We start from the raw sequence: 72,089 nt of genomic DNA, 5'->3' as shown, positions 1-72,089 counted from the left end.
GTTTGAAAAATTTCGATCTGGAGACACAAACCTTGACAATTTGCCTCGTGGACATGCACCTTTCGTCATTGATGACACTATTTTAAAGGACATGATCGAAGTGGATCCGACATTAACAGTTCGAGAGGTTGCAGAAAGGCTCAATGTTCATCACTCAACTGTCGTCAGACGTTTACGAAGGCTGGGAAAAGTGAAGAAGTTGGATAAATGGGTTCCCCATGAATTGACGGAGAGAGACAAAATAAGACGTTTAGAAACCTGCATTTCTTTGCTTTCCCGGCATAATAATGATGGAATATTGCACAGAATTGTGACGTGCGATGAAAAATGGATATTATATGATAACCGTCGACGATCTGCACAGTGGCTGAATGTGAATGAGCCTCCAAAACGTATGCCAAAGCCGAACCTTCATCCCAAAAAGATTATGGTTTCAGTATGGTGGTCAAGTAAGGGAATCGTGCATTATTCATTTAACAAACAAGGTGAGGCTATAAACGCTGATAAATACTGTCAGGAAATTGACGTTATGTATGCAAACCTGTGCGCTCAACAGCCGGCATTGGTCAATAGACATGGTGTATTGTTACTTCACGATAATGCTAGGCCACACGTTGCAAAAAAGACCATAAAAAAATTATCCGAATTAAACATCGAAGTTCTCCCTCATCCTCCTTATTCTCCAGATATTTCACCGACTGATTATCATTTGTTCAAACATTTGGATGGGTTTCTAACTGGAAAAGTTTTCCAAGAAGAAAAACGTGTAAAAGATGCATTCCATGAGTTCATCGGCTCTCGTTCTTCAGATTTTTTTAAACATGGTATTGATACACTTGTATCGCGTTGGAACAAATGCATTGAAATAGATGGAGACTATTTTGATTAATATAGTAAGTGTTAAGTTTGTCAAATAAAGCTTTAAAGTTCAAATTCAAAAACGACCATTTCATTTGCACCAACCTAATATATTGTTAATTCGTTGAGCGTTTATACGATTAAATTTCTAATCTTGTTATTAATATTTATATTTGCACAAATTATCGCACTCAGCCTTCGCGTCGAACATTTAAAAATGTGTGTGATAAACTTAGACAAACCGGTAGCTTAAATACACGTAAAAGTGAGCGTGAAAAGCGAAAAACTAATGAAGGGAATGAAATTAGAGTTCTCACAATGGTGGCTCAAAATCCGCACATTAGTTCGCGACAAATTGAACGAAAATCTGGTATTGAAGAACAAGTTGATCATCATTTATGAGGAATGTCAAAATCAAAACATTCCGACAAAGCATACTAATAAAGCGTCATTTCGTACATCTTTTAAACATAAATTTCATTTAATATAAAAATGTACTTTTTATCGTTTTCATTTACATTTAATCTTGTTCAATAATTTTGTGTCATGAGTTCCGTACTTGTTTTAAGCTCCTCTATGAAATTATGGAAAAAAAACATACCAAACCTATTAAAAAAATGAAGGTGACCTTGATATCTTCGAAACGCCTCCACCAGGACAAAAATTATTATCGCCATATGTTAGCCCCCTTCGTATCGTATAATTTTGATTACATAAATTTTCCTCTGGACCTTATAAATTTGAAGATATTTAATTGGTAATAGTTATTGCCCCACCATGTATATAGGGTGTCCCATTTTAAATGCCGCAGGCAAAAATCTCGAAAAATATGGGACATACGGAAAAATGTTTCGAACAAAAGTTGCAGGGTTGGAAGGGGGCCATTCAGTGGCGGTAACAGATTGATCATTCGGGGTCATTTTCAAGGTCACTTGCAGGTCAAATCCAATTTTTTAAACAGAAATCCATACTTTTTATTGCAGATTCTGATTCTCTGTCGAAAAGTAAGTAACTTTTGTCCAAAACATTGTTTTTAAAAACGCCCTTCTTATCCCGAAAACTCAGGTTCAACCTTTGGCGGACCAATAACTCGCTTTATACAGACACTGAAGTTTGTTTTTAGTGTTTTACTGTTTACCGTCAGCATTAGCGTTACACAGTGTGCACCACGTGGAGGTTGCTGATCGGATTTGCACACCTTGTGGCCTTGAAAAGGGCCGATTGCTTTGCTTTACACTAATCCATGAGATGTTCAAAATGTCTTCCAACATTTTTTAAACATAATATAATTCTTCTTCTGAAATTACGTACTGCTTCTCGATCGTAACGTATCTCGAGTGATCTCCAAACATGCTCTTCTTATTTTTTGCATCATGTTTTCTCTTGTAGTTGGCGCGTCTTCGTTAAGTTTAGAAAATGTTGGAGGACATTTTGAACATCTTATGGATTAGTGTAAAGCGGAGCAATCGGCCCTTTTCAGAGCTACAAAGTGTGCAAATCCGATCAGCAACCTCTACGTGGTGCACACTGGGTAACGCTAATGCTGACGGTAAACAGTAAAATACTAACAAAAAAACTTAAAAAGACACCCTGTATATACACTCACTCCCAAAAAAAGCGGTACACTAAAATTTAGGGAAAAATTTACCAACCTTCAAATGATCATAACTTGGTAAATAATGAAGATAAAAATATGTTCAAAAATGCAAAATGAAGCTTCAAGTATCCACTTTAAGAATATTTGAATGGCAATTATGGTCAGTCATTTGATTCAAAATGGCGGATGACAAAATGAGAGGATGCAAAAGTGATAACCGAAAGTCCGAGTTTGTGACGGTGCACGGCGTGAATTAGATATCGCAGCCTAATGGGACCAAATGCAAATGAAAATATAGTGTTATCTTTAAAATGCTTTTTACCGAGCTCGATGCGATCATTTTTCGCACGCACACACACACACACACACACACACACACACACACACACACACACACCTACATACACCTACACCCACACACGCACACACCACATAAGAAGGATTTGGAGTATAAAGAATAATGAACGCAGCAGTTGGAATTGTAAAAGAACTAAACGAACCGCAGGGTTTTCTAATTCCTTAGGCCTTGCTGAATCGACGATATTGCAAATTCGAAATTGAATATCTCGGTACCTAACTATCCTAGCACAAAATTTCAAAAACGGTTTTAAAGCTTTGAAACCCTACTTTTCGCAATTTAAATCGAAATTGTGCACGACGAGTTTTTTAAAATGGCGGAAAGGGAGAGCATGCGAAATTGATAAATGAAGATTCGAGTTTGCGATGGCACATGGTGTAAAGTAGGTATTGCAGCCCAATGGGACTAAATGCATATAAAAGTATAGAGTTTTATCTTTAAAACCCTTTTTTACAAAGCTCGATGCGATCATTTTTTGTTGAGATACTCCAAATTTACTTAACAGAGTGTTTTCTTTTTTAAAGTTGCACAACTCAGCGAAAAATGATCGCATCGAGCTCGGTAAAAAGCATTTTAAAGATAACACTCTATATTTTCATTTGCATTTGGTCCCATTAGGCTGCGATATCTAATTCACGCCGTGCACCGTCACAAACTCGGACTTTCGGTTATCACTTTTGCATCCTCTCATTTTGTCATCCGCCATTTTGAATCAAATGACTGACCATAATTGCCATTCAAATATTCTTAAAGTGGATACTTGAAGCTTCATTTTGCATTTTTGAACATATTTTTATCTTCATTATTTACCAAGTTATGATCATTTGAAGGTTGGTAAATTTTTCCCTAAATTTTAGTGTACCGCTTTTTTTGGGAGTGAGTGTATATATATATATATATATATATATATATATATATATATGTATACAGGGTATGTCTTTTTAAGTTTTATATATATATATACATATATAAACATAATGCGTTTAACAATAAGACATAAATCGCAGTACCTGAAAAAGTAACATGCAGCAATATGCACCGAAAAAGAAAACTGCTTGTATTTGCCAAATAAATGATTTCTGATATGGCCATAATCCCACAATAATAAGCAGAATTCGATGGAGCTTTAAACAACGTGCGCCTGCAACTACCATTTTTAGAGTGACGGAGGGAGTAGCTTTGTCAATGAAAGTTTCCGACTAAGACAATGAATATCATCTCTTCCTTATCAAATTTTTATTATAATATCTTTTACAGTAATAACTTCTATAATATCTGATGTTAAGGCGAAAGTAAAGTAAAGTTACAGTTTAGTAATTTTCCTTTATTATACGATGGAAAATAAATGTAACGTGCTGTAAATGTATCAATGTGAAAGTATCGAAGTACCTTATAAAAAAGATATTTCACGTAATAAGTAAATTGCTAGACGTAATAAAGAAAATACAAGAAAAAGAGATGTTTCATTCTTCAATGTAAGCGCAAGCTCAATAGGCAACCGTACCTTTCAGTCGATCTTGTGCCACCGAAGTGTACACTTCGATGTGAAATAATGCGGTAGATGCACGTGCATCCTGGCTACCTTTCCTCATTTATTCATCTTTTCTGCTTGTTGTTTATCAGTGGAGTATACAATTTATTCTTATAATATGTGACCAGTTAATTACGTTAATATAATCTTATCTTAAAAAGAATGTATAAAAATGGCATCAAATACACACATGTTGGTTTCATGCATAAAGTATAGTATAATTATATTTTATTTCTATATATAAATATCTATATATAAGAAAAGAATTCCTATTAAAACTGTGATATCTAAAAATAATGCCAACTATGAGAACTGTATAGAAAAGATTATTTCATTATAGTGTTTCTGTATATCTATCTGAATATTTTAACGTAATGTATTAACACAACAAAATTACCTTTTTTAAAAAAAGTACAAAATAAGCGCCAAGTATACGCGCTCTAAGAATGCGTTTAAAAAAGAACTCTACAAAATTAATGATATCAAAAAATTGCGCCACCTATGAAACTGCGCATTTATGCAAATCAAACAATCTATTATTTTATTATTACACTGGTCAACAAAATTTTATCGTTTTTAGATTGTTTTTAAGGGAATGGGTATTCTTTACTAATTTGGGTGCGCTAAACATGAATCTGGCCTTTAAAATACTAAATTGGCTCTGGTTTTTTAAATAAACGGGATCAAAAGTGCAAAAAACCGTGTTTTTGGTCATTTTTGAACACCTGTAGAAAAACTACGGGAGCTCCTAGAACTTTGTAATTAGGATGAAATGAAAGCCTAAACCTTGCCCTTTTAGGCTATAGATTGAAAAATGAGGTGTCTTTAACTTGGAGTAACAATTGTTTTACGAACGCGCACCGATTCCGCCACATGCGATCCGCCACATGCGATCCGCCACATGTATGAGCAGATGAATGAGCAGATGCATCTCGTGAGTTTGTTACGAGTCATAAAGTGTGTTTGCAAGTGCGAGGTACCATTCTTATTTATTTACATCGTATAAACATTGGAATTACGATTTAAGGTTTGTATAAGTATGAGTTCATTACGAAAACTTTGTCTTAATCATCCAGATGTATTCTGCTACATTTGTGGTGAATATACTGTAGAAAAACACAGACGAAGCCGAAGACAGGGGATGCTAGTGATAAAATATTTGGAGAGCGGAGAGAACAGTGCACGCGGTCAAAAAAGCATGTGGCGGAATCGGTGCGCGCTCGTAAAAAAAATTGTTACTCCAAGTTAAAGGCATCTCATTTTTCGATCTATAGCCTAAAAGGACAAAGTTTAGGCTTTCATTTAATCTCAATTAGAAAGTTCTAGGAGCTCCCGTTGTTTTCTACAGGTGTTCAGAAATGACCAAAAACCCACGGTTTTTGCACATTTGACCCCGTTTTGTTTAAACACTAGAGCCAATTCACTATTTTCATTTCCACATTTGGATTCTACGGAAAAAAACCTATCAGAATGAGTTGCCATTGGCCCGACAAAAAATTCGTGTTCCCCAGTGTTATTATTATCTATACTACATACAGATACATCTATATACATGTGCATGATCAAGAGACACGGTAGTGTCTCGCGCCAAGTATACGCGCAGCGAGACCGCACTGTGACTCTACGCGAAGCGACGCTTTCGCAGACACTCAGATTATTAGATCTCAATAACCGCTGAACGGATCAACTTCTAAGTAGGCTCAATAGATAGCTTGGGGTCGAATTATATAATAAAAGTGTTTTTATTTTTCTTGTACGTGCCCTACGAGCGGAGATATGGCGATGCAAAGTCTGAAATTGGAAAATTTCATTTAAGAAACGTCGTCGTCGTCGTTTGTACAGTTCGTTCTTTTTCGTCGAGATGGCAGCAGCTCCGTTTACGTGTGACTCACACATAACGATCATATGTATGTAGAGGCTCTACATTAGAAAACACTAACTTATCGACCCGACCGTCATGTGTAAGTCACACGGATATACGGATTGAGATATCGCGAATCTGATTGCGCTGACTTTTTGACAATCGTTTGTAATTTCGTTTTGTTTGTAGTTAAACTGTTCAAAAGGTATTAATTAACATTTGTTTAAATGAAAAATAGCTACTTTTGCCATTTGTTAAGATATCGCGAATCCGCTTGCGCTGTCTTTTTCAAAATCGTTTCTAGTTGTTTCGTTTGTAGATGAATTGTCAAAAGTTATTAACATTTATTTAAATAAAAAATAGCTAACTTTGCCATTTGTTAAGATATCGCGAATCCGCTTGCGCTATCATTTTCAGAATCGTTTCTAGTTGTTTCGTTTGTAGTTGCACTTTTAAAAGTTATTACCATTTGTTTAAATAAAAAATAGCTAATTTTGCCATTTGTTAAGATATCACGAATCCGCTTGCGCTGTCTTTTTTCAGGATCGTTTCTAGTTGTTTGGTTTATAGTTGAACTTTTAAAAGTTATTAACATTTGTTTAAATAAAAAATAGCTAACTTTGCCATTTGTTAAGATATCGATATAATTAAAAAATTAAAATAGTAAAATATTTAAAATATTTATTATAAAGCTTATAATTGAGAATATTCACTCTTAATTCACTCTTCGTCTCTTTTTTATGTGCCCTTTATAAAAACACAAAGGTGCAATCGAGCCTAAATTTTAAGTTTTATGCCTTAAAATCTCATTGTAAATTATTGTTACAAAAGAACGCTATCGCAAAGTGAAAGGTGTTCCATGGGCATTGTAAAAAGTAATTGCTTCAAGAGAATTGTCAAAATCAAATATCACGGCAAAATATTGCTTGGGGTTTACATGGTTTATAAAATACAAATAATGTTTCGTGTTATGCAAATCCTCATATAGTATAAAAAAGAATACTTCACACTACAAAATGTGTGAAATCACAACAAAATTACCTTTTTAAAAAAGGTACAAAAAAGCGCCAAGTATACGCACCCGAAGTTCTTTCAAAAAAGAATTCTACACACCCGAAGTTCTTTCAAAACAGAACTCTACACGCCCGAAGTTCTTTTAAAAAAGAACTCTACAAAACTAATGATATCAACAAATTGCGCCAACTAGGTACAATGGGTATTTATGCAAATCAGAAAATCTATTACTTTTTATTATTACTCTTTGGCCGATATTCATTGTTGATTCTTATTTAAGACCATTTTAAGTACATTCATAAGATATTTGAATTGATACGAATAAATATTTTAATACATATACATATATAAATATGTCAATACAAATGTGTTTTTTGAAAATACTTGGCGCTGCTAAACCGAATAAAAAATTCTCTTAGTATTTAAATAATCTAAACATTACAATAATTTGCTTAGACTCTAATTTACACAACAACTTGCCGAAATACATAAAATATATGTACAAATGTAGTTAATTACACTTATTCTATACTTAACTCTAATGTCTCATACACACACGCGCGCGCGCGCGCGCACGAGAGAGGGGCACACACACACCTAACTTACATAACACAATCACCGAAATACACACACACACACACACACACACATTCACAAGAGAGGAAGAAAGAGAAGAAGGTAATTAACATATTGGTTCGATTTGTTGAGAATTTTTTATTCGGTTTAGCAGCGCCAAGTATTTTCAAAAAACACATTTGTATTGACATATTTATATATGTATATGTATTAAAATATTTATCGTATAAAAATATCTGCTTATTATTATTATACCCTTTATTTTTCCAATAAAATCTTTAAGGCCGTGTTAAGTACAATCATAAGATGTTTGAAACCAATCACAGAGCCGCATTAGCATCTTAAGACATTATTACTTCAGATCATCTGGAAATAAGAACGGACTAGGAGATAAATGCGGACTAGGAGATAATAATATTACAATATTTATTTGTATGTTGAATGTAATGTAAAACAATATGTGCTCAAAACTGTCATTACGGAATCATATATTATTAACTGGATATAGCACTTTAATATCAAAGGCCAGTATTCATAGTCCGTTCTTATTTCCAGACGCGATCTGAAGTAATGTCTTAAGATGCTAATACGGCTATGTGATTGGTTTCAAATATCTTATAATTGTACTTAATATGGTTTTAAATAAGAATCAACAATGAATATCGGCCAAAGAGTAATAATAAAAAGTAATAGATTTTCTGATTTGCATAAATACCTATTGTACCTAGTTGGCGCAATTTGTTAATATCATTAGTTTTGTAGAGTTCTTTTTTGAAAGAACTTCGGGCGCGTAGAGTTCTTTTTTGAAAGAACTTCGGGCGCGTATACTTGGCGCTTTTTTGTACCTTTATCGACTACGAATGCAGAAGAAGTAGTTCAATACAAATAAGTATTTTTCAAAATGCTTGGCGCTGCTAAACCGAATCAATATGTTAAGGCGGTGTGGGGAAACGTGACAAAGGTCGTAATCAAAGGAGCGAAACGTATAAATAATCTCAAATATATTTCCTTTATCACAACGGTTACAAAGTCGGTTAAACTAATACTGCTTGCATCGAATAACTAAACTAAGGCGATCAACGCTAGGGTAAAACTCTATGGTAAAGGTGGTATACCTGTAGCGAGCGTATTATTTATTTGATTGTTATGCTATATTTAAGGCAGTTTTAACGCACGAGGAACTATTACAACATTTCGGTTTAGGTGAAAATATATAAAGATGCTGACTTTATTTAATACAGACTAGAACTGATTACTTAATGCACGTGTGACTTATAGCGCGAGCAATTAGCTTCTCTCTGTTCTCTGATTCCTTCCAAGGCTCTCCATCTCGGTATTCGTGCTGCCCTCTCATTGGTCGGGCTAGTTCTGCCTTGTACTCCCTAGATGCTGCCACATACCTGCCAAGGCGCGCTATCTATATCTTGCGTGGCAAGGCTCGGAATCGCCACAGCGGTATTGTTGTCTAGAGTGCTGTTTTGGAGGTGATTTTCAGGATAGAATAACTTTAAAACTGTTCGCGTTTTCTTTTTCAAATGTTGTACACATATTTATTGTTCTTTTAAAAATATGTAGAAATTATGTAGAAAAAAAAATTTTTTTACATGTAGTTTTGTACGCTCGGACACAATGGTGCGCGGAAAAAAGCTCTGATTGGCAACCAGTGTTGCGGACGTTGTATGTATCTGAAAAAAGAAACCAAACATATTCTTAATCTATATGAGTGTGTTAGGGTTGGTAGCAGAGTTGGTCAGAAAAAAATTATTTTACAAAATGGCGGCATGCTAAACGTTGATTGTCCATTTTTCCAACGTTTTTTTCCCTTCAGCGAGTTATGAAAAGAAAAGAAAAAATTATTTCGACTCAATTCTGCTACCAACGTTCAAAAACAACAGTCTACTGAAGGTAAATATTAAATTAGAGCTCAATCGGCCAATTGGTTATCGAGATATCGTGGTTACCGATTTGAAAAACATAGTTTTGAGAAAAACGCGTTTAAAGTTTTCGTACCGTTTGATGAGGTTTAAATCAAATTATTGATACTTACTGGTTAATCAGCCAATCCGGGTCCATAAATGGCTCCTTCCTCTAAGGTATCCCGAGCAGGTCAAAACCAAACAACAAAGGGAACAGTAGAACGGCGTAGCTGCGTCTCGGTTACGCTTCCCGCGCGTGCAACCATACTTCTTAGAATTGCTATAATTCAGCCACTTTTACGAATTTCACTATACGGTTTTAACAGGCGTATTTCTGAAGGTCTGTAGTATAATAAAATCCAAAAAACTCAAAATAGATTTTTTCAAATTTCTAGACGACAATACTGCCTTAAATGCCTTATATTTTCTTTCTCTTTAGGTGCATGCATGCATGCGTGCATGTGTGTGTGTGTGCGTGTGTGTGTGTGTGTGTGTGTGCGCGCGCGCGCGCGTGCGTGCGTGCGTGCATGACATTAGACTTAAGTATAGAATAACGTTAACTAAATTTGTAAAATGTAGATTACGAGCTTCACCGAATTTTGTTATGTAAGTTAGATCGTAAGGAGATTATTATAATCTTCAGATTAGAAGAATTTAATTACTAATTAATATATAGATTCGGTTTAGCAGCGTCAAGCATTTTGAAAAAATACTTATTTATATTGAAATAATTCTTCCACATTCGTAATCAATATCATGTACATATATATGCATGTGTCTGTATGTAGTATAAATAATAATAAAATAATAGATTTTCTGATTTGCATAAATACCCATTTTCATAATTGGCGCAATTCTTTGATATCATTACTTTTGTAGAGTTCTTTTTTGAATGAAAAACGTAGAGTTCTTTTTTTCTTCGCCCGCGTATACTTGGCGCTTTTTTTGTACCTTTTTTAAAAAGGTAATTTTGTTATGATTTCACACATTTTGTAGTGTAAAATATCTTATCCTTTTTTATAATATATGAGGAGATGAAAGTACTGTCAGTCACGTTTTTTAAAATTAGTAATCTGCACGTCCATGAAATATAAAGTTATATTAATTGTATTTATGCACACAAGTCAATACATATACAGGGTGTCCACAAAGTCAGTTACCACCCCTTATATTTTAGAAACGGTTCAAATTACGAAAAATCGTGAAACACATATTCGATAGTTTCGAGGGGCTACTCTTTCAAGAATGTTGGGGCGGTTGCCCCCCTCAAGGGCGGCCCCAGGGGAACCCCAACTTAAAAATTTTAAATGAAACCCCCCATAAAGCATTACATCGTTTGAAAGGGCATAAAAAGAGGAAATTTTTGCCGCAAGGCAGAGGTTAATACGGTTATCCGTTCGAAAGTTATTTGAAGTCAAACTTCAAAAAAATCGTTACTCCTATTTGGAAAATCTTAAAAGAATGTTCGAGATATGAAAATTTTCGTTTTTATTATATATAATAAAAAGAAGATAAAATGGGACATCCTGTTTATTATAATTTATGAAAGAAAAAGATATTGACTGGTAAGGAAGTTAAAAGAGGAAAGCGAATTAATATAACCTAACAGATGGATGATTTTATTTTCCCATTTTATTTATCGGAATACATAAATTTTAATAAAATAATATCATGTCAAATTTTTCTAGAATCACAAATACAAGTTTTTAAAATAACGTGATCGAGATAGGTATGCATCTGCTCGTATGCGCGATGCTACCTAGAAATACTTTAAATAAAAACTTTCTTATAATAGTCGAGTGATAATACGCTATATTACCTGTAGTCCGGAAATATTATGCGTTGATGTTGCCGCGTCGAAAACTGACGAGACACTGCCATACAACCGCTCGACAAGTTTTCGAAAAAGTCACTTGTCGATATCGAAATGAGTGAAATGTCACTTGTGAGACAATGCCAACCAGAAAACCATACGGTAGTATTACAATTAATTAGCTATTTTATTAAATTAGGATTTTATTTGGAACAATTAGTACGCCGAATGATGATTAAAAACCAAAACGATCGAGTTATTCATGATCGGAAGTATATCGCGAATTGATGAACTCAAGTCTCTACAAGCCTGATAAAAATCGCGATCGGGATAGATTTGCATCTGCTCGTATGCGCAATGCTATCTAGAAATACTTTAAATAAAAACCAAAACGATCGAATTATTCATGATAAGAGCAATGTCGCGAGGTTTACTGCGATTAGACGTTCGCGAAACTTCATTTGTATATAACTTTATTATTAAAATATTATTAAGATAGAAATAAATTGTAAGTTGAAAAAAGTTGAAAAATAAGATGTGTGGGTGTGTGTGTGGGTGTGCGTGGGCGTATGTGGGTATACTTGGGTGTGCGTGGGTGTATATGGGTGCGTGCATGTATGTGCAAAAGACCGGCCGCTGCTTCTGCCATCTAAGAATAAAAGAACGAACTGTACAAACGACGATGATGATAACGACGTTTCTTAAAAATTTCAAGATTTGGACTTTGCAGTGCAATATCTCTACTCCTACGCCACCTACACGAAAACTAAAAACACTTTTATTATATAATGCAAACCCAAGCTATTCATTGAACTTACTTTGAAAATGATCCGTTCAGCGGTTATTAAGATTCGATAATCTACGTGTCTCTGAAAACGGCGCTTCGCGTAAAGACACAGTCGGTCTCGCTGCGCGTACACTTGGCGCGAGATACTACCGTGTCTCTTGATAAGCTTTGGCAATTGGCGTCGTATGCTCTTAATTGTGATTGAATCTAAGAGCATATGCGAAAAAGATGCACGAAGTTTACAACGGTTGCAAAGCAGCTTTCTGACGCGTCCTATCTATAAAAGTCCTTAGGTTTAGGAAGCGCGTTATCAGCGTTATTGCATTATTCTATCTTTATTGTTTATGATATGTGAAACAAGGATAGAATGACGCTGACAGCGCATGTATCAAACACGCAGCTATATAACGAATACAGACTTGCATAAACTCTGAATTTCTGCTGCACTATTACGCAAATGTAGTTACAATAGCCTATAGATATCATGATATGATCGAATATCGAATTATAATCGACGCGATATTTTTTGAGAAAAATTGCATTCAGTATACTGATTACATTATCTTAGTTGTTTTATAAAATATACTATTTTTCTTATCTGAAATACAGATAAAGATGCCATATACTTTTATTATATAAATAAAAGATAAAATAATGATCGTATCCAGATGAAGATCTAGATAATTTTATCCAGCTAACGAAAAAATGCCAATAAAACATGGCCGTATTGCCAAATATATACAACTTTCTGATATAGTCCTTAAAGTTATACGGGAGGAACTTAAGAATGTTATTTTAATAATTATTGATGAACCTTCAATGATTTCAAATATCACTTTAATGTACATACATCTTCGATTAACAAAGATACTTAATATACAGGGTGTCCCGGGTTTTAACCGACAAACTGCGGGAGCATATTCTACTAGTGGAAATAAGAAAAAATTCTTACATCGAGTTTGCTTAGAAATGCTTTATTACAAAGTTATAAACCAATATTGAAAAGAAATATGAGATAAGTAACAACGGAACATAGTGTAGAATTTGGAAGGTCGAAGATGTTTATGTTATGTGTATTCACATGTATTCATGTTCACTATGTTGAAACGATTCAGTATGATTGTTACTTTCACAACAGTAGCTGTTAGATTTCAATCGTCGTGTGAACTAGCAATTACTATCAGAATGCCAAAAGTGTTTTCAAATGAGGAATACACTGATATTCATTTCGTGTACGGATTCTGTGACGGAAATGCACGAGCTGCCGTACGAGAGTATCAACGTAGATTTCCTAACAGGAGAGTACCAGATAGTTCTGTGTTTAGTAATACCCATTTGCAATTACGTAATTTGGGTTCATTTCGACCTATGAATGAATATGATGATGTTCGTTCAGCTCTAAGACACCGACGACGCTCGGAAAGAATCTTAAATCTTTTTGATAATACTCCTACACAAAGTGTTCAACGTGCTTCAGCTCAACTGCAGATATCACGAAACACTATTTGGAGAACATTGCGTGCTGATGACAGATTCGCATATCATTACACACCTCTACAAGAATTACTTCCAATCGATTATCAGAAACGAGTCGAATTTTGTAACTGGTATGTGAATGCAGTAGAAAGGGACAATCTTTTCTCATCAATGATATTATGGACAGATGAAGCGACCTTTACAAGACGCGACAAGAGTGCATTTCCGTCACAGAATCCGTACACGAAATGAATATCAGTGTATTCCTCATTTGAAAACACTTTTGGCATTCTGATAGTAATTGCTAGTTCACACGACGATTGAAATCTAACAGCTACTGTTGTGAAAGTAACAATCATACTGAATCGTTTCAACATAGTGAACATGAATACATGTGAATACACATAACATAAACATCTTCGACCTTCCAAATTCTACACTATGTTCCGTTGTTACTTATCTCATATTTCTTTTCAATATTGGTTTATAACTTTGTAATAAAGCATTTCTAAGCAAACTCGATGTAAGAATTTTTTCTTATTTCCACTAGTAGAATATGCTCCCGCAGTTTGTCGGTTAAAACCCGGGACACCCTGTATATATAAAGTTTATTTCAGCTTTCGCCAAGAAAGGGACTTGGTTTACAATTCCACTTAACCACTCATCCGTCCATACCTTTTCTGTTCACACACACACACCGTTACTCTTAACTTATCCGCTGATATCTTTCGCTATACAATACTATAAATATAAATAATATACGGTCAAATATCAAATACTATGTTTCCTTATTTGTACATTAATTTACCCTATTCTGTCAAATAAATAACCGTATAATGAATAACAAAAAACATTAATCCTTACATCAAATATCACAATGTTGCATTAATTAGGTACAAAAAATACGCCTTACATATCTAAAATACCTAAACATATCCACACCTACCTATTTACAATGAAACCTTTTCCTATATAATTTATCAATATACTAAAATAAATATACTACTCTAAACTAAACTCAACGGGACATCCTTCCTTCTTCCAATTTCCTCTTTTCCATCCTGATTCTAATCTCCTTTTCTCTCCACAGCCTCTTTAAAACCCCTCTTTTTTCCTCCTATAGCTCATCATTACACAACCTTGACAATCTGTCCGCCCTGTTTTCCCCCATACAATTAAACCACTCCTTTACCTCCTCACATTCCTCTATATAGTGTTTCAAATTATCCATCCTTGCTTCACAAAACTTACACTTTTTCCTCTCGTTCTCCATTATCCAATACTTATGCGCATCCTCCATGTTACCACATCTTAATCGTACCAACGCTCTAACATCATCCCCCGCCCTTACTCTTCCTAAATTTTCCTTTAATAGATATTTCGGTTTATCCTTACCTAACTCCAAAACCCTATATCTCGCATTGTATCTCGCTTCTCTTATTCCTTTCTCCTCCATCTGTTTTTGTAAATCCAGTTCTCTTTCCCTTAATAAATCCTCCATCTCCGTTTCATTCCGCCTAAACTCCTCCACTGCACCTATACCCCATCCATTCCTATTATAATAATTTTCTCTTTCTTTACTATACAATTCCTTGCTCTTCCTCCTCTTATCCTTTTCTTCCCAACAACGCCTTACAAATTCTTTCACCTCCTCCTTCCTACTCTTTTCCTCAAATTTTCTGGCTCTGATTCCCCACTCTATTTTTGCCTTTTTTATACCCAGCTCTCTTCTCAAAATATACCTCGGTGTACAAAAATCCAATCTGAAAACCCATCTTACATAATCTTCCATAATCTTCTCTAATTCCTTCCTTTCGCTCCAACCCCAAATTACAACCCCATATGATATTACACTATGCACCAGATATCTATATAACATCCATCTGCTTGCAAAATCATCCCTACAGATCCTTTCTCCTAAACCCCACACTCTATTCAGCGCTATCCTGCCCTTCCTCCGTAACTTCTTTAAATGTTCCTCATAATTACCCGCTGCGTTTACTACAAAACCTAGATATTTGAACTGTTTTACCACTTCGATTTCCTTCGCATTCCATTTCCATTTCCTCTGTAACTTTTTTGTCTTTCTCCTACTATTACAAATCATAATCTTCGTTTTATCCGCATTCAACTCTAAACTCCATTCCTTCAAAAAACCTTTCAACGTACCCATCATATCCTTTAAAGCCTCCCTATTTTGTGCAAATAAAACCATGTCATCACCACATGCCAGAGACCATACCCGTTTATCTCCTAAAATGATTCCTCCTATACCGCGTGTTTCTAAAACCTTATCAATATCCGCAATGTACAACTTGAACAGGGTAGGACTCAAGACACATCCCTGCCGCACTCCTTTTTCAGTTATGAATTCCTTCGACATCCCTTTCCTCGTTCTGACCGCTACTACCGTTTCTTCATAAATAGTCCTCAATCTCTCAATTAGTCTCTTGCTCACCTTCTTCTTTTCCATACCTCTCCATAACTTTACTCTATCAACAGTATCGAAAGCTGCCTTTAGATCCACGAACAAAGCGTATACCTCTCTTTCTCCTTTCTTCTTTTCCTTTTCCCTTTGCACAATATGATTGAGTACAAAGACGTTATCCATCACCGACCATCCTTTACGAAAACCTGCCTGACTATCGGGTAACAACCTCTTCGCTTCTATCTCTCCCTCCAGCCTTTTCCGTAAGATTTCTGCGTATATCTTGTATGCCGAGCATAACATTGATATGCCTCTATAATTTTCTGTCCGCTCCACATCTCCTCGCTTGTACAAGGGTACCACTATGCTCTTTCTCTATTCCTTTGGTAACCTCTGTTCCTTCCAGATCTGTTGTAATAGTTCTTCCAACCCTTTACGTACCGCCTTTCCTCCATATTTCCATGCTTCCATCGGGATACCATCCACACCTGCTGCCTTACCACCTTTTAACTTCTTCACTGCCTCCCAGATCTCCCTTGTCTCCAACTCCTCTTCTCCATTATCATCTTCGTTATCAACTTCGTTTTCCATTTCTTCTTCGTCTTTTACTAATTCTTCTATCCTTTGTTTGTTATCAAAAACCGCCTCTTTTTCCTTTCCGTCCAATAGTTCCATGAAATGTCTTTTCCATTCCTGCAGCTTTATCCCATTTTCCATCATCTCCTTTCTATTTCTCTTTTTGTTAATATACTTCTATACATCCTTCTCGTTCTTCAGTTTTCTCAGTTGTTCTTCCTCCTCTTCCCTCTTCTCTCATTTATTCTGCTCCAGGAGCTCTCTAAATTCTCTCCTGCTTACCAAAAACTCTTCTTTAGTTCTCATCTCTCTCCGCCATCTCCTATAATTTCTCTTCACTTCTCTTTTTTTCCTCGTACAATCCTTGTCCCACCAATCCTTGTATCCCATGTTTCTCTTCCTGCCTTTTCCTATTTTCTTGTATACCAGGCTCTCCAACACCCGATCCTTTAATTTCCTCCATTTTTCCTCAGTTGTTTCGCACCCTGAACCCTTATCCACCTCTTCTTCTTCTTCTTCTTCTTCTTCCGTTAACTCATTGTATATCCTTCTTGCCTCTTCGTCCCAGCAAACATATTTCCTAGACCCGTCCTCTGCCTCTTCTGTCTTGTTCTCCTTTTCCTCTGCTCCTCTTCTTTCTTCCTCCTCTTCTTCCGCAAGCTGAATCCTCACCTTTAGCGGGGTATGGTCTGAGTCCACCCTTTCCTCTATATTAAATTCTTCTATCCTATCTTTTATAAAATCGTTCACTATAACATAGTCTATAACTGAATTACCTCTTGCTCCTATATATGTATATTCCCCCTCCCAATCCCCCTTTGTTTTTCCATTTAGAATGTGCCATCCTTTCTCCTGAATTATTCCTAAAAATTCCTTTCCCCATTCCCTATTATTTTGTCCTTACTTTTTCGCACAGTTTCATATTCTTCCTCTCCATTACTTCCTAATTCTCCTATTCGTATATTAAAATCCCCACCAATAATGATTCCTTCTCCCTCACAAATCTCCTCTATTCTCCTAAATGAATCCTCTAACCCCTCCCTCCTGTCCTTATTCTTGTTCCTTCTACCACCACTATTCTTGTCCTTATTCTTGTCCTTATTCTTATTATATACTGTAAAGATATTTAATGTCACGTCTTCTAAAACCAACTTTACCTGTGCCATGTCTATACCCGTGATCTGTATCCTTGTTACTTCCTCCTCATCCTCTTTCCAATCTGTCCTTTTTCCTATTATTATCCCACCACTTGCCCTACCTTTACCTTTCCTCCTTTCAGCATGAACACTTCACCAACTGTGTGAATTTGGTAATTTACTTTTAATTATGCACCAGTCCTTTTCCTCTATCCATGTTTCACACATTCCTATAAAATCATATCCTTTAATATATTTCCAAAATCCTTCATCTTGTCTTAACAATCCCGCCACGTTCCAAAAACCCAACTCCCTACCTCTTCTCCTAACCCACCCCTTTTCCCCTATCTCTCTCCTTTCTTGGCTTAAACAAAATTCTCTGCCTGTCCCCCCTCCGCTCTCCTGCTCTTCTCCCTCTCATCCCTCCTTCCCTCATCACTTATCACTTCCTGTTCTCTCTTAACCTCACTCCACCATTTCCACACCCCCTCCCCCACTCTTACCTTTCCTGTCGCCACTTTTATCTCCATTCCCTTTCCTCTTTGGTCCTTTGCCCACCGAGTTATCTCTTCCTGCACTCTCCTCTCCTCCCATGTCAAATCATTTTCTATAAATACCCTCTCTGTTCCTAACTTACTCTTACTTTTCATGACCTTTCTCTTCATTTCTAGCCTCGCTATCAAAACTCTACCACTTCTTCTTACCTGCCACACTTTACTATCCACTTTCAACTTATCCCTCAACAATGTCTGAATTCTGATCGTACACTCTTCCAACGTACCCTCAGTGCTCATACCCCTTACTATTATATTCTTTCTTTCTTTCATCCTTCTCCTTTTCTGCAACTAAGCGTCTCATGCTCCGCACCTCCCTTGAGCTTAATTTATCATCACTACTTCCTGACCCTCTCGATAACCATTCTGAACTCTGCCTGGTATGTATGCTACTACTGCTCCCTGCTTCCCTCAAACTCCTTTCCCTCTCTTCATTCTCACTCCACCTCTCTTCTCTCTCTCTCTCCTTTCCTCCTCATAAGCTTCCTTAAACTCCTGAAACTCCTTCCACTTCTTATCCCATCCCTCCATTTTCTCTTCCACAATCCTTAACCTTACCTCCATCAGCCTGTCATTTTTCTTCCCTTCATCAATTATGTCCTTCAACGTTTCCATATCTTTCCTATGTTCTTTCCTCAAATCAATCAATTCTCTTATGAAATCATCTGTAACACATCCCCCCTTCTCTTTCTCCTTTTCCGTTACCTGAAATCTAACCTCCTTCTTTACTCGTTTCTCTAATCCATCTTTTTCGTCTCCACGCAGCCTATCTTTCTCTCCCCGTCTTATTAGTGGCTCCTAATGACCTCAACTATAATTTCCTTTGACCTTCCTCTTCTCCCTTTCCCACTTTTCCTATCCTGCTTCTCTTCCCGTCCATTCTTCCCGCCTAACTTCCTAACCTCACTCCTCACCTCAACCTTAATCTCCTTCGACCTCCTCGTACGCTTCTTTCCTACTATCCCCTTTATAACTATTGTATCCTTTCCACTTACGCTTCCTGAATAACGCTCTTCTTACCGTAATACGCTCTGAATACTCTTCAAAATACTTAAAAACTAAACTCTCACATGCTCCGCGACACTCACTCCATCACGCCATCTAACCAAGTCCCACAAAGATACTTAATACGGATTACAGTAATAGATGGTTCGGCAAAAAACATATACTTCTTTATTGGAGATTTATTGCAACTTCCACAAAAAATAAAAAATATAAATTTTTACAAAACGCAATGTTTTTTGAACTACCTGGAACCGCCCAGCGCTAGGCGCGAGACTGTGCGATCGAAACCCTCGTGATTCCGATCTCGAGGATGGAGAGGAATTTGAAGGTTGAGTAAGGTCTCCTGGTTTGGCAAAACTTAACGTTTATTTCGCTGCTGGCAATTCGGTGTACACTGGTCTTGATGTGCGAGTCAGAGGCGCAACTCGGAAGCCTTCCAGCGGCGCCTAGTCGTTGTAGAGGCAGAATACCGCGCGTTTATGCAGGCGCAATCCGACACCCGAATTTAGCAGGTCGTCCGGAAGAAAACGGAATGCTGATGTAGCGGCACACGCTACCTTGATTTTGTACGTCGACAGAGGCGACTTCGCGCACTGATCGATTTACAGCGATTAAGAATACCGCGTCGGAACTCAATGAGAGCGGCTCAACAGCGATAGAGCGATGAGAGTTGGCCGGGATTTGACTTTCTTCGATTCACGCGATTACAACGCGATTATGACGGATGATTAACGGAGCTCAAACTCACTTGGATCTGGCTGCCCGAGAAACCGAGTCCCCTTTAAAGCCTCGGTAATTCGGACAAATATTGTGACAAATACGTTCGAATTGGCCCGTTACCGGTCTATCGAGAACTGTACGTGATGAAAAACTTGTATCGATATCTCGGCAGCCGGCGGATCTCGGCGAGATCCAGCGTTTCGTTTTAAGATCGTCTGCAGACTCATCAGTAGGACTGTGCAGACGATCCCTTGCCTTAGACGCTGGGATACACGAAGATGTTAAAAACTCGTATATATATCAAATGGTGCCGTACTTCCAACTTATATATAACGAAAAACTAAATATAAAATCAATAGTTAACTGGGCAAGTATTTAAAAGCAATTCAGTTTGCGGATTTGTAAAATGTATGAAATCTTTAAATTGCGCCAATTACAAAGATTCAAGAATCTTTCTGTTCAAACCCAAGTGGTAGTACCTTTATTTCTCCTTAATAAAATTATTATATCACAAAATTACCTTATTCAACCTAAATAATATGTATCGAAATACAATTGTATAACTACTTTTAAAAAATAACTAGAAAAACTTGGCGCGCCCGGGTCGCATTAAAACACACATGTACACATTGGTATTATATTATAATACATATCATTTATTATAATATCTATAAATAATATAACAATATAATTTAATAATTAAATAATTTAAAGAGAAATCTAATAAAATGAAGAAAGTAAAGTGTCTTCTGTTAATTTTTCCTCCTCTTATGTAATAATAAAAAAATATATATATAATTTATTCCATTTTCATTTAATGAAGCTGCACACTCGTGTAATATTGTTCGATAGTTGAGTAAAGTAAAGTAGTTTTAATGCGACCCGGGCGCGCCAAGTTTATCTAGTTATTTTTTAAAAGTAGTTATACAATTGTATTTCGATACATATTATTTAGGTTGAATAAGGTAATTGTGTGATATAATAATTTTATTAAGGAGAAATAAAGATACCACTTGGGTTGGAACAGAAAGAGGCTAGACTTCCGTATGCGACCCACCTCCGATTTTGACGAATTTTTACAGACATATAGTACATACTATATGAAGTCTATGACACAAGTGCGAATGTGCGGAAACGTGTAGTTTCTGAGGTATTCAAATTTTTATTGTCTTAAATGTAGGATTGGTAAATCTACTGATTAGCGTACCCACCTCCTATCACCTTGTCCTTGACATATATTATAGAGGTCACCCTCCTGAGTGACCTTCAAAAGGTTTTAGCCGTCGGTCGTTGTTTACTAAAAAGTTATTAACAAAAGAAGTTTAATGATTTTGCACGAATTTTCAGCCGTCCACGACAAGCAAAAGGTTATATTTTCCGAAACTGGAGCCCCGGACACATATGCTCGTTTCAGCCCGCTTCGCGGGAGGGCGGGGGGCAGGGGTTTCGCTCCCCCCCCCCCCACCAGAACCAGTGTAACAAATTTCACACAGATTTTGATCACTTGGTACACGGCACGAATGCCGGCGGGGGGAGGGGCGAAGCCCCACCCTCCCGCGAAGCAGGCTGAAAGCCGAGCGTATATGTCCGGGGCTCCAATTTCAGAAAATATAACCGGTAATTATACACATAAGGAGACATAAGTTTCGAAAATATAGTAGTTATTTTGAATATGAACGAACAAAATTTATTTAAAGCAGTGAATCATTAATATATAAAATAGTTTGTTTATAAATACAAAGTATTCTTTATTTTAACCAAAAGCACAAAACAGGTAAATACAAATTATTTTCTGCTTTAATCGAAATTAAAGACTTTTTCGAAACTACTTTAATCGAAAGTGAACAAACAATGACCGACGGGAAAGATCAATGACCTTGACCTTGTTAGGGGTCAAGGTCAATGTCAAGGTCAGTCGGAGGTCATTTGGTGCGGGCTGTGTAAAGGTAAATATTTACTAATTATGTTTCTTTTTATACATCTAAAAAGTGCATCTGAAACTTTATTTAGCTCGAATATGCATTTAGCTTAAAATGTGAATATTTCAAAAAGTAGAAGTTTCCGCACATTCACACTTGTGTCATTCGTCTTCATTTAGTATGTACTAGATGTCTGTAAAATTTCATCAAAATCGGAGGTGGGTCGTATACGGAAGTCTTACCCTGAATATACTTACCGGATTACAATACTCTCACGAGACGAGGGTTCAAGACCCACTGATGTCTCGCTCTCGGATCGCTATGCGCTGCACGCATAATATATCACTTGCTCTCTCGCCTTCTCGCTCTCTCATTCACTCGCTCTCTCGCTCTCTCGCTCTCCCACTCACTCGCTCTCTCATTCACTAGCTCTTTCGCTCTCTCATTCACTCTCTCTCTCTCTCGCCCTCTCACTCACTCGCCCTCTCGCTCTCTCACTCACTCACTCACTCACTCGTTTTCTCGCAAATATATCTTTTCTCACTCCAACTTCTTGCACTACATCGCGTCGTACACTTGTCGTACACCGACCGGCGGAGATGCTGTCCGTATATCCGTGTGACTTAACATGACGGTCAGGTCGATAAGTTAGAGTTTTCTAATGTAGAGCCTCTATATATGATCGTTATGTGTGAGTCACACGGATATACCAACAGCATCTCCGCCGGTCGGTATAAACGGAGCTGCTGCCATCTCGACGAAAAAGAACGGACTGTACATTTGACGACGATGACGACGTTTCTTAAATGAAATGTTCCAATTTCAGACTTTGCGTCGCCATATCTCCGCTCGTAGGACACGTACAAGAAAAATAAAAACACTTTTATTATGTAATTCGACCCCAAGCTATTCATTGAGCCTACTTAGAAGTTCATCTGTTCAGCGGTTATTGAGATCTAATAATCTGAGTGTCTGCGAAAGCGTCGCTTCGCGTAAAAGAGTCACGGTGCGGTCTCGCTGCGCGTATACTTGGCGCGAGACACTACCGTGTCTCTTGATTTGAAATAATATTTGGATACTTGGCGTGCCCGGATCGTATTAAAACATACTGTCCTACCTATAATCTGCACTTTACGTGTAAATTATACAATGTATTAAGAAGTCACCCGATTGATAATACAATTGACAATACAACGGAATGATCACTCAATATTCAGAATCTACTTCATGATGAACAGTTCGAGGAACTGAATCAACGTTATTATAACACAACAAAATTACCTTTTTAAAAAAAGATACAAAAAAGCGCCAAGTATACGCGAGCGAAAAAAAAGAACTCTATACAAAATTAATGATATCAATAAATTGCGCCAACTATGAAAATGAGTATTTATGCAAATCAGAAAATCTATTACTTTATTATTATCTATACTACATACAGACACATGCATATATACATACATGATATCGACTACAAATGCAGAAGAATTATTGCAATACAAATAAGTATTTGTGCAAAAAGCTTGGCGCTGCTAAACCGAATCAATATGTTAAATGATGATTCTTTCTTTCTCTCTTGTGAATGCGTGCGTGTATGTGCGTGTGTCTCTTTCTCGTGCGCGCGTGTATGTATGTGCGTGACATTAGAAGTAAGTATAGAATAACTTTAACTAAATTCGTAACATACCCAAGTAACACAGTCTGACTATATTTGCTGCAGCAGAAAAAATATAGCTAGCATTACGTCTTGCCTTAATTACAGCTATTTGGTAGCAAATGTTATTTTGCTGGATTTTTAACTGCAAAAACGTTATGACAATGAATACAACAGTCAAAATGCAGCCACAGCCATTTTAGCTGCATTAATTAGCGTAAAGTCGCTGTGACAGCAATAACAAAAGCCAAAATTGCACGAAACGGTTAGGTTTGGTAGTCAGTTTTGCGTTTCAGAGGTTATAACGTTGTGTTTTGTTATATTGTGCGCGGAAGAAACTATCTGTTCCTTTTTTAGCTGCACTCCTAAACTGGTGCAATAAATTAGAAAGAGACAAATATATATGTTTTTTCACTCTAACTTATTGAACTAGCTTACAGTGCAGCTGAAAAGGCTATATAAAATACAACCAAAATAACTGCAATCTGGCTGCAATTTGGCTGTCACAGCGAAAGTAAAGAGCAATATATGTAAATAGTTTATGTTAAACCTAGCATGTATCAGCGATGGTCAAGCGGACCCAAGCGTTCACTTCTGCGACTCTAAAATTATTACTCTAAGGATATCTATGTACTTCTGTAATCAGTATACTCATGAATATGCGTCCGCGCTAGTATACTTGTACGTTATAAATTGTAATAATTTGTAATGATAAAATAATATGTCTATTAATCATGAAATTTGATCTTATTGTCAGGTTAGCAAATAAGCGATATTGTTCGAAGTTCAATCCCAGCTAAAAAAATTTTTTAAAATCTTTTAATCTTTTTATATAAGCTTAAAATTAAAATTTCACTTTATTCACTTTAATGAATATTAATTTACATATAAAAACATTATTTATTAATTTGCTCTTTATTTCGACTACTGTAATGTGGCTCGCTTCACAGCAAAATTGCAGCCAAATGATCGTTTTCAAGCCTAAAAATGTTTTCAACTTTTGCTGGTACAACCTTGTCTAAACCTCACAATGACGTTGCGGTAGTAGTTATGCTAGACAAAAATGCTGCCGTTTAAGCTGCAATAACGTTATCGCAACCATTTTAAAGCTTTGTGTGTTATTTGCGTAGCTGTCATAATCTCTTTACAGCAAAATAATTGTGCAGCCAAATGGCTGCGACATCGTTTTCAAAGCCTAAAAATGTTGTCTCACTTTTGCTGGTACAATCTTGTCAAAACCTCACAATGACGTTGCGACAGTAGTTGTGCTAGACAAAAAATGCTGCGATTTAAGCTGCAACAACGTTATCGCAGCTGTTTTAAAGTTTCATGTGCTATTTGGGTATAGTTTATGTGCTTCACCGAATTTTGTTATGTAATCAAATTAAAGTCGTTGATTCGTTAGGAGTTGAAATGCACACAAACAACTTAAATTCGACTAGCTAGGAATGTGGCGGCCCCAGTAATCCTGTTACTCGGAGGCTGGTTATGTGTGACTTTACCACCTAATAAATTGCCAGTTCATTCTAATTTAAGAAGTTGTTTGTTTGTAATGTAAGTTAGATTGTAAGGAAATTGTTATAATCTTCAGATTATAAGGATTTAATTACTAATTAACATATTGATTCGGTTTAGCAGCGCCAAGCTTTTTGCAAAAATACTTATTTGTATTGCAATAATTCTTCCGCATTTGTAGTCGATATCATGTATGTATATATGCACGTGTCTGTATGTAGTATAGATAATAATAAAGTAATAGATTTTCTGATTTGCATAAATACTCATTTTCATAGTTGACGCAATTTATTGATATCATTAATTTTGTAGAGTTCTTTTTCTTCGCTCGCGTATACTTGGCGCTTTTTTGTACCTTTTTTTAAAAAGGTAATTTTGTTGTGATTTCATACATTTTGTAGTGTGAAATGGTAAATATTGACAATAACGGAGGCCGCCCCGATGACCTTGACCGTGACATATATTATAGAGGTCACCCTCCTGAGTGACCTTTAAAAGGTTTTAGCCGTCGCTCGTTAGTCATTAAAAAGTTATTAACAAAAGAAGTGTAATGATTTCGCACGAATTTTCAGCTATTTACGCGAAGTGAGGACTTGATCTTGATATATTAGATTCATATGCGATATTTATAACTGTGTTGCACTGTAGACATGTCATTTCTCGACGGATGACTTCCTTTTCACACAAATATTCAATAAGCTGCTGCTTATTATGTGTAAGATTTAAAAATTCATGAAGCTTCATCGTTTACTTTCTAACACATCGCAACTAGCATAACATAGCCGAACGAAAGTCAACTGACAAGGAGAAGACTTCTGAGAAGGATTTGTTATGATGTACTTATACCTCGGACACCTCGGACGAATGACATAGGGGGTGGGATGGTATCGGCATCGTTTTCAGCCCGCTTCGCGAGAGGGCGGAGGGCAGGGCCTTCGCCCCCCCCCCCCGCCGGAGCCAGTTAACGAATTTCACACAGATTTTGATCACTTGGTACACGGCACGGATCCTGGAGGGGGGAGGGGCTCTGCCCTTCCGTGAAACGGGCTGAAAACCGAGCGTATGTGTCCGGGGCTCCAGTTTCGGAAAATATAACCTAACCCAAACCTATTTCTGATTTAAAGCTAAAATTCCATCAAATATACTCTTTTGTACACGTATATGGTATCGTAAAATTATGCTCTATTCATTAAACTTTTTTGTTAATAACTTTTTAACAAACAATGGGCGACGGCTAAAATCTTCTGCAGATTACTCGGAAGGATAATCTGTATAATATATATCAAGATCAAGTCCTCATTTCGCGTAGATAGCTGAAAATTCGTGCAAAATCATTAAACTTCTTTTGTTAATAACTTTTTAATAAATAACGAGCGACGGCTAAAATCTTTTAAAGGTTACTCAGGAGGGTAATCTTGACAATATGTATCAAAGTCAAGGTCATCGGGGCGGTCTCCGTTATTGTCAATATTTACCTGTGAAATATCTTATTCTTTTAAACAGTATATGAGGAGATAAAAGTACTGTCATTAAAATTTTTTTAAATTATTACCTTACACCTACATAAAATATAAAGTTATATTGATTGCATTTATGTATACAAGTTAATATATTCAACAAGAGAGTTCACCACCCCCGTCGTATTTTATCGAAATAAATAAATTTTAATTTATCTATTCAAATTTTTCTAAAATCACAAATAAAAGCGTTTGGTCAATTAAAATGGGACGTATATCAGATACACTGGGTGTCAAAAGTTGACACCCAGTATATTATAGTAATTAAAATGGGATATCCTGTAAGTTATAATTTATAGGAAGAAAAAGATATTGATTGATAAGGAAGATACATAAAGAGAAAAGTGAATTAATATAGCTTAACAGATGGACAATTTTATTTTTCACATTATGTATTATAAGTTATTATATATTACAGTATATAATAATAATAATAATAAGCTTTATTAACGAGCATTGCCCTTTAGTATATATATACATATAATAGCATACCGCAGAATAACACAAAATAAAGGAACAGAGAAAAAAAATCCACAGATAAGAAAACAGAATTAGAAGCAGAGCATAATCTAGAATTATAAAGAATTTAGACCGTATAAAGTTCGATGACGGTGCACAAAAAATATGGGGGGGGGGTGCTTCAAATTTATGGGCGAAACGTTCAGCCGTATAGATGCCAAAATAGTCGGACAGTTAATTTTACAATTCAACAGCTTAAAAATAAAAAGAAGGTCATTTAGCACTCTTCTATTCTGTAAGGATAGCATATTAATTCTAGCCAGAATTGGTTGATAATCATGACAATCAGCAGGCATAGGCATACCCATTTGATAACTCGCAAAACGCAAAAACTTATGCTGCACACGTTCGATCATGTCAATCAAATACCTATGATACGGGTACCAAACAATAGAGCAGTACTCTAATTTTGAACGAACCAAGGCACAAAACAATAATTTAATAGTATTAACATTATTAAACTGTTTACCCCATCGAAAAATAAAGCCAAGATTCTTCAAAGAAAGAGAAACTATGGATTGTATGTGAGTTTTAAATGATAAGTCATGACAGAATGGTACACCTAAATCTTTAATAACGGAAACTGCGAGTAGAGGTTTGGCATCAAGAATATAATTGAAATAAAACGAGTTAACCTTGCGACTAAAATGAACAATATGGCATTTATTAATATTAAGTTGTAAATGGTTATTCCTGCACCAGGCTTCAAGTCTTATCAAGTCGTCCTGTAACAGAAGTGCATCCCCAGGACCCTCAATCCGGCGAAATATCTTCAGATCGTCAGCACACAATAAAATCTTACTATACAAAAAAGATCGCGCAATGTCATTTATAAATAAAATGAAAAGAATTGGACCCAGGTGAGAGCCCTGCAGAACTCTAGATGTTACCTCAATAGGTCTCGAAAAACTATCACCGAACTTAACAATCTGCGTCCTGTCAGATAAAAAACTAAGAAGCCAGGGCAGAAAAACCCCATCTATACCAAGCAGACGCAACTTCTTTATCAAAATTAGGTGATCAACTGTATCAAAGGCTTTACTGAAATCAGTATAAACCGCATCCATCTGATACGCAAGTTCGATAAATGATGTTAAAAAGTTACTATAAATCAAGAGATTAGTCAAAGTAGAACGTCCGGGCATAAAGCCATGTTGTTCCTCAATTATAACATTTCTACATAAGGAACTTAACTTACGCGCGACAATGCAGTCAAAAATATAATATATAATATATAAATATTATATATAATAAATAAGATAAAATGGAACATCCTGAATATTATAATTAAAATGGGACGTCCTATATGAATTATACTTTATTAAAATAAAAAGATATTGACTGATAAGGAAGTTAAAAGAGAAATCCAAAAAACAACTCTAATTCGCCAGTAAGTTAGATAATCCCAAAATTTATTAATTGACCATAACTGGCAACAAATACAATTAGAAGCACAGCGTTTCGACCAAAATACACTACTCACAAAAATTAGAGGAACACCAAACTTTTCTTAAAAAATAGACAAACTTCAAGCAGCTGTAACTTTGTTAAAAATGAACGAAATTTAAATTTAAAAAAACGATTTTAAAGCTTGAAACTTCTACTTGCGAACGGTTGCCATGAGTTTAAATTTCTGTGACGTTTGGTAATTTTTACATACAAAAAACTGCGAACTGGATAAAATAAGAAATTTTCTTTTCACTTTGAAGGTCTGTCACGTATCAAAAAAATCTGCGAAAATGCTCGACTTTTTATTGTAAAAGATTGAAGGTTTCCCTACAAAACGCTTTTTTTAAATTTTTCTACGAGTTTTTGTTACTGAGTTATCGCCGATTAAATAAAAATTGACATTGTTTACTTTGATTGCTCATAACTCCGGTAAAAATCATCGCACAGCAATTTAAAAAACGGATTCTTAAAGCTGAAACTTTGCTCTATCGAACGGTATAATTGCCCAAATTTTTTCGAAAACATGTAACCATGCTGAAAATGGATGAATATAACGTAAAAATGAATGATTTTTCACTTTGTCATTTTGACCTTAAAAACAATCGTACAGAATGACAACAAAATTTGTTCTTCACATTTTTTTATACTTTTCAATACCATGAATTTGACAAAAATTTGCCGAATAGCTATAAGATTTTTTTCATGTTGGCCACTGTGGTTTTATGGGACAAAACTAAGAAATTGCTAAGTTTCAGTAAGATAAAATGGAAAATAATGTTAATTAATGTTAAAAAATTGATTTCTAGCGCACTATATTAATCTTTATTAAGTCAGCAATAACAAAGTACACACTTTTCTACCAAAAGGTGAAAAAATTTGTGAACCGCCGGCGTTAGTTTTATCCAAAGCGTACCACGTGGAGGTCGCACGGTCGGATTTACGCTTCGTTTTGTGCGTGCGTGTGTGTGCGTATGTATTATGTGGAGTATATTAGTGATTACTGCAAGATGGAGTGATTAACGCTAAAAAGAATTTAATAACGTGTATTTCCGCCTCTATTCAAAATGACTGCTCGCAATCGATTTCGCATATTGATGCAACGACGTATTGCTCTTTGAGGGATTCGCTGCCAAGTTCGGCAAAGAATTGCGACAAGCGAAGCCAAATCGACGCTGTTGGGATAGTTTTCGCGTACTTGGCGCTCTAATATATCCCAAACATGCTCGATTGGATTCAAATCGGGACTCATTGGCGGATGCAATAATGTATCGATTTGATGGTTTCTCAGAAACTGTTGGGTGTAACGAGCAGTGTGCGGTCGTGCATTGTCATGCACTAGGCGAAACCGTTGACCAATTCGATTTCTAATTGGTAGAACATATGGCTCTAGTATTTCATGAACATATCGTCTAGAAGTTAATACTAGTGGAGGGATATTTTTACGTTATATTCATCCATTTTCAGCATGGTTACATGTTTTCGAAAAGATTTGGGCAAGTATACCGTTCGATAGAGCAAAGTTTCAGCTTTAAGAATCCGTTTTTTAAATTGCTGTGCGATGATTTTTACCGGAGTTATGAGCAATCAAAGTAAACAATGTCAATTTTTATTTAATCGGCGATAACTTAGTAACAAAAACTCGTAGAAAAATTTAAAAAAAGCGTTTTGTAGGGAAACCTTCAATCTTTTACAATAAAAAGTCGAGCATTTTCGCAGATTTTTTTTGATACGTGACAGACCTTCAAAGTGAAAAGAAAATTTCTTATTTTATCCAGTTCGCAGTTTTTTGTATGTAAAAATTACCAAACGTCACAGAAATTTAAACTCATGGCAACCGTTCGCAAGTAGAAGTTTCAAGCTTTAAAATCGTTTTTTTAAATTTAAATTTCGTTCATTTTTAACAAAGTTACAGCTGCTTGAAGTTTGCCTATTTTTTAAGAAAAGTTTGGTGTTCCTCTAATTTTTGTGAGTAGTGTATTTTGGTCCTTATCAAGCGTCGTTAGCTCCGTTTAAGGATGGAGTTGTCTCAGTATTTGTGTGCCTTTCTTTAACCTGTTATTTTAATTTTTCTTTATTCGGTTGCTTTCTGGTAAAAATAACTCTGGACTTTATCGAATAACGCACTTGATAAGGACCAAAATATAATAGTCGAAACGTTGTACTTCTAATTGTATTTGTTGCCAGTCATGGTCAATTAATAAATTTTGGGATTAAAAGAGAAAATCGAATTAATATATCCTAACATTTGGATGATTGTATTTTCACCAATTATTCATCGGAATAAATAAATTTTAATTTATTATGTCAACTTTTTCTAGAATCACAAATCCAAGTTTTTCGGGTTGGTCAACTAAAATCGGACACCCTATATATTATAATCAAAAGTCGACACCCAGTATAATATAATAAGATAGAGTGAGATACCCTATATATTAAAATTTTAGTAATTTAGTAATTTATTAAACGGGAGTAAAACCCTCTGGTACAGAAATACAAAAAAAGTTATAAGTTAGACATTAGTTGAGAGACGCAAAATTGTGCGAAGCAAAAGATACGCATAAGGCCATAATGACAGTAAGCAATCCGAAGCAACAGAATGCAAGAGTAGCGGAGAACAATGTAAATCTGAATGTATACACAATTACAATTTATCCAATCCCAAAAAACGAGGCAGATTGTTTTTTAATTTATTAGGGGATACATCGAAAAAATCAATATAAGCTGAGACGCAGTTCGCCATCATACAAATACGGTTTAGCGATTTGTATTTACCATACGAGGTTCTATGTGGTTCAACAAAGAACAACTCGTGGAGTCTCAATGATTTTCCAGGGACATGTAAGCCAACACGCTCCAGCAAATCAGGACAATTGAATCCATTATTGATTACGTTAGACAAAAACATAAGACCCGATATAATTCTTCGCTCCTCCAGCGTTAGTAGGTTCAACTTGCCCATAAAATAATCGTAATTATGGTCGAAGATACTCATCGGCTTATGCAACTTATGACTAATACCACGGAGAAAACGATGTTGAATTTTCTCAAGCAAGTCGCAGTGAGATGCCAGATAGGGAGCCCACACTACTGAAGCGTATTCCAATTGGGATCTCACAAGTGCGCAAAATAATAGTTTCAATGTATGTACATTATCAAAAAGTTTACAAGCACGCAATACAAAGCCAAGCCTCCTGGATGCCGAGTTTGCAATAGAGTTCAAGTGCATATCGAATGATAAATTATTACAGAAAATTACTCCAAGGTCACGAACGAAGTCAACATTTAAAAGAGGGGTCCCGCACAATGTGTAGTTATGTGAAAAAGTTTCTCTCTTCTTACTGAAGTGAATTACTTGACACTTAGAAAGATTAAAATTCATGTTATTATCTTCACACCAATCGTCAAATCTAGAAAGATCTTGTTGAAGAAGATAAGTATCAATTGGCCCGGTGATGCGGTGGAAGATTTTTAAGTCATCGGCATACAGCAGGAAGTCTGAGTGGAGAAAAATGAACTTCAGGTCATTAATAAATGAAATGAATAATAACGGGGCCGTGTGAGATCCCTGTGGCACTCCTGACGTAACTTCAATATCCCTGGAAAGAGACTCCCCGAACTTTACATTTTGCGTCCTGCCCCTCAAAAAACTCGACAGCCAATCCAGTAAAGCACCGCCGAACCCAATATCACGCAGTTTATCAACAAGAATTCCATGATCAACTCTATCAAATGCTTTTTTAAAGTCAGTATAGACAGAGTCAACCTGAAACCCCTCTTCAACGGCCGTGACAATGTAATCATAATAAACCATCAAGTTCGTTGTTGTCGAGCGGCCCGCTACAAAGCCATGTTGCTAATTGATAATTACATTTTTTAGTAACATAGACAATTTTTCCGCAACAATATTATCAAGAAGTTTAGGTAGCAAACTTTGCTTACTAATAGGTCTATAATTAGAAATGATGGCCCTGTCACCTCCCTTAAAGAGTGGAATTACAATACACTTCTTCCAAGCGCTAGGAAAAATACCACTAAATAAGGATTTATTAAAAATAAGCCACAATATTCTAGAGATAATAAATATGCATGATTTTAGAAATACAGGAGGGATGCCATCATTTCCTGGTTTAGACTTCACTTTCATATTGTTTATACATTTAAAAACCTCTTCAATTCCCACATCGATGTATGTAAGATTTAAATCAGTTTTGTTATTTAAATTACTTTTGTTGAGCGGTGTACCGCAACTCGAGTCTTTGCCAGCATAGACGGATTCAAAGTAGTCTGCAAAGCGGTTGGCTATAGTTAAACTGTCATCAATATAGTCCCCGTCACAGTAGATATAAGAAGGAGATGATTTTCTCTTTGAGACGTTATCAATAAAACTCCAAAATACACCGACATCATCAATTATAGATAGTTCAGTTTTTCTCAGATACTCACTCCAGGCCAGTTTAGAAAGGGCCTTACATTGCGATCTTAGATTTGAAAACTCAAGATAATCCGAAAATAGATTAGACCTTTTGAAGTTAAGGTGAAAATGAGACCTGTATATTATAATATAATTGAGTGATAAAGAAGTTAAAAGAGGAAAGCGAATTAATATACCTTAACAAATTTTATTTTCACATTTTAATCATCGGAATAAAGTTTAATTTATCGTGTCAAATTTTTTTTAGAATCACAAATACAAGGTTTTCGGGTTGGTCAATTAAAATCGGACACCCTATATGTTATAATCATAAGTCGACACCCAGTATATTATAAAATCGCAAATACAAGTTTTTCGGTTGGTTAATAAAAATCGGACACCCTATATATTATAATCGAAAGTCGACACCCAGTATATTATAATTAATCATCGGAATAAATAAAGTTTAATTTGTCGTGTAAAATTTTTCTAGAATCACAAATACAAGTTTTTCGGGTTGATCAAGTAAAATCGGTTACCCTATATATTATAATCAAAAGTCGACACCCAGTATCAATATAATTATTCATCGGAAAAAATAAAGTATAATCTATCGTATTAAATTTTTCTAGAATAAAGAATACAAGTTTTTCGGGTTAGTCAATTAAAATCAGAAACCCTTTATATTATAATCGAAAGTCGACACCTAGTATATTATAATTAATCATCGGAATAAATAAAGTTTAATTTGTCATGTAAAATTTTTCTAGAATCACAAATACTAGAATGCGCACTGCCGTGCCGACACTGCCGTAAACGCCGTCTAGTGGTGAAAAGGTGAACTGTACATTTTCCGTGACCAAGACGACGATAAGAGAGTTTCTTAATAAAATATTTCACGATGTGGACTTTGCATCATAATATCTCCCTTCACCGGGCATGTAGGAGAAAAATAAAAACACTTTCATTATATAATTCGAGTACGCAGAATCGATTGAGCCTATTCTTAACTCGATCGATCCACGCGTTATTAAGATCCGAAAATCTCGGCTAGTCTCAACTAGTCGGCTCGCGTAAAGATTGCGCTGCGCGTGAACTTGGCGCGAGACACTACCGTGTCTCTTGATATAAATTTCAAGATTTCGACTTTGCATCGCAATATCTCTGCTCATAGGGCACGTACACGAAAACTGAGAACACTTTTATTATATAATTCTGTTGAGCCAAATGTGCGTAAACGTACACGAGGAACTTGTTAAAAAACTTTTATTCGTTCACAAATACTGATGTACGAAATACAGCGAAGAACTCTCAATGCGCGCGTAAAAGTAACAGTCGCAAGAGTGACGAACAAAGGAAAGGTAATCCGTTACATTAGTAACACAAAAGCGCCAACATGGCCTAAGAAAAATAATAACTAGATGCACGCACGTACTAACTAAAGAGGCGTTCTTATTCGAACCTAACAATATAACTCAAACATAATGAGTACGCGAAAATATTTCAACAAATTCAAACCAAGCTATCCATTGAGCCTACTCTCAATTTGATCCGTTTAGCGGTTATTAAGATCCGATAATCTAAGGGTCTCTGAAAACGGCGCTTCGCGTAAAGACACACGGTCGGTCTCGCTGCGCGTACACTTAGCGCGAGACACTACCGTGTCTCTTGATCGATCGAATGAGCTGATTGACGATTTCATGAACGAGGGATATTTGGTAGTCTAAATTTATACGAACATAAAAAAACCGACACATATTAGTTGATTAAATAATTTAATATATTTATTACACTTGTAAAAATCTATTATGGCTGTAGCGCAGTTCAAACACGGTTCTGCATTTATATCTTTCCAGATCCAATCCTCTGGAAAAATCCTATAATGGATAAATCCTGTTTAAACATGTTCCTCAAAGTGTGATGACGTTTTACAGGGTGTCCCATGGGAAGTTGCTGAAAGTAAACGATTGGTTCTCCCCTCCATGACTTCAGAAAGGGTCTTACGGTTAACGGTCGTTCATCTGAGTGTCCGCAGTTTTATTCTGGTTGTGGTAGATGCAAGTCCGTGCGCGTCAAAATGAGTAATCTGACGACGGAAGAAAAGATTTATCTTGTCGAGTGCTTCTTTTCCAGAGGAAAAGTTTATAGCAATGCTTACAGGGGGTTTCGTACTAAATACGGAACACATAAAGTTAAGAGCGAAAACACGCTGAAAAGGTTAGAATTTATTATTTCTTTAAACGTATGCGTTACGTCACTCCATTTTTTGGTAATAAATCTGCATTAAAATAATGTTTTGTGTTATTTTTATCAGAATTATCGATACTTTTATGCAGTATGGAACTATCCAAGACCGTAGACATGATCTGCCAGGTCCTTCTGTGTCTGTAGCTGCAGAAGAAAACATTGAAGATATTAAGAAGTATTTTGAAGAGAATCCAAATTCTTCCATTCGGAAAGCTACCCAAGCTCTTGAAATATCCAAAACAACGTTACACAGGATTTTAAAACATTTCCTGAAAATGCATCCCTATAAAATAACATCGCATCAATTGCTAACCAAACGTGCTATGACGAAACGTGTGGAATTCTGCAAGACGATAAATGAAATGTTTGAAGATGGAGAACTTGATGCAAAATTGATAATTTACACGGACGAAGCACATTTCTGGCTAAATGGTTATGTTAATAAACAAAATTATAGATTTTGGGGGTCGGAAAATCCCAACGTTTCCCTGGCTAAACCTTTACATCCACAAAAAATAACAGCATGGGCTGCGATCTCGGTAAAAGGAATTTATCTGCAATTCTTCGAATCAACAGTCACTGGTGAAAGTTACAAGCAGCTTCTCGAAACACAATTCTTCCCTCATGCAAAAAAAAAGAGGCCTGGTCAGAGGATTTCATTTCATGCAGGATGGAGCGACACCACATCGAACCCAGGAGGTCTTCGAAACAATCCATAAAGTTTATGGCAATCGAGTCATCGGTCTGGGATACTCCAAATTTGCCCAGGGGGGGGGGGGCTAGAATGGCCACCGTACTCGCCGGATTTAAATCCATGTGACTTCTTTCTTTGGGGATACATTAAGGACCATTGTTATGCCGGAAATCCAGAAACAGTGTCAGATTTAGTAGTAGCTATTAAAAAGGTCGTCAGCAACATTAAAGACGACATGTTAGAAAAAGTTTTCACAAGTTTTCGTAAAAGAATTGATTTTTGTACAAATTCAGATGGTGCACACTTTAAAAATATTTATCATTAGCTTACTTGATTATTAGCATATTTTTCATTAATAAAATAAACTGATATACAAACATTTTGCTAAATTTTATTTATACCCATTAAAAACTACAGACTTTCCTCTTTCCAACGCAATTTTTGTTTTTTCAATAACTGCATACGTTTAAAAATGACAGCTGATTAGTTTCAACAACTTCCCATGGGACACCCTGTATAAGAACAACCGCAACTCCGTGATGAGACTTTTCAAAACATTAAAGCGCAATAATACTAAAACAACTTTAATAATAAATTATATATAATTATGTATTTATTTCATAAGATATTTTTAATATAATTTTAGAATATTAATATATATTTTTTATATTCTTATCGAATAAGGAATACATAATAAAAATATTTGATAAAAAGAAATTTGCTGCTAACTCTCAGAGTATTCAGCACATCATGAAAAGTAGTGTGATAAGAGTAAAAGAAATATTACTTCCATTTTCATCGCAAAAAGTATAAAAATCTCTGAATAATTCCTATATTCCTAATATCATATTAAAGTATAATATTAAATTATATTAAAGTAATATCATTAAATTATATTTTACATACAGTGATATCTTGATACCTGAATACAATAATGACGTGTAATAACATAACAATATAATAATATTCTAATCAAATTCAGAAATAAATTCACACTGTGTAAGATATAATAATATTCGCTAACCAGTTATTTCTTCGGAATAAAATAAAGGAAAACCTCTTCGCCTGGTCGGTAAGTGAACGAGATGTGAGGATGAATCATGTCGGGAGTTTTTACACTTTTTACCCTCCACTTTCTGAGAATCGCCGTTAACAGGGTTTTTATTACAAGTAAAGCAAATTTCTGACCAATGCAGTTTCTTGGTCCAGCACTGAATGGAATATAGGCATATTGATTCCTGGCTTTTGTATTTTCTGGAAGGAACCGATCCGGATCAAACTTTGTTGGATCCGGCCAAAATTCCGGATTTCGATGAATTACTATAAGTGACAACACAACTTCAATATTTTGCGGGAGCATGTAATCACCTAAAATACAACGCATCAACATAACAATCCCAAAACATTATGTGGATTAGTTTTCTAAATAAATAAATTCTAAATAAACAAAATTATAACGCTAAGTTATTATAATATATATAATTAGCTACTACTATACCATGTTTATTTTCATTTTTTTAATAAACAAAAAAACACATGTGAGAAATATACTTTTTGCTTTCTCAAACTATTGGAAATGTTACAAATAAATCTACATATTAGACAATTTTCTAAAATATCTATATATATATGTTATTTTTGGCAAATGAAGAGAAAAATATATTATACCTATTTTTACATTTTCAGTTAAAGTCCTTGAGATGACAGGTACGCTTGGATATAATCTAAGCGTCTCTTTTATTACTCTATCAAGATATTTTAACTGCGATAACTTGGTTCCATCAGCTAGTGTTTCCGAATCTTGAAAATGTTTCTCAAGTTCTTCGTGAAGTTTCTCTTGATGCTCGAGATTATTACCCAAGAGAAAAAGCGTCCAAATTATTGCAGCTGCAGTTGTATCTTGGCTCTATATATATATTTTTTTTAATTTAAAATACATATATACAATGGCTATAAATATACTGATGTATTATTATGGGGTAATTCCGGTATAGATGGCTACACAAGAGAGATGATCAATCGTTCTAATTTCGTTATTGGCTGTACAAGTGTGTTATCACTCAGGCTGTGATGAGTTTTAATTGTGTTTGCAAGAGGAGACATTTTATTATTGAAAAGCAAACAATATGCTTTCTGCAGTAAACAAAACAGCAATGGCCATCTATCCCAGATTTTGTAGAAAAATATAATAATTAAGAAAATATTTCCATTTTAAACTGTACTGTCTGCTGGTAATTTTTTTGTGTTACTATTTTGGTTTAATCATCAGAAATATATCTGTGTGGCTTGAACTGACAGAAGACTTTAGGTTTATTTAAAGTTCTCTGCGTGTGCCTGATGTACAATTTCCACTTACGTCCGTTATATTTAATGAAGTGTTTTGATCATCTCTCTCGGATAATTGGGAGTGATGGCTATAGCACTTCGAAATACTTGGTCAACCGATTATTGAATTATCATTATATTATTATATTTTTCTAAGAAATTTCCCTCTTTTTTTTGGATGTCGAACAGATATTTAATGCTAGCACCTATGGAGGAAAGAAAAGGATGTAAGAGATACTATTAAAAATTTTTATCAAAATCTTTTTTTAAAAATATAAGAAGTTTGTTTATGCCTAATTTTAATTTAGAATTATTTTTTCTTTTTTGTTTACATTTACGTTAATTTTAAAGTTGCTCAACTAATTTTAAATTTATAGTCATTTTTCTCTAGCATATGAAAAAGAATTTATTTCTAAAAATATGTTTGTAACAATTTATATATATATATATATATATATATATGTTTCGTTTTATAAACAATATTTCATTAAAATGCTACTAGTCTATTTTTTTACATTTTATTATTGAAAAGCAAACAATATGCTTTCTGCAGTAAACAAAACAGCAATGGCCATCTATCCCAGATTTACCTACATACATTACAGAACCAGTGCTATACCAATAGAAATAAATTCGAATAAAACTTTAACTAAGACTCACTGCAAGCAAAAATGTATGAACTTGTGCCTGCAACTGATCATCGCTTAAAGGATTGTCAGTTTTCTCGTTCTCGTCTAACAGCAAATCTAAAAAGGCTTTTTTCTTTCGTGCAGCTATAGCATAAAATGGTTTTGTTAAATACAATTTATATAAAATAGCACAATTATTATATTGCGTTACAAGCACGAATATCCGTGCGAATTTTTTAAACAAACTTTATACACAAAACTATATATTAATACTTAATATAAAGTTTCAGTTTTAAATTTTGCTAAAAACATCCGCTCGGACTTTTCAATCAATCCAATATATCACATTAATTTTATCACACCTATATGAAATTCGTCTTCATTATTTATACTGATGTGATTGCTTTGTGATTGCCGTAAAGCTTTTTTCTTGAGTATTATCTGAAAATTGTTATCTATTTGTAATAAGAATTTGGTAAATCTTTGTAACGTTTAATAGATTGCTATTGCATATTAACTTAATATTTGCTAATATTAGTTGCTGAAATTAATTCGGTATTTTTGTTTGAAGAAATCGAGCCTTTATTTATAAAAAAGTAATAAACATATTAATCTTCGAACACTTTCACCATGATTTTCTTTTTTTTCATCTATCGAGTAAAGCGGAGTTTACACGCGCAATGATTAGTGGTGCCAGTCGACTAACGCCAGTAAAATTGCAAGTAAACTGGCGCTAGTAATCCGGTGTTTACTAGCGGCTACTGACGCCAGTCACGCCAGGAAACCGAAAGTTAAAATATTTTAACTTTTAACAATACTGGCGCCAATTCTAAGTGACATTTTAGATTATATTTGTGTGGTAAGTTGCCTGAGATTGTATCATTTCCTGTGCGTTTAAAATAAAGAGTTAAATTGAGTGTATTTTACAGAAATTGTGATCTGTTAACAATGCAAAATTCAAAAAGTTTGCAAGGAAGTAAAATAAAAAAAGGTTTTGAACAAACTTACATCAAATTAGATTAAACTATTTCTAGAAGTCTATAAACAGTTTCCTGCTCTGTGGGATGTCTCAAGTGAAATATATAGATTGCAATGAAAAAGATGAAAACTGTGATGCAATGGCTGCGTTCAGCAGAAAAAGCAGATCAGTGAGCGCTCAGTGATTCTTTAATATAATTGGTTTTTACCTTTAGATCTTCGCTGGATCTAAGTGCAGAAACCAATCATAATGAAGAATCACTGAGCGCTTATTACTGATCTGCTTTTTCTGCTGAACGCAGCCAATGTTTCAAGCTTTAAAAGAAAATTTTCCAGATATCAATGATACTTGTAAAAATCAAAATTCGTAGTATAAATATACAGGGTGCTCCCAGATTAAATAGCCAAACTGAAAATATAGATTCAGAATCTCAAAACCAAACAAAATTTTCCTCTGGAAGTATGCTCGCAAACGCTTCATTCAAGAGATATTGACTTCTGAAGTTCGGATACTTGTTGATGAGTTTTGATCGAAATGCTGCAATATGATGGCGTATTCACGGCGAGCAGCGTTAGCATTTGTTTATGATGCGAACCTATAAATACCTATAAAAAACCTATAAATGATCTTTGATCTTTGAAATAAAAAAAGGAGACAACAAAGCTCCGTCCATTTATACCAAATAATTGTTAACAGTGATGCCAGAAATGGGATGCGGTAGCATTGTGTGGAGGATGGAGTGGGGATGGTTTCGCGCCACACTATCTATGTGTAATGTCGGTTCGTGGAGAAACCATCCCCACTCCATCCCCTACCCAAAGCTACCGCATCCCATTTCTGGCATCACTGCTAACGATTATTTGGTATAAATGGACGAAGCTTTGTTGTCTCCTTTTTTATTTCGAAAATTAAAGATCATTTATCCCGGGAGCACCCTGTATATTAGAAATGCTTATACATTGGAATTCCACAAAGTTGAAGTTTCAAAGAAAAGTGGGTGCTCAACAGATGAAGTGTATATTTCTACTGTTACTTACGATTAGTATCCTGTTACTAACCGTTTTCTACGAAAGGTTCTCAAACCTCGCCCAAGTAAGTCAAATTTGGTAAGTATTTCTTTTTGTTAGTTTTATAATTCTTTAGGACTTTGATTTTTAGAAGTCGTGTTCGGTACTATTTTGCGAGAGTATGTTGTCAGCTTCGCCCGTATCGCCAGCTTCGTTCGTCGTGTAGTTCGCTAAACTACATATTTAGCGCATTTTAAACCTTAAGGTTGGCACTTTAAAAGTCTCTATGAAAGATATTTGAATTTAAAAGAATTATGATTGATTAAAGGTAAAAGAGCCGAATTAATTTCCACATCTAATATTGTAATAGTATAACATGTGTTTATTTTGTCAGTGCTTCAGCATACCTCGTTTGAAAATTTGTGAAATATATTAATTAATGATTTATATTCTCTTCCACTACTTGTTAGATAGTAAAGCCAATCTATCCAGAACCACGGTTGAAATAGTCGCTCAAATAATAACTGAAGGCCTCTAAGAAATATGATCAGTAATTTATAAGTTTATATATTATTTATATATAGTGGCGGACATATACTTATGAACACAGTATTAGTTGAATTTTGAAGAACTTTAAAATCTGTGTAACATTTTAGTAATTTTCATTGAGTGCTTAGAAAATGTAATTTACGTACTGTGCAGCTGGAAAGTTTTGATTATCCAAGATAGACATAACTCTAAATAATAGAATTTACTACCGCAATTCAGCGGAACACATACTTACGAATCATCGAATGTCTACACAAACAGGACTCTTTTCAATGTTAGCATTCAACGCTCAGTTTGTGTTGTGCGTAGTAACAATTCGAACGTGTAACAAGAGGAAAGGGAAAGGGAAAGAGGAAAGGGAAGTGTAAAGGGAAAAATATAACGCTAGAACAACAGTTACAAGTGCAATTGCTTCGAAAGCAAGGTAACACTTATCGAAGCATTTCTAATCAACTTGGAATATCTGTTGCAAAGTGAAACATATTAAAAATAATAAAACAGCAGAAAACATTCCCCGAAAGCAAAGACCGCGAAAAACGGATGCTCATACTGACCGAGTGATTCACCAAATCTCTAAAGGCGATCGATTTAAAACTGCTGTAGATATTCATGCTGAAAAGCGCCGTATTTATAACAACAAATAAGTGTAAGAACTGTGTAACAACGTTTAAATGAGTTTAACTGAATGGATAGAGTAGCTCAAAAAAAAACTTTTGATTTCGGAAAAGAATCGTCGTGAGAGATTGCAGTTTGCAAAAACCTATATCAAATGGACCTAAGAAGTGATCCAACGTTGTGTTTACAGATAAAAGTAAGTTCAATCGATTCGGTTCGGATGGCAAATACTATGTCAGACGCCGAATAACAGGCGAAGAATATAATGAAAATTGTACAAAATCAACCGTTAAAGGAGGAGATTGTTCAGCATTGGGCTGCATGAGTATGAAAGGAACTGGTCCAATACATCGAATTACGGGTATCATGGATCGTTTTGTTTATTTAGATATCATAAAAAATGTTCTTTTGCCATTCGCTGCAGACAAAATGCCAAAAGTCTGGATTTTTCAAGCGGACAACGATCCGAAACACACGGCACGGGTTGCAAAAGCATTTTTAGAAAATGAAAAAATAAATACTATGAAATGGCCTGCTCAATCACCGGATCAATCCGATTGGGATGCTTTGGATCGATGTTGACAAGGAAATAAAACGATAAAAACTAAAAATTATCCAACACCTTTTCAAAGCGATCGAAGAAGCATGGAAATCCATTCCTGTAGATAGATGTGTTTATTTAATTAATTCTATGCCACGTCGTTGTGCCGAAGTGATTAAAAATAAAAAGCTACCAAATATTAGTGTTAACGTTGAAAAATGTGTTCAAAAAATGTTCGTAAGTTTGTGTCGTTAAAATTTATAACAAGAAACTATACTATAATTTCATTATTTTATGTTTGTTTTTAACCTTTGATAACTTATATAATATATATAAAAAAGAGATGCCCTTACATATAAGTACAATAAAAATAAATTATTTATTTTCGTTTCATTGTAAAATATAATAAAAGACTCAAAATATCTATCTATGTTTATAAGTATATGTCCGTCACTGTACATATATGTATTATTTATTTAATCAACTTTATTGGCTTGTTACTAGCGGTAATAACTAATTATGATGTATGATGTATATTTAAACTGACCTATGCATTGCAGACTCAAATTCATTTTCAACTTCTTGAAAACGTAAATCCATCCCCATCGCCGTATCTGCAATTTAACAACTATTTTAGTGAGATTTATTTTTATTTCTACTTATAGTGAGACATTCTTGCTGTAATGTCTCGTCACTTATAAAGTTGAAATTCGAAGTAATAATTATAATTTATAAATGTTACCGCATGTAATATCGAGAGTAACTTTTGCAATGAAAGGCACAATATCGATAGCATTGCCTGAATTTCTTTCGATTTCTCTCTCGAGGCATTTTATCAGGATCTTTGTTTTTTCCGATATAGTTATGGCATACTTGTTCAATATACTTATATGGAACGTTGGCGTAATGAGCTTCCTGTCGTGAAGCCATTGTGTTCCTGAAGCAGCATTAAAACAATGTGTTGAGGAAAAACATCAGCACATAGCGCCCTCTTTTAGAGACAATAAAAATTAGGTTAACTGGTTGAGTTGACCATCTAGTTTCAAAGGGGGCAGTTCAGTTTCAGTTTCGTTCGTTTAGTTTTAACATAAAGCCAGAAGTTTTTCTTTGTTACAACTAAAATAGCGGTTCGTTATGGTGTGTGAATATACAATCCAATTACATTGTATTACATATTACGGTAAAAATAAAGACAGTTACAACACAATGAAACAAACCAGTTTCATTTAACAGAATATTAGAAGATAATCAAATATTGATAAAAACTTAATAGAAGCAAGTAAAAAATACATATCACGTCTATTATTATCATTTCAATTATTTTAAAAATGGCGTGAATATGTTTTTTTCTCTGTGTTTCAGTATCGCGCGTTTTAGCAAAGTAAGCGAATAAACATATAAATAATCCCTTGAATTATATAACGAAATTGAAATGCGCAGATATATCTGTACAATGTAAGTCTATCATTTGATAAGTATTTCATAAAATTATAAAAATAGTTTCATGAACATTTGTTTATTTATTTATACCTGCAGAAGTGATAAGTCCTTCTCCTAAGACAGGTTTCGTGAAGGTATAACCTATTCCCTTGTCAAGATTCACAGTACTAGTCAAAATAGGCTAGAAAACAATTTAGCAATATATAAATATACAGAGTTTCCCACAAACCACCTGTAACAATTCTTTTTGCTTTCTAAATGAGAAGGGATTAAAATTCATCAATAATAGAACTATTATTATAATAGAAAAATTTTCAAATCAATAATAGAATTAAAACAAAATTTTGCGCGTTTAAGAAAATGTCGGAATGGGATACAACGCGTATTGGATTGATAGGAAAATCTGTACTGATTTTTTTAGCCAAATTTAAATGCAAAATTTTATATCAATTCTCAATACAAAGTTTTGTGTTGAATTTTGCGAAAAAAATCTGCATGGACTTTCCGGTCAAACTAATATTTCATTCATATCCTAGCGTTCCTAGCTATCGTAGCGTTTTTCTTCACTACAGAAATGCTTCACAAAGCATCGTCAACAGGTTCTGTTTTTGATCAGATCCTTTAGCTTCCCTTAAGATTTGCCTGTCGTCATCACTTCAACTCCTTCATATTCCTTCATGTGATTTTCGTTTTCGTTGACTTTGAAGATTCTTTCAATCTGTCTCGATCTTTTTCTTTTTATTGGATAGCTATAGGAAATCCATTTGACTGTCTCCAAAGTTCTTCTACAAAATTGGAGATCACGTCTGACCAAAATATTCTCAGTATTGTTCGCAAGCAGCAATTGATCAAGACTTGGACTCTGTGACTATGTCATTAGTGCTTTGCTAGATTTCATATTCAAGAGAGTAACCTTGACATTGAGGTTGAAGATTGAAGATTTTAAATTCTTCTCAGTTCTCATTATTTCTCTGACCCTCAATGCTGAAGATATATAGATGTTGTATAAAGTATAAAGTAAAGCGGTTCCTTTCCGAGCTGTGATATTTTCAGAAACGCCATGCGTTTTCTTCAACACTAACATATGAATTTCGAAACATATTCCATATCTCTATAGTAATCTTTACCAAGCTACTCAGCGGGCTACTTAAAGCACATTTTCGTTATTTTATACTATAAATTATCTGTATTTAATATTTATGTGTATGTAATACACGAACTGTGCATAAGAAAAACAATTTATTCATAAAGGTATGAATGCATATTTATACAATGATCAATATTGTCAAAACAAAGTTCTATTCGCCGAAACATCTATCCAGTATGATATTTCGATATAATCGGGCGCACAAAATTTCAATTCTATCATTCACGAATTCTAATTGCTTTTCATTTAAGAACAATTACCATCATCATCTTTTCCCCTATTAAAATATTTATTTCTTTTTTTGAATATTCCATAGAATCTGCTATTAATATTATTATATAAACTGTTCCCTTAAGATAAGTAACAGAAATTCTATTTTTAATTTTTTCCGCAAACATATAGATGATACTGTTGCACTAGAACATGAGTTTTCCAATCAGAGATCTGTTAGATGTTTTATTATATTAATTTGAGTACGCTGAATTCAATGAGAGAAACCATATCTCTTAAAAGTCGCGGGACGGTGTCGGAAAGTTAGATCAAAGTTGCCGTTTAGAGCATATTCCAGACTAATATAACTAATATTTCCCGTGACAAAAGGTCATGCGATACATCATTTAAAGCTAGGAACCTAAATTTTTTCACGCCTGAAAAGTAAACGGAGGTTGGATAAGTTATCAAAAATATCCCGGATTGCATGTCTCTCGTGCAATTTTACTTCAATCTACATTTTTGATAATATCTCCGGAACTTATTCAATCTCCATTTTCTTTTAAAGTGTGAAAAAATCAGGTTTCTAACTTTAAAATAGTATATTGCATGACCTTTTAATGTTACGGAATATTGGTTATATTAACTTGAAACATGTTCTAAACGGCTCTTTTTACAACTTTGACCTAACTTTTCGACACCTTCCTACAACTTTTAAGAGATGCGGTTTTCACCATTGAATACAGTGTACTTAAATTAATAAAAATCATCAAACTGATCTCTGGTTGGGAAAATCAAGTTTTCACATGTTCTTTAGTGTGATCAATCGTTTAATTTCTTCAGTAATAATATTTAATGTTGAAAATTTAATTTAAATTATTGGGTTGTTCGGAAAGTTCGTGCGGTTTTTTAAGTAAAATTCAAAGACATGTTTTACATGTTCATATATACATATATTTAATCAACCACATATGTGCCAATTTATTCCACTACTAGTTGCCATCTTTGAGGAAGTTTCATGATTCCGGATTTCAAAAAGTCATCATTTTTCTGAGCGAAGGTGAACTGCAGAAGGTGATTTTTGCAGCCCACCAAAGATGTAAAGTTTTTACTATTCAAGGAATTTTGTAGGCTTCGAAATAAGTGGTAATCAGAGAGTGCTAGGGCAGGTGAATACGATGGGTACAATACAACATTCCATCCAAGTTGCAGCAATTTTTGCTGAATCTGCCGCTCCTGCCTAACCATTACCACATATGATAAACAACTCCCTGCGCGTCTAGCAATCTCGATCGCTAGGCGGTCACATCTCGTCACGGGCTTGCATTCGGCGGTAGGTCGGAGTAATACAGCGATTTTTAATAATTAATAACTCGTTAACTATTGCGAAAATTGCAAAATGGTACAGGACTTTTCGATTCAGTTCAGTCCGCTCTATCTGCACACGAGCATTGTCCCAAACTTTCTGAGATACCCTGTATATGTTATAAGTTAAAATCACTCACGACATAGATAAACATGTTTTAACGCTATTTCTTAAAAAACCGCACGAACTTTCCGAAGAACCCAATAATTAATGAAAACAAACTTGGTAGTATATTTTATTCTTACCTGAATAAATTCTGGCTTAAATACAAATATTATCGGCATGCCTGCAATCCATTCTAAGCATATACCTTCTTTAAATCTGTCGATGAGTGACAGATTCCATTCTATTCGTTCTGCACACAAAAGCACACGTTCGCACAACTAGATTCACTAATTACACTACATTAATTACGTACATATACATGACGCTATTAGAAAATGTTTCATTTCTGCAATAATAACACTTAATTTACAATATTTCCCACCTTGATCTGACATCTTTAGTAATGCAAGCGATCTGCTAATAAAAGGATACACGTTCTGAGGAAGATGTCTGACTTTACTCCAAATAATATATTGTCTGTACATTATCCTTAAAATTTTAAAAATTACAATGCATAAAGTGCATAATATAAGAAAAATAATATCCATTCTCGTCTGTAAATATTTTAATATACGTTAAGATGAATGTATAATTTATGTAATATGTTTATACAAATTAATAACTTTTTTACATGTATAGTTTACTATACCTGTATTATATAATTTTATGATTACAAGTACACTTCAATCCAACTTAACTCTCCAGCTCTCAGTATTACAGCCACCCCAGACGACAGCTATCTAATACTTTGAAACAGTCCAATGATAGGTATTTATAGTATGATACGTTAGATATTTATTCCAAACCGGTTTTTACTGTTTTGTGATGAAATTTGGTTTCTACGCGTCAAATTATGGTGAATTTTAGCCAAATCGGAGGTGAAAACCGAAAACTGGATAATTACGAAATATAATGTTGCGTCCGAGACTCCGAGCGTACGCCAGCGGCACGTGTACACTCGCGGAAGCACTCACAGCACTCATGCACGTCGAATGAATAACTCAGTTTCTCCCGAAACACGAATTTTCTTGTGAACACAAACTATTTCTTTAATTAATGCTCTAATTAACTCCGGAAGAGAAATCACATCCATACGGCACAAAGCCTTCTCACGAATTCTTCCTCTCCTCTTTGTTATTATTCTTTCGTCGCTACGGAGACGTTGCTCTTGTATTCAGGAGACTCGTGTCTTTTCAACTGAGAATCAGCTGCGACGACCGGCTCGGTTATACCAGGTGGTCAACCCGGATGTAACAATGGCTGCGTTCAGCAGAAAAAGCAGATTAGTGAGCGCTCAGTGATTCTTCATTATGATTGGTTTCTGTACTTATTGTTAGATCCAGCGAAGATCTAAAGAACCAATAATATTAAAGTATCACTAAGCGCTGACTGATCTGCTTTTTCTGCTAAACGCAGCCAATATTACTAGAGCATTTACATATAATTAAAAAAGCATGGTATGTATCGACGCAATGTTATTATTCGTGTTTTGTACCATTGTACAGTAATCAGTGTTAATCGAAAATGATTTGTATAACTCGCGTATAAAGTCTACTGTATTATATACCCGAGAAAAAATAGACATAATTTGATCAGATGTAAGTATACATAATTAGATCCGAAAAGATCTGATAGCATATATAAGTTTATATGATTATATTGTATAATAATATTCGCCGTTTAGCGCAATATGATCTTATTTTTATATATTCCCGAGAAAATAGACGTAATTTGGTCAGATGTAAGTATACATAAATAGATCCGAAAAGATCTGATGGCATATATAATTTTATATTATATATGTATAATAAGATCCGCTGTTTGGCGTGATATGATCTTACATGATCTTATTATTATATAATCATATTTGACTAAATCTGTTGTTATATGTAATCAGATCTATCCGAATATGATTATAAAGGTAAGATCATATATGTATCTTTTCTTTATAATCTTTATATAATCATATTCGGATAGATCTGATTATATACACTACCGTTCAAAAGTATTTGCCCACTCAGTAAATTAAAAACAAAACGGATATAAAATAAGTAACACATTTTTATTGTACAATATTCAAAACAAAACAAAAAGACAATTTAAATATATAAAAATCAAACTGAAATAATTAAAGTTTAGCTTCATTAATGTGTCCACCTTTATTTTTGATGACTGCTTTACATAGTTTTGGCATTCTATTGAGTAATTTATTCAGTATTTCTGCTGATATTTTTTTCCATTCCGCTTACAATATTTGTCAGAGGTGTTCACGAGATGTAGGACAACAGTTTTTCACCTTTCGATCCAGGTCATCCCATAACAACTCGATCGGATTGAGATCCAGTGAGTTGCGGTGGCCAAATCATAACTTCAAGCTCTTCCTTGTCAGTTAATTTGTTTAAATACTCTTTGTTATCTTCGACGAATGTTTAGGGTCATTATCATGTTGAAATATAAATTTATGACCAAAAATACGCAACCCAGATGGCAACATGTCATTTTTAAAAATATTAAGATATTGCTCTTTTTTCATTATTCCTTCAATTTTGAAAATATTACCAACAGTATCTCTGCTAAAACAGCCCCAAACCATCACGGAACCTCCGCCGTACTTACAGAAGGAACTAAATAATGATCGGAAACCCGCTCACCCAATAATCTTCGAACGAAAACACGTCGCCGTGAAACTTCAAACTTTGATTTATCACTCCAAAGTACGGTTTTCCAATTTTCAAATGTCCAATTTTAATATTTTTTAGTCCATTCCAACTTTTTTCAATCTTTTTTTCTTGTTAATAGCTCTTAATAATGGTTTTTTCGCTACTATTCGTCCATAGAGATCTGCCGCTGCAAGTCAGCGCTTCACAGTCGTTAAACTAATCGGAGTATCCCGACTACGGTTTGCCTGAGAAGTTATTTCTGGCGCGATAAGACGTCTATTGCGTTTGCTAATAAGCACTAACTTTTGATCTTCAGTTGAAGTTGTAATTCGGAGTCTTCCAGTACGTTTTTTGTTGGATAAACTTTTACTGGTCTTGAATTTTTGGATATTGTAATCCACTGTCCGCCTTGGTATATTTAATTCACGAGAAATTTGACGGTTACTTTTGCCAATCTGGTGATGAGCGATAATTAAAGAACGCATTTCAAGCGAACTCTTTTCCTTTAGGCATATTTTAAAGTTTTAATACAAAAATATCACATGTAGCGATGATAAACTGTAAGAAATGTTTTCACGTCAAAGGTTGATATGAAACTAAAGTTACGAACAAAGCAAATATAATTTTTATTTTTATTTTGTAACAAATTTGTGACTTTATTATGTTTTAGAATGAGATTTAGTTGAAATACTCTTTTGCGTTAAACACTTGATAAGGATCAGAAACTTTGATCGAAACGTTGTGTTCTTACTTTTTAAATAAATTGCCAGTCTGGTCGTCAAGAGCTTTTAGTTATTAACAATTTATCTCATTACTTTGTTACTCATTGTTTCAGATATGAAAAATAATTTATTTTAGATACCTATATATAATATTTTAAATATATAAACATATATATTTATATAATAATTTTTATATATTATATATATTGTTTATATATATGTAGGTATATGTATATATTTATTATATACATATTTTTAGTATATAGATATTTTTGCATTCTACGTGACGATGCTCCTTTTGTTAAACTGGCGCAGTGACGGTACTGCTTCTCGCGGCGCTCGGCCGCTAGCACGCGCTTGGAGTGGGGAAAACGGCACCGTGATCCGGTCTCTGGTTATTACACTTCCTAGGGAATAAGAAATTTATCATAAGAATGTACTTGAACTGCACGTAACACTTGACACATTATATATTAACATTACAGATTAATTCTCGAATAACTCAATAATAATATGTATTTTAATGCATTGCTGATGCTTGATCGTACCTGTATAAATGATTAACGTCCCACGCAAAAGCAATTAAAGCATTTACAGTAAAGTCAACTGGTACATAATTTATTCTCAAATTGCCATCACCTGGCATAAATCTCAAAAAACCGCTTAAAATGCCCATCGCTATTCCCGTTGCCCCCATATCATTGTCATTCCATCCTGCGATCGGTTCAGTAGCACAAGATGTAACTGAAAGATATATTAATCGATATTACTTACAAGAAATTTAATAATTGACAAGAATATACGTTCGCGTCTAGTGTGCGTAATGTAATAGGCAGCTATGTTAATTTCTCACTGATGCTCGGTCGAAATATCCCAAGTGGAAAACCCTGTCCTTCGTTTTCAAGGAGGATTTCTGCGATGGCTTTCGTGAATACATAGGTATTTGGCCATTGAGAAGAGATTCTACGAAAATAGTATTAGTTTAATTTCTAGCAATATCTTTATTGTATGGAAAAATATATTTACTTTTTCAGTTCAATTGTATTACTTTAGAGATCATATAAATACTTACTTAAGTATTTCAGTATTTCTTGACAAATTTGTAAGATTTTTATAATCAATAGGATACGTATAGAAACGCTCCTCTATGTGTCTTTCGTAACAGTTTGAATACATTGTCGACACGTGAATGAAAGACTGTTAGACAAATGTTAATGTTAATGTTAATATAATGCTAATGTTAATATACATTATTTATCGGTAATTTATCGATAAACTATTGCACAAATAATAATTATATAAAGCTAGTGATTATTACAATTATAGAAAAGAATCACCTGTAGTTTTTGCATACGTTTTGCAAGATACAAAATGAATCGAGTACCGTTAACATTTATCATTGTAGCGGCTTCGAGTTTCAAGTTAAATTGTACGCTTGCTGCGACATGAAAAATTATGGTCGCCTATGGTAAAAGAAAACACCAATTCTTCTATTCATGCCATTACAAAATAATAATTTTGAGTATGTTGCTTACATTATATATAAGTAGAGTCTTATCATTCTCGGACATTTCCAAGCCGTCGATGTTGAGATCTGCTCTAAGTGGCACGATTTTTTTGCGCAATTCCGGCATTTTTTCCCTTATTCGATCGTAAAGCTATGGATATATGTGCATTGATTTACAAATTTGTGGAAACATCACTGTTGCATTGTGTTGTGTAGAGTATATTGCAATAATTTATTTATTTATCGATTTATAATAATAAAGCGATAACAAAGCGAAAATTTCTGGAGTGAAGACAAATAATGAAATAATACATATTACTGAAGTTTTAAACAGCTTTCTCTTAATTATCTCGATATATGTGAAACATCTTTATTTGAAAAAATGTAAGTGACATGGATTTCAATTACAATTAAGACTATAAATTTCAAACAAAAGCGCAAATGTTACAATATAGATCGTATATTAATTGTTTACATATATTAATTGTATACATATACATATACAGGGTGGCCCATTTTAATTTATACAGTCGATTTTTTAAAACATTAAAAGAGATACGAAAAAATGTTTCAGACAGACATGTCACGATTTCGAGGGGGACATAAGATGATACCATTGGTTTGACCTTGAATAGTCGTTTGAAGGTCACGCGAAGATCACCTTCAATTTCTTAAATTGAAATCCCAACTTTTTATTGCAGATTTTTATTCTCCATCGAAAAGTAAGTAACTTTTGTCTGAAACATTTTTCGGAAAAATGTTTCAAACAAAAGTTGCATGTTTTCTCGCGTAGAATCCGAATCCGTAATAAAAAATACCATGTCTCATTAAAAAAAAATTTCAGACCGGAAGTTAGAATTTCGATAAACAATGACCCGTCTAGTTGTATCCACATTCTCTGTCGTGTATAGAGATCAACGTTCGAACAGTGTATTGTCGAATACCGATTTACGTAATCACGTTTGACATTGTCGATATTCGACAATACACTGTTCGAACGTTGATCTCCATACACGACAGAGAATGTGGATACAACTAGACGGGTCATTGTTTATCGAAATTCTAACTTCCGGTCTGAAATTTTTTTTTAATGAGACATGGTATTTTTTATTACGGATTCGGATTCTACGCGAGAAAACATGCAACTTTTGTTTGAAACATTTTTCCGAAAAATGTTTCAGACAAAAGTTACTTACTTTTCGATGGAGAATAAAAATCTGCAATAAAAAGTTGGGATTTCAATTTAAGAAATTGAAGGTGATCTTCGCGTGACCTTCAAACGACTATTCAAGGTCAAACCAATGGTATCATCTTATGTCCCCCTCGAAATCGTGACATGTTTGTCTGAAACATTTTTTCGTATCTCTTTTAGTGTTTTAAAAAATCGACTGTATAAATTAAAATGGGCCACCCTGTATATAATACAATTACTATTAGATATATGTAAGACATTATTTATTGTATTGTACACATATAATATATTTCATACTCATGCACTCGATTTATACAGAATGGGACTTTCGGAAGCACTATGTGGATTTGTCATATTCCTGTTTCTGCTTTATCGCTATTTGATCGCTACCTATGATTTTTGGAAAAAACGCGGTGTACCCGGGCCTAATCCTGTGCTATGTTTTGGCACGATGAAAGACATTATATTAGAGAAAGTATATGTTGGTTTTCATTGGAAACGTATGTACGATACATATGAAGATTCACTTCGTAGGATTATTCAACATGCGTAAACCAGTATTATTACTAAAAGATCCGAAACATATAAGGGATGTTTGTATAAGAGATAGGGTAAATATTTACTTTTACACAGCCCGCACCAAATGACCTCCGACTGACCTTGACATAGACCTTGATCCCTAACAAGGTCAAGGTCATTGACCTTTCCCGTCGGTCATTGTTTGTTCAAAAGTTATTAACAAAAGAAGTTGACTGACTAGCCACACACACACAGTATGACAGATTCTCTGTTTCAGACTTTAGGAAAATAATATTGACATACCTCGATAGATCCTCACAAACAAAACAAACTATTCTATATATTAATGATTAACTGCTTTAAATAAATTTTGTTCGTTGATATTCAAAATAACTGCTATATTTTCGAAACTTATGTCTCCTTATGTGTATAATTACCAGTTATATTTTCTGAAATTGGAGCCCCGGACATATACGCTCGGTTTTCAGCCCGCTTGGCGGGGGGGCGGGGAGGGAGGGGCTTCGCCCCTCCCCCCGCCGGGATCCGTGCCGTGTACCAAGTGATCAAAATCTGTGTGAAATTTGTTACACTGGTTCTGGCGGGGGGGGGGGCGAAGCCCCTGCCCCCCGCCCTCCCGCGAAGCGGGCTGAAACCGAGCGTATGTGGCTGGGGCTCCACTATCCAAAAAAATAACCTAACCCAAACCTATTTCTAACTTCGAGTGGGTAAAGTACATGCGTGGAGATAGTGTGTTCTCACTTCGTGTCAACAGTCGAAACTGTATGCAAAATTATTAAACTTCTTTTGTTAATAACTTTTGATCTAACACTTTCCGATGGGAAAGGTCAATGACCTTGACCTTGTTAGGGGTCAAAGTCAATGTCAAGGTTAGTCGGAGGTCATTTGGTGCGGACTGTGTAAAGGTAAATATTTACCAGAGCTAGTTCATTATTTTCCACCCGAGGATTGAATGTCTGTCCGAACGTACGTAATAGTAATTCTGATATTATTTTACAATATTGTTTATGACACTCACCGGAGATTCAAACATTTCATTTAACTGGCTCTCTATACTCTTATTCCGTTTTGGACGCATGAGCAAGTATATCGTAGATATATTCGGACAACTTCGTAGCAATTTCTCAAGTAAAACTTTCCCGACAAATCCGGTGCCTCCTATATGAAAAGAATACGGAAACTATAGAAATCACTATACTGTAAGAAATGGAAATCTTGTTACCGAAAATTGTACTTGGAACACGATATTAAAATTGATTCTAAAGTACGGAATAATTACTGTTTAATGCGTTGCTGATGCTTGATAAATTTGATTGAATATAAAATATAAAGTAATGTAAAGAGTACATACATTTAATGTAACGTACGCGCATATACCTATTAAATCATGATTTATATATTTTTATGTTAGATACCTGTAATGAGAATTGACTGTCCAGCGTAAAATCTTTGTATTGGAGATTGATTGCCTTCGTTAGATTGTTTACAATCCATACTGCTGATGAAGGTATGATGATAAAGTTATGTAACACTCTGTGGTTGCACGGAAATGAAAAATACACGCGATTTGAAATAAAGACATATAATAATAATAATAACCAATAAAGAATTTTTAATGTTATTTCATAGTATTTTATATATTTCTGTATTATTTTTTTAAATATAAGTATATGCGGATTAAAACGTTACAAATTAGCTGTTACACGGTCTTTAGATTTTTTCGAATGCAGCGTTTGTTTAAAGAAATAAAATTCTCTGAAGTAATCATAAGCGTAGCCAAAAAATGATTTTCGTACACATTTTTTCTACTTTATTTCAATGTATTCCTGTTTTTATATAAACTGTTTTTAATGGTCACAGGTTTCACCCGCATAAATCTTACAATCTGTCTCCGGCACTTATTTCACTCTCAGTAGCTGGACATCAGATGTGATTTCCTCTTCCGATTTCGTCGAATTTAACTCTTTCGCTCTGGCGGAAGTTGTCGCCACCGCTGAACAGGAGTCCATGCCACTGCGAGGTGCAATGCGGAACAGTATAAAAACAGTATAAAAATATTATTCAAATGATTGTTACGGTTATGGTGTAAAAATATTGATAGCCGAGTCAATGCTAGGATTGACCGCTTGTTACGTGGATGAACTTTAGCTTTCGGTATTTTTACGGTATTTTTATAATCGCAATAATCATTTGAATACTATTTTTAATACTGTTACGCATTGTACCGTGCAGTGGTACGGACTCCTGTTCAGTGGCGGTTAGGCGGCGAGTTCCACCAGAACGAAAGGGTTAATAATTTGTATAATTATATGTCCCTATTTCTACTCAAGTCCCGATTTCTACTCATTATGAACTTTCCTTCTTAATATAAATATCCAGCTGATAAAATAAATTACAGAAAAATAAATTATAAATTATTTATATACTCCCGCGTAAATAACATTTCAAAAAAGAACTCTACAAAACTAATGATATCTTTCAAACCCGAAGTTCTTTCAAAAAAGAACTCTACAAAACTAATGATATTAACAAATTGCGCCAACTACAATAGGTATTTATGCAAACCAGAAAATCTATTACTTTTTATTATTACTCTTTGGCCGATATTCATTGTTGATTCTTATTTAAAACTATATTAAGTACAATTATAAGATATTTGAAAACAATCACACAGCCGTATTAGCATCTTAAGACATTACTTCAGATCGCGTCTGGAAATAAGAACGGACTATGAATACTGGCCTTTGATATTAAAGTGCTATATCCAGTTAATAATATATGATTCCGTAATGACAGTTTTGAGCACATATTGTTTTACATTACATTCAACATACAAATAAATATTGTAATATTATTATCTCCTAGTCCGCATTTATCTCCTAGTCCGTTCTTATTTCCAGATGATCTGAAGTAATAATGTCTTAAGATGCTAATGCGGCTCTGTGATTGGTTTCAAACATCTTATAATTGTACTTAACACGGCCTTAAAGATTTTATTGGAAAAATAAAGGGTATAATAATAATAATAAGCAGATATTTTTATACGATAAATATTTTAATACATATACATATATAAATATGTCAATACAAATGTGTTTTTTGAAAATACTTGGCGCTGCTAAACCGAATAAAAAATTCTCTTAGTATTTAAATAATCTAAACATTACAATAATTTGCTTAGACTCTAATTTACACAACAACTTGCCGAAATACATAAAATATATGTACAAATGTAGTTAATTACACTTATTCTATACTTAACTCTAATGTCTCATACACACACGCGCGCGCGCGCGCGCACGAGAGAGGGGCACACACACACCTAACTTACATAACACAATCACCGAAATACACACACACACACACACACACACACACACATTCACAAGAGAGGAAGAAAGAGAAGAAGGTAATTAACATATTGGTTCGATTTGTTGAGAATTTTTTATTCGGTTTAGCAGCGCCAAGTATTTTCAAAAAACACATTTGTATTGACATATTTATATATGTATATGTATTAAAATATTTATCGTATAAAAATATCTGCTTATTATTATTATACCCTTTATTTTTCCAATAAAATCTTTAAGGCCGTGTTAAGTACAATTATAAGATGTTTGAAACCAATCACAGAGCCGCATTAGCATCTTAAGACATTATTACTTCAGATCATCTGGAAATAAGAACGGACTAGGAGATAAATGCGGACTAGGAGATAATAATATTACAATATTTATTTGTATGTTGAATGTAATGTAAAACAATATGTGCTCAAAACTGTCATTACGGAATCATATATTATTAACTGGATATAGCACTTTAATATCAAAGGCCAGTATTCATAGTCCGTTCTTATTTCCAGACGCGATCTGAAGTAATGTCTTAAGATGCTAATACGGCTATGTGATTGGTTTCAAATATCTTATAATTGTACTTAATATGGTTTTAAATAAGAATCAACAATGAATATCGGCCAAAGAGTAATAATAAAAAGTAATAGATTTTCTGGTTTGCATAAATACCCAACTAAAGTAATAGATTTTCTGGTTTGCATAAATACCTATTGTAGTTGGCGCAATTTGTTAATATCATTAGTTTTGTAGAGTTCTTTTTTGAAAGAACTTCGGGTTTGAAAGATATCAGTTTTGTAGAGTTCTTTTTTGAAAGAATTTCGGGTTTGAAAGAACTGCGGGCGCTTATACTTAGCGCTTTTTTTATACCTTTTTTTAAAAAGGTAATTTTGTTGTGATTTCACACATTTTGTAGTGTGAAGTATGTTATTCCTTTCTTTTTATTAACGGCATTAATAACATTTATTATCAGCAAAATGATTTGTTAATATCATTAGTTTTGTAGAGTTCTTTTTTGAAAGAACTTCGAGTTTGAAAGATATCAGTTTTGTAGAATTCTTTTTTGAAAGAACTTCGGGCGTGTATACTTGGCGCTCTTTTGTACCTTTTTTTGAAAAAGGTAATTTTGTTGTGATTTCACACATTTTGTAGTGTGAAGTATTCTTTTTTATACTATATGAGGATTTGCATAACACGAAACATTATTTGTATTTTGTAAACCATGTAAACCCCACGCAATATTTTGCCGTGATATTTGATTTTGACAATTCTCTTGAAGCAATTACTTTTTACAATGCCCATGGAACATCTTTCACTTTGCAATAGCGTTCTTTTGTAACAATAATTTAAAATGAGATTTTAAGGCATAAAACTTAAAATTTAGGCTCGATTGCACCTTCGCGTTTTTATAAAGGGCACATAAAAAAGAGACGAAGAGTGAATTAAGAGTGAATATTCTCAATTATAAGCTTTATAATAAATATTCTAAATATTTTACTATTTTAATTTTTTAATTATATCGATATTTTAACAAATGGCAAAGTTAGCTATTTTTTATTTAATCAAATGTTAATAACTTTTAAAAGTTCAACTATAAACCAAACAACAAGAAACGATCCTGAAAAAGACAGCGCAAGCGGATTCGCGATATCTTAACAAATGGCAAAATTAGTTATTTTTTATTTAAACAAATGATAATAACTTTTGACAGTTCAACCACAAACGAAACAACTAGAAACGATTCTGAAAATGATAGCGCAAGCGGATTTGCGATATCTTAACAAATAGCAAAGGTAGCTATTTTTCATTTAAACAAATGTTAATTAAACAATAGAGCGTGTACTAATATTTCTGTTTTAAACATGTTTACGAAGAATATCATTACTATATCAATTAGCAAATTTTACTGTATTTGTTACTACTAACACTTATATTGTTGTACTCGATTAATAACATTTTCAATGTATAAGTAAACCATAAAGACAAAAAACGAATGTACGAATGCAAATGTTATATGTATGAGGATTAATAAAATCAATTAATACATTCGTTGAAAATAGGTACAACCTACCTTGTTGAAATAAGCGAACAATGATTGCAATTAATATAAATTATGATTTCAATATTGTGACATCATTATATCGTTACAAAATATCTTACTAATATATATTAACAATAAGTCAAGAATCAATCACACAATATGTAATATGTAATCTGTAGAATCAATCCGCATTTTTTGTGTAAATCAGAAAGTTCGACAAGATTATCGATGCATCAATATGAATCTGCGTCATTTAATGTCAAAGTGCAATATCGTGTTCATGCAACATCTTATTTATCGTGCGGTTTACAAAATAATCTAATAAAAATGCGAGGAAAGACGTTCCAATGGATCGCAATAGTACAAAACTCCATTTATCGCCTTATCGATTTATCCAGTGTGATTTATATTTTTATATCATATATACAGTTGCTTTAATAAACAGTTGTGAATATTATTTTAACAAACATTTTATTTCTATTTTCCGCATTAGTCAAGAGGCTATTATAAAACCAACGGTACGAGAAATTTAAATATTACTTTTTAAAATCATTTTAATAATTAAACTGCTAAAACGCGCGGTATTGAGAATCGGAGGTTTTCTTTTAAGGTTTTTATTTCATTTTATTTTTTTTAATATAACAGACATAAATTGATTATGACGTATGAAAAGAGGTCAGGGAGAAGTACTTTGACGTAAATTTACGAAGTAAAAAACTTCAATTTTAAGGGGTGGTGGAGGGGTAAATAGAAAAGCATTCATTTTTCGATACTTATTCGTACACAGCTTTGTAGACATAAAAAAGAAATGCAACTTTTGTATAACTTTTTTTGTATATCTCTCACCGTTTGGCAGTTATGTCGCAAAATGGAAATACCTACATTTTTCTTCAAGGGGTGATTTCACCCCCTTGAACTGTAATTCAGTATGAAAAAAAATAGTTTTATGTTACGGATAAACTACTCTATATGCACACAAAGTTTCAGAATTTTCTAAATATCCGGGTTGGCTAACCTTCCTTGTTAGCTAATTTCATTTTCACATTTTAATCATCGGAATAAATAACGTTCAATTTAACGTGTCAAATTTTTCTCGAAAGAGATAAAAGTTTTTTGGGTTGGTCAATTAAAATCGGACACCCTATATATTATAGTCAAGAGTCGACACTCTGTATAATATGTTTTTTTTTTTTTTTTTTATATATTATATGTAACAAGAGTATACTTAATTTTATATATTAATAATAAGATACTATCTGTAAATTCGAAACAGATACAGTTTTCGGTTTGTCAGTAAATCGAATATATAGTATAATCAAAGTCGACACCTGTAATATAACACCTATATATATAATCAAATGATAATATATAAGTTTGTCATACACTATATTTTAAAATGAGATCTGTATGTTATAATATAATTGAGTGATAAGAAGGTAACAGAAGAAAGCGAATTAATATAGCTTAACAGATTTTATTTTCACAATTTAATTATCGGAATAAATAACGTTTACTTTATCGTGTCAAATTTTTCTCGAAACAGAGATACAAGTTTTTCGGTTTGGTCAATTATAATCGAACACCCTATATATTATAATAAAAAGTGGACACTCAGTATATTATAATTAATCATCGGAAAAAATCAAGTTTAATTTATCGCGTCAAATGTTTCTAGCATCATAACTACAAGTTTTTCGGGTTGATCAATTAAAATCGGACACCCTATATATTATAATCAAAAGTGGACACCCAGTATATTATAATGATCGATAAAATGAAGTTTGATCGATAATGAAGTTAACATTATCGAGTCTACACTTACGAGTCATCTCGAGCCATCTAGCGTCGAAACTACCGAACTGTACATTTTTCTTCACCTTTCCGCGAGCCTCTCTTGCCCTCACTTTACGCAGGAGGAGAAAACGGAGTATCTTAAGCGTGAAATAATGATATTGCATCGCAATATTTCCGCTCGTAGGACACGTAGGAGAAAAATGAAAACACTTTTCTTATGCAAATCGAACCCAAGCTATCCATTGAGCCTACTCTGAACTTGATCCATTCAGCGGTTATTGAGATCTAATAATCTGAGTGTCTGCGAAAGCGTCGCTTCGCGTAATAGTGTCACGGTGCGGTCTCGCTGCGCGTATACTTGGCGCGAGACACTACCGTGCCTCTTGATAGGCACGCTGCTCGCCAAATAGTAGCACGTATTTAGAAATAAATTTGATAATTCGAGCAGCGTCGTTAATGGCAATAGCGATCATGACGCTATTGATCTAGCTTAGCATTAACGTTTCGGATTTTGTTCAACCACTTGTAAGCGAAATCTGCATCGTTCCATGAAAAGTTGTGTTTTCAACAAAAGGAGGACTTCTTCGTGCTTAGAATAACTTCTCTATTACTTATTGCGGCTTTTTGTTGGAGATAATAGGTGAGTAGCATTGCGTTCAACTGCATAACCTATGGGTTCCTATTTCGACTCATTACTTTTCAATACTATAACTTCAAAATGTAAATATTCTTCTTATATTTAAATTATATAATATTGTATTTTCAAATTATTATTTGAATTTAAAATTATGTGTGGTTATAAACATTATATTAGGTTATAAACATACCTAAAAAGAATTGTAAAAGTGGCAAAAAGTCAAATACGAAGGAGGAAAAAAATCTTCCAAAAATAAATATTTTGGTTATTCTCAACAAAATCTTAGTGACGCTTTAGATGCTGTTGCGAAAGGATTATCTATAAGAGCTGAGAGTAAAAAATTTCAATTGCCTTTCTCTACCGTAAGATGTAAGGTTAAAGACATTTATGCTATTGGAAAAAAAAGTGGCCCGAGTACTGTTTTGACTACTAAAGAGGAACAACAATTAGTTGAATGGATACTTTTCGTTGGCAAAAAAGGTTTTCCGTGTACTAAAGACATGCTTATTAACAGTGTCAAATTATTAATGAAGGAGTTGAAACGGAAAAATCCGTTCACTAATGATAAACCAGGGAGGAACTGGCTCGAAGCTTTCTTAAAGCGTCATCCTGAGCTTTCTCTACGAACACCTCAAAATCTATGTGAAAGGCGAGCTCAAGTTACCGAGGAAAAACTACGTGGCTGGTTTCACGAAGTTGAAGATTATCTCCGGTCGAAACATTTGTTGGATATTGACCGATCTAGAATATTTAATTGCGATGAGACAGCGTTTTTCCTGAATCCAAAGGAAAATAAAGTAATTACTGATAAGAAGTCTAAAGGTATATATAATTTAGTAGGCGCAAATGACAAGGAATGTTTAACAGTATTGATTACAGGTAATTATTTTTACAAATTTTGCAACAAATTTAAATTCATTATACAACTCGATTAATCTTATAATCGAGTTGTATAATGAAGTGATTTTTACAATAATATAGGTAATGCAGATGGACAGATATTACCACCTATGGTAATGTTCTCATACCAGAGATTACCTGCTATCATTATTGAGAAAGTACCTAGAGGTTGGAGCATTGAGAGGTCCGATAATGAGTGGATGACGGGAGAATCATTTTATGAATACACGACCAATGTATTCTATCCATGGTGCTTACAAAGTGGAATTCAGTTTCCTATAATCATGTATTTGGATGGACACTCTTCATATGCTACGATGGCATTGAGTGATTTTTGTATAGCACACGGGATCGAACTCATATCCAAACTCAACGCACATTACACAACCCATAGATGTGGCTTTATTTCGACCTTTGAAGGATGCCTGGAAAAAAGCTGTTTCTAATTAGAGGATTCAAAATGATGGCAATATGATCAAAAAATCAGACTTCGCTCCACTTTTAACCCTTATGTCAATACCCGGGTACCCGGGTACCAATTTTAAGTTTTTTTTTAAAACTTCAATATTTCCCATGCAAATATCACTAAACCGCTCCAAATCCTCGTTATTTGGACAATTTCATATAAGATCAATCGTTTATTTAAAACTATATCGGGAAAAAAGTTTGAGTTTTCGATCATGAAACACAACTATACGCCCATTCAATACCTGGGGTATCTGGGTATCCATATGCATATTGTATCAGAAAGATATGAAAAGGAGATTTATTTTATATAGTATAGTTAAATATTAACAACAAATTGTTTGTAAATATTGTACATAAATAACGGAAATTTATTTTAAAAGATTGTTTACATTTGTTTTATTTTTTGAAATAAGGCTTACACTTGCTAAACGTGCAAGAATGCTTATCACAAATGGGTTTGTCACAATCTGCACAAGATTTTCTTGTTTTTTTACGTTTCCTAATATGCGAACTATTACATATGTAACAAATCCCAGTGACTTTCTTCCTTCCAGTTTGATCTCGTGCTGGCGTAGTGGAAGTAGAAGCCAAAAGCTGTTTCATCAATCGCATCTAATGGCTTTTGAAGCATGCATACAATATCAGTTCTTGTGGAGAAGTTTCTCATTATTTGTTTATTCTGAGATCGATCTTGTATTATTGGAAGACATAATTCTTCTCCTAATTGACGTATAAAGAAAACTGATTCAAATATCTGCTCAAACGACTGCTCGAACAGAGAAATACTTCGAAACTGATGCGTGTAGCAGTAAACAGGTCTATGCTTGTCAGAACAGAAGAAGGGGAACGTCGGTTACCGCGTGAGAAAGATTGGGGAAAAATCCTGAAGGTCAGGGAACAAAAGGAGACCCTTCTGTACCTTCGACACGGGAGATTTCGGGGGGGGGGGCCGGTTTGCCTACATTCCCAATTGCCTACAGCTTCGTTTGCCTACAACATTTTGCCGACAGCTCCGATTGCCGACATTCCCAATTGCCTACAGAGCAATTGCCTACAAGCGCTATTGCACACACGTAATAATTAAAAATACGAATGTACGTTTGCGCACATGACATTATTGCGCACATACATATTGCACACATGACTTTATTGCACAGAAAAAATAAGATAGTTGCATTATCATTTTGTACACATGACTTCATTGCGCCCATGCATATTGCGCACATGGCATATTGCGCACATACACATTGCACACATGACTTTATTGCGCACGTACACATTGCACACATGACTTTATTGCGCACATACACATTGCACACATAACTTTATTGCGCACATACACATTGCACACATGACTTTATTGCATACATGAAATAAGGGATAAAGGTCCGAAAAACGACTTACCTTTGATTTCGATGAAACTTGGTACAAACCTTCCTTTTTGGTCAAAATGAAAGCCCTTAAAAGGATTTTGTGCAACTAATATGGAAAGATCATTTTTCACCATCAAATACCAGAAACTAGAATTTGACTGTTATATACTCTTATTATTATGTTATATGAAAGAAGTTATGAATTGAGTTCGATTATATGAAAGGAGGGTAATTATTTACAATAAAAGATGATCAAGACGAAGGACGATTTTAAATAAAAAATCGGGGTTGGGTTGGGTTAGGTTATTTTTAACTTAATCTTCTCATAATCTAAATAAAAGCATCCTACTTTGCATAGAAATATTCAATTTTTTATAGAAACCCGTCATACCTCGTTTAGGGCGCCTCGTATACTCTTTCTGGTATTTGATGGTGAAAAATGATCTTTCCATATTAGTCGCACAAAATCCTTTTAAGGGCTTTCATTTTGACCAAAAAGGAAGGTTTGTACCAAGTTTCATCGAAATCGGAGGTAAGTCGTTTTCGGAACTTTATCTCTTATTTCATGTATGCAATAAAGTCATGTGTGCAATGTGTATGTGCGCAATAAAGCCATGTGTGCAATGTGTATGTGCGCAATAAAGTCATGTGTGCAATGTGTATGTGCGCAATATGCATGGGCGCAATGAAGTCATGTGTACAAAATGATAATGCAACTTTCTTATTTCTTCTGTGCAATAAAGTCGTGTGTGCAATATGTATGTGTACAATAAAGTCATGTGTGCAATATGTATGTGGGCAATAATGTCATGTGCGCAAACGTACAGTCGTATTTTTAATTATTACATGTGTGCAATAGCGCTTTTAGGCAATCGCTCTGTAGGCAATCGAGAATGTAGGCAAACGGAGTCCTCTCAGATTTCGCAGTGGGTATCCGGGTACCCTGGGTATTGACGTAACGTGAAATTTTTGGGTATTGACATAAGAGTTAACTTGTATAAAAGACAAAGAAAATTCGATGAAGGTAATCGGACATATCCATCATTTAATCAGAAATTAAAATTAACAATCGGAAAACTATTTAATTGGTTTATTCAACGAAAATGTTTCTCAGTATACACTGAGAAAACTATCCGATTTGATATTATCGGATAATCCAATTTCATAGTAACAAACGGATATCCGATTAAATTGTATACAAGATAAAAACAATGATCGGAAATATCCGATGAAGGTAATTGGACATCTCCATCATTTAATCGGAAAACAAAATTAACAATCGGAAAACTATTTAATCAGTTTATCCGATGAAAATTTTCTCAGTGTACAATTATTATAGTTTCGTACAACAAAAGCCACTTATTGAGAATTTCAGTATTGTCTAAAACAAAACTTTATTATGAAAAATTGAGAAACACACATCAAAGGATACCGCACTATTCCTTCAGACCTCGAACAAAGAGCAAAATGGGATTTATAACATTTAGGTTAAAAATAAATCCAAGACAGATATTCGCTCTCAAAAATGTAGATAGTATTTTGGAAGCAGAACAATGGCTATGCATAATATTGAATGATATTCTTTCTATTTTTGTTATAAAACTGACTTGTATTACTTTTAATAACATGTAATGTGTTCAACACAGAAATGTATAGAATGTGCAATACTTGTGATGTTAATGACAGTTGGAAATTTTATGTTATGTTTATTTATTGCATATTCTGTTTTTATACTATTGTACTAACATAAAACTTAATTTATTTGGTAATTATTTACAATAAGGCCTTTTCCGAATTTCGATTTTTTTTTGGCTTTTTTGATAAAAATCTTCGTTGTGACTCTAACATTGATAATCAATCGGGGGAGCCCGAAAAATATACACCCTTCATATTTTTTTACAATAACTATTTTTTTCCAACATAATTTTCCGGATCTTCGGCAAGATTATAATTTTTGTGGTTCCAAAGTTTGACAGTGGATTCTTATAGGATTTTGGATGGGAAAAAAGAATCTGAAAGTTTTAAATCGATATCTCTTTTGGTTTTCGAGATATCGATTTTTTCGTGTAATTATATATATTAGGAGAAGCAGCTCCGATCATGTTCACTTTAACATATGTTATAGAGGACCCTAAGTAACGTACAAAAGGTTTTACTCGTCTGTCATTGTTTATTAAAAAAGTTATTAACAAAAGAAGTTTAATAATTTTACACAAAGTTTCCACACAAATGGAGATCCACGCGAGAGGGTGAGAATCCCTCAAGGAGCCCCGGACACATACGCATCGTTTTCAGCCCGCTTCGCGGGACGGCGGGGGGTAGGGGCTTCGCCCCTCCCCCCCCGCCGGGTTCCGTCCCGTGTACTACGTGATCACAAAATAGGTCTGTTCTTTTTAGCTGCACTGCTAAACTAGTGCAGTTAGAGTGAAAGAAAGTATATTCGTCTCATTCTAACTAACTGCACTAGTTCAGCAGTGCAGCTAAAAAGAATAGACCTATTGTGATCACGTAGTACACGGGACGGAACCCGGCGGGGGGGGGGGGCGAAGCCCCTGCCCCCCGCCCTCTCGCGAAGCGGGCTGAAAACTATGCGTCTCTGTCCGGGGTTCCAGAGTCGGAAAATATAACCTAACCCAACCCAACCCCGTTTTTGATTCCCGTTTTTGAACTCCGCGAAAACGGTGAGGAGGAGACTCTCCTTCAGTATTACCTATTTCGAAACTTCTTTTGTTAATAACTTTTTAATAAACAACGAGCGACGGTTAAAACCTTTTGAAGGTCACTACTCAAGAGGGTCATCTTGATAATATATGTCAAGGTCAAGGTAAAGTAATCGGAGCTGCATCCCCTATAATACATAATTACCTCCAAATAATTACCCAAATTTTCAAAAATAATTTTAAAAAATATGTAGATTACATATTTTTCGAGCTCCCCCTATTGATTATCACTGTTGGAGTCACAAAGATTTTTACCACGAGAGCATAAAAAAAAATCGAAATTCGGAAAAGGCCTTATTGTAAATAATTACCTTAAATTTTCTTGGGTTTCTTGGTACTATCTCCAACACCTCCACACAAGTTATATAACATGTTATATTGACTATGTCTTCACTTATTAAGAGACACGGTAGTGTCTCGCGCTAAGTATACGCGCAGCGAGACCGCACCGTGACTCTTTTACGCGAAGCGACGCTTTCGCAGACACTCAGATTATTAGATCTCAATAACCGCTGAACGGATGAACTTCTAAGTAGGCTCAATGGATAGCTTGGGGTCGAATTATATAATAAAAGTGTTTTTATTTTTCTTGTACGTGCCCTACGAGCGGAGATATGGCGATGCAAAGTCTGAAAAAGTCTGAAATTGGAAAATTTCATTTAAGAAACGTCGTCATCGTCATCAAATGTACAGTCCGTTCTTTTTCGTCGAGATGGTAGCAGCTCCGTTTATACCGACCGGCGGAGATGCTGTTGGTATATCCGTGTTAGAGTCCCTGGAAATAGGAGTCTGGACAATGTTCTAGTTAGAAATAATATGGCGTCCGTAAACATAAGGTATATATGCATAGTGTAAATTGTGTCATTTTGTTGTAACGTGGGTGAAAGTGATTATCAAAAAGTAAATAGGTAAGACAATTTGCAATACTTAATTGTTATGAAACAAATAAAATATTGGGAAATTCGAATATAAAATGCATATGAATGTAGCACAGAAACCTGTAAAGGTATAGTATAACCTTATTTCTTACGAGGCACTGTAATAATTAGTATACTAATTAATTTGTTTAGAAGATGACTTTTTGCTGTGTTCCTCATTGTCGAAATAAAAGCGAAGATGGTTATTCAATGAGGCATTTCCCAAAAAATGCGACACGGCGAGCATTATGGGCCAAAACAATTAATCGAAAAAATTGGGAACCCAATGATTATTCATGCATTTGTGATGTAAGTACATATTTAAATAATTGATAATTTGTGAAAGATAAGATTGTCAATAATATTATTATTCATGTACACTGATAGGCAGGAATGGTGTCCCTCGCCTACGTTCACGGAGCTACGTTATGTATTATTTTCGGTTGTCAGCGGTTGTCAGTGCCACACATAACGTAGCTCCGTGAACGTAGGCGAGGGAAACCATTCCTGCCTATCAGTGTACAGGTCCACTTTTCAATAGAAATGTAGGAAAAACCCCGTGTAGACGGCAAAAAAATTGAAGGTTAACGCTGTGCCAACAATGTTTCTCCTACCAACAAACGCAGAAAACCAGGATTCTTGTGAAGTACGTATTTATTTGATAGTGTCTATTTTTCTTAATCGAATTTATTAGTATAAATAATAAAGAACTTGTTTGTGTTTTTAGGTTATTACTTGTCCAGTTGCGTCCATGGAAACTTCTGAAATATCTACGGACAAGACTTTGGATTGTTCAATTAAAAACACTGACAATTCTGTACAAATTGATGAAATTGATGAAATATTGCTAGATATTACTTCGGACTCTTCAATTAAGAACAATAAGAACAATAGTAACACTGACACTTCTTTAGCAATTGAAACATTAAAACGGCAATTGAGAGAAGCTGAAAATAAACTGGATATTGCAAACAAATTAATTTGTAAATCAGACAAAATAAGAAGAATTTAATTACTCGTAACAGAAAGTTAGAGCATTACAAAACATGTCGAAAAAAATATATCAAAATCAAGAAATATATTACGCAAAGTTTTTAATGATGATCAGATAAAATGGCTTCAACATGACATTAAAAAACGTCGAGTATATAAATGGTCTAATGAAACAATAAAAAAGGCGCTCCGACTAAAATTTTCATGTACAGAAAATGGTTATAAAGAACTATTGAATCAAAACATTCCCCTACCATTGACACGCACATTGAGAAGAAGTCTTGAAGGTATCAATTTTTCTCCCGGAATATGTGATGATATTTTCGAAGCTTTGAAAAGGTTGAACAATTTTGCGATGATCGCGATAGAGATTGCATGCTTGGAATTGACGAAGTAAGTCTTGTACCAGGTGAAAAGATTGATCCGTCCACAAACTGTATTGTTGGATATGTTACTATTCCTAATGGTCAAGGTATGTATTTTTCATAACTAGCAAAAGCTTATGTATTGTAAAAAAATCATTTTTCCAATTTGTCAGTTTTTAAATCAATGTATGTACATATCAAAGACTGTTTTTACTTATTTGGTGAATTTTGCTACTTACTTTTCTTGTAATTATTTATAAATCAAGCAATTTCTTATTGGTTATTGGTTTATCGTATTATGTCATTTATGTCATTCATTTTTTAATTTAGTATTTCTCATTTAATTTCTTAAAGGAAAAACAAATTTATGTGCCACAAATGGTATGATTTTTATGCTTGGTGGTATTTTCGAAAGATGGAAGCAAATTGTTGCGTATCACTTTACTAATCCCAAAGGATTTGATGGTACAAGATTAAAACCTATCATTGAAGAAATTATTCAAAAGGCTGAAAAACTAGGTCTTTATGTGCATGCTGTAACATCTGATATGGGAGCATCTAATCAAAGAATATGGCGAGCTTTTGGAATTAATACTCATAAGTACTCTACTATTAAAAACTCTGTGCCTCATCCTATCGATCCACAACGTAGGTTCTTTTTTTTTGCTGATGGTCCTCATCTTCTTAAAAATCTTAGAACTGCACTAATAAACAATAGAAGTATTATTTTACCATCAAATTATGTCGAAATTTTAAATCTGTCATCATCTGTTGTTCAATGTTCACATCTTGAGGAATTAGTTGCAGAATAAGAAAATATGTTTTTTAAATTTGCTCCAAAATTGAACAAAGATATCCTCACAATGAGTCAATTTAATAAAATGAAGGTTAATAAGGCAGTAAGGCAGTAAATGTATTCAATCGAAATTCGAGCAGTGCATTGAACTATATGAGTGAAAAGTATAACAATGAAGAATATAGAACAACAGCTTTCTTCATAGAAATAATCTCTAAATGGTTTACATTGATTACCTCGAGACATGCCTCAGTTGCGTTGGGAAAGAAAGTGGGATGTGTACAATCTGAAGAAAAATTTAATGAAAATGTCAATTTTCTAGAGTCAGTTATTGAATTATTTCGAACAATAAAAATTGGAGAAAAGAAAGAAGTATTTAAACCAGTTCAACTTGGAATATTGATCACGACAAGATCTTATATTGAGTTGACAAAATATTTGATTAATGAACGCGGATTTTTGTATTTATTGGGTGGTCGATCTACAAATGACTTTGTAGAAAACGTATTTTCAAATTTGAGAAAGAAATTTCCTATACCGAATGCATTACATTTTCAACAAAGTTTGAAAATTTTGAGCGTTTCGCAGTATTTGCAACAGATGAAAAATACATGTTATGAACAGGATGACGGTGCCCTTCTTGTTGATTTTTTGAAACGTTCTTCACAACAGAAAACAATAAAGACAGTGTTGTGATATTCGGGAGGCAATGTTTACACGGTCACTGTCGTTCTAAGAAGCAAGTTTATTCAGTCTCGCATACATTTATATACTCTCGTATTACATTAGATAGATCAATAGGCATCGATCGATTATCGATTTATCGCTCGCGTCTCTAACGTATCAGTGCGCGCGCGGAGATTGAAAACATAAGATTCTTTTTCGCATAACTAACTTTTACATTTCTCCAACACGTCCCCCTCGAAAAGTATCTTACGCACCTTTACTTTGGTTTGCATAACTTTACCAACTAAAAACTAAAATAAAGAATTGAAATAAAAAAAACATGAAATGAAATTAATCTTAATTATTCATGGTCTAACCCTAATTTGTTTGTCAACTTTATATGTTGCGGCTTTGGTAAGGGTTTAGTTAAGATATCAGCCACCATCTCGTCACTGGATACGTGAATTACTTTTATGTGTTTTTGCTCAATAGTTTCCCGTACAAAATGATGGCGTATATCTAAATATATGTTTGGTACGTTGTTGATTACAATTATTCTTTGCTAAACTTATCGCTCCGTTATTATCACATCTGATTTCTAATGCGTGTTCGTTATTTTCTGTAATTTCATGTGAGAGATTTCTCAGCCACATGGCTTCTTGACAAGTGAAGCTAAGCGCAATATACTCTGCTTCTACTGTAGATAACGCTACTGTGCGTTGTTTCTTACTGTGCCAGATAATGGCTCCTCCATTTAACGTAAAAACGGAACCGCTTATAGATTTCCTATCGCGTCTGTCATTTCCCCAGTCCGCGTCACTATATCCTATGATCTCGCCGTCGCTATCTTTGCTATATTTAAGATAATAGGTCGCAGTATTCTTTAGGTACCGAAAGATTCGCTTTACGGCTGTCCAGTGGATTTGTTTAGGATCTTTACAAAAACTGCTGACCGCATTTACCGATTGCGCTATGTCTGGTCGGGTTATCTGACTTACGTAAAGTAATGAACCTATTGCCTCAAGGTACTGGGATCTGAAATCGTCGTCACTCGATTCATTGTGCTCTTCGTCACTCTCTGTCAGTTTGACGTTCGGATCCGCTGGGGTTCCAATTGGCTTGCAGTCTTCCATTCCGAATTTTTTGAGTATCTGTTTTATATAGTTTTCTTGCGTGATTTTTATTTCACCCTTTAACTTATCTTGATAGATTTCCAATCCAAGGAAATGCTTCGCTTCTCCTAAGTCTTTTAACTCGAAGGATTTAGTTAAAAATCTCTTTAACTTCTTCGGTTCACTATGATGGTTGGTTAGGACTAACAAATCGTCTACATACATAGCGATTATTAAAATTTTACCTTCTTCTTTCTTTATGTATACGCATGGATCTGCATTCAGTCGATGCATT

The 72,089-nt window shown here is 34.4% G+C and overlaps 6 protein-coding genes across 9 annotated transcripts in view; 3 read left to right on the top strand and 3 right to left on the bottom strand.

Annotated features, from left to right (window-relative positions):
• The window catches only part of LOC105276298 (histone-lysine N-methyltransferase SETMAR), a 1,201-nt gene extending 260 nt beyond the window's left edge, over positions 1-941 (top strand). Inside the window, exon 1 of the mRNA XM_026969322.1 lies at positions 1-941. This exon is cut by the window's left edge and continues 260 nt beyond it. Within this exon, the coding sequence (XP_026825123.1) occupies positions 1-889 (889 nt within the window). The 3' untranslated portion in view covers positions 890-941.
• A 16,087-nt stretch (positions 942-17,028) lies between these two features.
• LOC113561909 (golgin subfamily A member 6-like protein 6) lies at positions 17,029-18,721 on the bottom strand. Its single transcript, XM_026969512.1, has 4 exons — positions 18,565-18,721; positions 18,124-18,157; positions 17,696-18,063; positions 17,029-17,540 (listed from the first exon to the last, which is right to left on the bottom strand). Exons 1-4 carry the CDS (start codon positions 18,719-18,721, stop codon positions 17,029-17,031), a joined length of 1,071 nt encoding a protein of 356 aa, XP_026825313.1.
• Positions 18,722-37,068: 18,347 nt separating this feature from the next.
• LOC105275950 (cytochrome P450 4C1-like) lies at positions 37,069-47,592 on the bottom strand. The gene is made up of 10 exons (XM_026968861.1): positions 47,427-47,592; positions 47,185-47,294; positions 44,307-44,397; positions 43,519-43,713; positions 43,324-43,390; positions 41,479-41,605; positions 39,448-39,526; positions 39,117-39,229; positions 37,800-38,037; positions 37,069-37,499 (listed from the first exon to the last, which is right to left on the bottom strand). Exons 1-10 carry the CDS (start codon positions 47,590-47,592, stop codon positions 37,159-37,161), a joined length of 1,527 nt encoding a protein of 508 aa, XP_026824662.1. The 3' UTR covers positions 37,069-37,158.
• Positions 47,593-50,772: 3,180 nt separating this feature from the next.
• On the bottom strand, positions 50,773-55,156 carry LOC105276299 (putative fatty acyl-CoA reductase CG5065). The gene is made up of 8 exons (XM_026969509.1): positions 55,078-55,156; positions 54,681-54,820; positions 51,962-52,084; positions 51,764-51,889; positions 51,499-51,623; positions 51,280-51,389; positions 50,975-51,170; positions 50,773-50,833 (listed from the first exon to the last, which is right to left on the bottom strand). The coding sequence occupies exons 1-8, from the start codon at positions 55,154-55,156 to the stop codon at positions 50,773-50,775; spliced, it is 960 nt and encodes a 319-aa protein (XP_026825310.1).
• Positions 55,157-55,163: 7 nt separating this feature from the next.
• LOC105277944 lies at positions 55,164-62,917 on the top strand. Its single transcript, XM_011336697.2, has 3 exons — positions 55,164-55,169; positions 61,694-62,363; positions 62,466-62,917. Exons 1-3 carry the CDS (start codon positions 55,164-55,166, stop codon positions 62,828-62,830), a joined length of 1,041 nt encoding a protein of 346 aa, XP_011334999.2. The 3' UTR covers positions 62,831-62,917.
• Positions 62,918-67,724: 4,807 nt separating this feature from the next.
• LOC113562140 lies at positions 67,725-68,941 on the top strand. 4 transcript variants are annotated; one of them, XM_026970502.1, is made up of 4 exons: positions 67,725-67,781; positions 68,016-68,171; positions 68,404-68,508; positions 68,590-68,941. In XM_026970502.1, the coding sequence occupies exons 3-4, from the start codon at positions 68,464-68,466 to the stop codon at positions 68,872-68,874; spliced, it is 330 nt and encodes a 109-aa protein (XP_026826303.1). In that variant the 5' UTR covers positions 67,725-67,781; positions 68,016-68,171; positions 68,404-68,463; the 3' UTR covers positions 68,875-68,941. The 4 variants fall into 4 exon arrangements, with proteins under 4 accessions (XP_026826303.1, XP_026826296.1, XP_026826299.1 ...); XM_026970495.1 differs by having other exon boundaries at positions 67,735-67,853; XM_026970498.1 differs by having other exon boundaries at positions 67,735-67,853; positions 68,313-68,508.
• The last annotated feature ends 3,148 nt before the right edge of the window (positions 68,942-72,089 follow it).

Source organism: Ooceraea biroi, chromosome 1, assembly GCF_003672135.1.
Source record: "Ooceraea biroi isolate clonal line C1 chromosome 1, Obir_v5.4, whole genome shotgun sequence".
Classification (NCBI taxonomy): Eukaryota; Metazoa; Arthropoda; class Insecta; order Hymenoptera; family Formicidae; genus Ooceraea; species Ooceraea biroi.
This window is presented reverse-complemented; position numbering and strand designations above follow the sequence as displayed.

Bases quoted from the DNA above. Each gene is read 5' to 3' on its own strand.
- LOC113561909 (XM_026969512.1), bottom strand. From the start codon at position 18,721: ATGAGCACTGAGGGTACGTTGGAAGAGTGTACGATCAGAATTCAGACA. The intron at 18,158-18,564 runs GTAAGTTAGGAA...ATGATTTTATAG, and splicing joins AAAGGTCATGAAAAGTAAGA to GAATGTGTGAAACATGGATA. The intron at 18,064-18,123 runs GTGCATAATTAA...TCATGCTGAAAG, and splicing joins TGGATAGAGGAAAAGGACTG to GAGGAAAGGTAAAGGTAGGG.
- LOC105275950 (XM_026968861.1), bottom strand. From the start codon at position 47,592: ATGGATATTATTTTTCTTATATTATGCACTTTATGCATTGTAATTTTT. The intron at 43,714-44,306 runs GTATAAATAAAT...ATGCTGCTTCAG, and splicing joins AGGACTTATCACTTCTGCAG to GAACACAATGGCTTCACGAC. The intron at 41,606-43,323 runs GTCAGTTTAAAT...CATATTTCTTAG, and splicing joins TTTGAGTCTGCAATGCATAG to AGGCCTTCAGTTATTATTTG.
- LOC105276299 (XM_026969509.1), bottom strand. From the start codon at position 55,156: ATGGATTGTAAACAATCTAACGAAGGCAATCAATCTCCAATACAAAGA. The intron at 51,390-51,498 runs GTAAGTATTTAT...CTATTTTCGTAG, and splicing joins AGAAATACTGAAATACTTAA to AATCTCTTCTCAATGGCCAA. The intron at 50,834-50,974 runs GTACGATCAAGC...CTTATTCCCTAG, and splicing joins GACGTTAATCATTTATACAG to GAAGTGTAATAACCAGAGAC.
- LOC105277944 (XM_011336697.2), top strand. The intron at 62,364-62,465 runs GTAATTATTTTT...ACAATAATATAG, and splicing joins TTTAACAGTATTGATTACAG to GTAATGCAGATGGACAGATA.
- LOC113562140 (XM_026970502.1), top strand. From the start codon at position 68,464: ATGTTTCTCCTACCAACAAACGCAGAAAACCAGGATTCTTGTGAA. The intron at 68,509-68,589 runs GTACGTATTTAT...TTGTGTTTTTAG, and splicing joins AAAACCAGGATTCTTGTGAA to GTTATTACTTGTCCAGTTGC.